The sequence below is a fragment of the Oncorhynchus nerka genome, linkage group LG26 (genome assembly GCF_034236695.1).
Source record: "Oncorhynchus nerka isolate Pitt River linkage group LG26, Oner_Uvic_2.0, whole genome shotgun sequence".
Lineage (NCBI taxonomy): Eukaryota > Metazoa > Chordata > Actinopteri > Salmoniformes > Salmonidae > Oncorhynchus > Oncorhynchus nerka.
Window position 1 is genome coordinate 8,026,833 of NC_088421.1, and position 54,648 is coordinate 8,081,480.

A 54,648-nucleotide genomic window follows, 5' to 3' on the forward strand; every position below is an offset into this window, starting at 1 on the left:
GAGACATAGAGATGGAATATATGAGAGACAGAGAAATCGAATATGAGAGACAGAGAGATGGAATATGAGAGACAGAGAGATGGAATATGAGAGACAGAGAGGTGGAATATGAGAGACAGAGAGATGGAATATGAGAGACAGAGAGATGGAATATGAGAGACAGAGAGATGGAATATGAGACAGAGATGGAATATGAGAGACAGAGAGATGGAATATGAGACAGAGAGATGGAATATGAGAGAAAGAGAGATGGAATATGAGAGACAGAGAGATGGAATATGAGAGACAGAGAGATGGAATATGAGAGACAGAGAGATGGAATATGAGACAGAGAGATGGAATATGAGAGACAGAGAGATGGAATATGAGAGACAGATAAATGGAATATGAGAGACAGAGAGATGGAATATGAGAGACAGAGAGGTGGAATATGAGAGACAGAGAGATGGAATATGAGAGACAGAGAGGTGGAATATGAGAGACAGAGAGATGGAATATGAGAGACAGAGAGATGGAATATGAGAGACAGAGAGATGGAATATGAGAGACAGAGAGATGGAATATGAGAGACAGAGAGATGGAATATGAGAGACAGAGAGATGGAATATTAGAGACAGAGAGATGGAATATGAGAGACAGAGAGATGGAATATGAGAGACAGAGAGATGGAATACGAGAGACAGAGAGATGGAATACGAGAGACAGAGAGATGGAATACGAGAGACAGAGAGATGGAATACGAGAGACAGAGAGATGGAATACGAGAGACAGAGAGATGGAATACGAGAGACAGAGAGATGGAATACGAGAGACAGAGAGATGGAATACGAGAGACATAGAGATGGAATATGAGAGACAGAGAGATGGAATATGAGAGACAGAGAGATGGAATATGAGACAGAGAGATGGAATATGAGAGACAGAGAGATGGAATATGAGAGACAGAGAGATGGAATATGAGAGACAGAGAGATGGAATATGAGAGACAGAGAGATGGAATATGAGACAGAGAGATGGAATATGAGAGACAGAGAGATGGAATATGAGAGACAGATAAATGGAATATGAGAGACAGAGAGATGGAATATGAGAGACAGAGAGATGGAATATGAGAGACAGAGAGATGGAATATGAGACAGAGAGATGGAATATGAGAGACAGAGAGATGGAATACGAGAGACAGAGAGATGGAATACGAGAGACAGAGAGATGGAATACGAGAGACAGAGAGATGGAATACGAGAGACAGAGAGATGGAATACGAGAGACAGAGAGATGGAATACGAGAGACAGAGAGATGGAATTACGAGAGACAGAGAGATGGAATACGAGAGACAGAGAGATGGAATACGAGAGACAGAGAGATGGAATACGAGAGACAGAGAGATTAAATACGAGAGACAGAGAGATGGAATACGAGAGACAGAGAGATGGAATACGAGAGACAGAGAGATGGAATATGAGAGACAGAGATGGAATATGAGAGACAGAGAGATGGAATATGAGAGACAGAGAGATGGAATATGAGAGACAGAGAGATGGAATATGAGAGACAGAGAGATGGAATATGAGAGACAGAGAGATGGAATATGAGACAGAGAGATGGAATATGAGAGACAGAGAGATGGAATACGAGAGACAGAGAGATGGAATACGAAAGACAGAGAGATGGAATACGAGAGACAGAGAGATGGAATACGAGAGACAGAGAGATGGAATACGAGAGACAGAGAGATGGAATATGAGAGACAGAGAGATGGAATATGAGAGACAGAGAGATGGAATATGAGAGACAGAGAGATGGAATATGAGAGACAGAGAGATGGAATATGAGAGACAGAGAGATGGAATATGAGAGACAGAGAGATGGAATATGAGAGACAGAGAGATGGAATACGAGAGACAGAGAGATGGAATATGAGAGACAGAGAGATGGAATACGAAAGACAGAGAGATGGAATACGAGAGACAGAGAGATGGAATACGAGAGACAGAGAGATGGAATACGAGAGACAGAGAGATGGAATATGAGAGACAGAGAGATGGAATATGAGAGACAGAGAGATGGAATATGAGAGACAGAGAGATGGAATATGAGAGACAGAGAGATGGAATATGAGAGACAGAGAGATGGAATATGAGAGACAGAGAGATGGATATAGAGACTATTAAAGGGGGCAACAATAAAGGTGGGAGAGAGAGAAAGAAGGAAAGTAAGAAACCATAGAAGGCAGGTGAGAGACAATGAGGCAATTGAGAGAGGAGAAAATAAGGGCCATTTAAAAAACATAATTTGGTCCTGATGGTAATGTCAGGCAGAGGCTTCAACTGTTGCTGATGTTGTGTGTCTTTGTGTTAGGCGTTTCATTCAAACCGAAACATGTGGCACGGTGTTCTCATCCCCTGGTGTAAAATACCTTCAATGCACTAATTTACATTTACATTTAAGTCATTTAGCAGACGCTCTTATCCAGAGCGACTTACAAATTGGTGCGTTCACCTTAAGACATCCAGTGGAACAGCCACTTTACAATAGTGCATCTAAATCTTTTAAGGGGGGAGGGGGTGAGAAGGATTACTTTATCCTATCCTAGGTATTCCTGAAAGAGGTGGGGTTTCAGGTGTCTCCGGAAGGTGGTGATTGACTCCCCTGTCCTGGCGTCGTGAGGGAGTTTGTTCCACCATTAGGGGGCCAGAGCAGCGAACAGTTTTGACTGGGCTGCGCGGGAACTGTACTTCCTCAGTGGTAGGGAGGCGAGCAGGCCAGAGGTGGATGAACGCAGTGCCCTTGTTTGGGTGTAGGGCCTGATCAGAGCCTGGAGGTACTGAGGTGCCGTTCCCCTCACAGCTCCGTAGGCAAGCACCATGGTCTTGTAGCGGATGCGAGCTTCAACTGGAAGCCAGTGGAGAGAGCGGAGGAGCGGGGTGACGTGAGAGAACTTGGGAAGGTTGAACACCAGACGGGCTGCGGCGTTCTGGATGAGTCAACAGCGAGTTGCAGTAATCCAGACGGGAGATGACAAGTGCCTGGATTAGGACCTGCGCTGCTTCCTGTGTGAGGCAGGGTCGTACTCTGCGGATGTTGTAGAGCATGAACCTACAAGAACGGGCCACCGCCACTAATGTTGTGACATGAGATTTGAGCTATTGATTCTTAACGCCCGCTTCATTGACACATTTTAGAATGCATTGATGTGCTTGTCATTGCATGTCATTTTAATCAAATGCATATTTTAAAGCTATTGGCAACACATTAGCATTGCCTTTAGTCTTTTCATAACCATATGACAAATGCATTCGCTCATAGGTAGCACTTATGAATGTCTTATGTGCGATATCAGTAAGAAGTGCATCTCTTTTAATTAACGTAGGAGACCCACACGGAAAACCTGAATAAGGTTGGTCACTTACTACATGTCCCATGAGGCTATGCAGCAAGCAAGGTGCCATACTAGAATGACAGGCAGGCTGAGACAACTTTCAGGATAGAAGAAAGTTGAGGCCTTCCTCAGACCAGCATGTTGTTTACCTGTGGTCCCGGAGGACCCATGGTTTACTGTAGTATCCTCTGCTGGATGGGGTGGGTATGGGGGTGCAGAGGGGAGGATGGGGGGGGGATGCTCCATGGCTGGTCACTGGAGATGACCAACGGAGGGGTCAGGGAGAGCAGGGCTGCCAGGCAAGACAAATGTCCTCCCTGCACTGAAAGGAACGGACCGATGGTTTCATCTCAGCTGAAGGTAAACAACAACCACTGGGCCGAGAGAGAAAGGGGGCTTCTGTGTGTGTGGATGTGTGTGTGTGTGTGTGAGAGGGAGGAGAGATATATTGGTATAGAGAAAGAAAGAGAGAGGTGGGTGTATTGGGAATCCCATGTGTACTCCATCAACAACACAGTGGCTCATATTCAAAATAGACAAATTCGCCGATTTTTGGGATGAGTATCTGTATGTTTTTGGGTTCAAAACCATATTTCCTCAACAAACACCGCTTTCATTTGATCATCAGTTCAGCTCAACAAAGACGGCTTGTGAGGGGGAAATGGGTTACACATTTTCATTGACTTCACTCATTCTGTCTCTGTAGAAAGAGGGGGGAAAGGAGGACTCCGGAGGACCCCATTTCCTCCCACCAGTGTAATTTACGGTCTTCCAGCAAAGAGGCAGTTAACACAAACCTAATCAGAGAGAATCCACAGACAGAGAACAGAGTGGGAAAAGAAAAGGAGGGAAGGGTCACAAAAGAGAGAGAAGAGGGGAGAGTAGGCTATAGAGAGAGGAGTGAGAGTGAGAGGAACGGGAGCAGCTGGACTGATCCAAGCGTATTTTAGAAGGGGGTGGAGCAGGAGAGGATGAGGGCTGGGCACTGCCCCGGGGTATAGGGGGTTGGGGGGTCTTGACCCCAATCAATCTCACTCAGGGCTCACTTAACGACACCAGAGGGGCCCGGGCCCCAGGGGTGAGAGGAGGGGGCCCCTTGCCACTGAGGGGCGCAGAAGAAACCCCCCTATTGTGCGTACCGCTGTGGAGGGATGTCACCCCCCTAAAACACCCTCCACTCCCCCGTGGTCCTGCCACACCAACCCTCTCCTGGAGGCTGGACTACAAGCTTCTGTTAGTGTGTGTGTGTGTGTGTGTGTGTGTGTGTGTGTGTGTGTGTGTGTGTGTGTGTGTGTGTGTGTGTGTGTGTGTGTGTGTGTGTGTGTGTGTGTGTGTGTGTGTGTGTGTGTGCGTGTTCCGTAAATCACTCCACCTCTCTCTCTGTCTGTTTGGTCTCCTCCTGTGCTTGGCTGATGTTAGAATCCCTGCTGGCTGCCTGCTCATCTCCCACAACAATCCCCTCTGGGCCTGTAGCCATCCTCCTCTCCACACACACACAGCCACACACACACACAAAAATAGGGGAGGAGACCAATCAAACAGTGAGAGGTGGAGTGATGCATAGAGCGAAAGAGGGAGAGGGTGGAGAAAAAGAGGCATTTTAAGATAGAGAGGCTGATGCATTGAGGAAAAGAGGGAGAGAAAAATGGACAAGGACTGAGGAGAGACATGTCTAACTGAGTGAACGGAGCAGCTAAGTCACTTCAGACATTAGGAAACCCTTCCCACAAACACTTATGCACCACCAATATCATCACGTAACAGGTTATGAGCAGTCCTGTGTAGCTCAGTTGGTAGAACATGGCACTTGTGATGCCAAGGGTCGTGGGTTTGTTTCCTGCTGGGGCCACCTATATGTAAAAATGTGTGCACGTATGATTAAATTCTTTTGGATTAAGGTGTCTGCTAAATGGCATATAATATTATATTAAGTACAGTTATGAGAATCGATTTGACACAGTCACAGACAACAGGCAGTGTACTCTTTGAAAAAAAGGTGCTATCTAGAACCTTTAAGGGTTCTTCATCTGACCCCATAGGAAAACCCTCTGAAGAACCCTTTTTGGTTGTAAGTAGAACCCTTTTGGGTTCCATGTAGAACCCTTTCTACATAGGGTTCTAAATTGATCCCAAAAGTGTTTTTACCTGAAACCAAAAAAGGATCTCCCTGGAACCAAAAGGGTTCTTCTATGGGGAGAACTCTTTTGGAGTCCTTTTCCCTAAGAGTGCATGTAACAGTATGGTTAGCTTTCATATCGTAGCAACACGATTGTATCATTTCACCTTTACCAGGCCACGACTCAACATTGGCTCGAGAACTTTGTATTTCGCTTTAGTCTGTCTCCACTGGATGTGTGTGTGACCAACTCCCAGAGAGGGAGAAGTGTGTGTGTGTGTGTGTGTGTGTGTGTGTGTGTGTGTGTGTGTGTGTGTGTGTGTGTGTGTGTGTGTGTGTGTGTGTGTGTGTGTGTGTGTGTGTGTGTGTGTGTGTGTGTGTGTATGGATGGATGGTTGGGAGTGTTGCAATGAGACAGGGGTGTTAATTAATTTGGGGTAATTGATTATCACCATGTAGCTATTAAAGGTGTGCCCGGCAGTTTGTGACTCACGTGAACAACAACAGTAGTGTGCTTCTAGCCGCTAGTATAGCAGTGGTTCCCAAACTGAGGGTTCGGCGGGGAGGACTTACTCTTGAAAATCGTAATAATGGAATGCACAAGGTGCAATTGGGTAGTGTATCATCAGTTCCTTTTTTTAAAATACGTTTTCTGCGGAACTGTTCTTAGTGTCGCCTAGCTGCTAGCAAAGGTTTTGTCTTCCACTAGCATATTATCAGCAGCATATCTTTAGATTATTAAAAAACAAAACATGAAGCATTCTTGACATGGTCATGTCCAATTTAGTTGAGAAATCATGGGAAGTTGGCTACATATTTCCTGATACACTGATACACTGATACACACATATAGTTCAAACACCTCAACTACACTTACAGCTTCCAATGTGCTCGGGCTATGAGTTCCCTGTTTCACTTAGCTGAGGAATCAAATTATATAAAGAGAAATAGAGACAGACATGGAGACAGAAATGGGGAAAGAAGGGGTCAAAAAGCAGAGAGAAACGGGTACATGGGTGGCAGGGAAACAGGAGGAGGACAAGGGGGGAGAGAAACGGGTACATGGGTGGCAGGGAAACAGGAGGAGGACAAGGGAGGAGAGAAAACAGGAGGACATGGGTGGCAGGGAAAACAGGAGGAGGACAAGGGAGGAGAGAAACGGGTACATGGGTGGCAGGGAAACAGGAGGAGGACAAGGGAGGAGAGAAAAACGGGTACATGGGTGGCAGGGTGAAACAGGAGGAGGACAAGGGGGAGAGAAACGGGGGTGGCAGGAAACAGGTGGCAGGGCAACAGAAGGAGGACAAGGGAGGAGAGAAACGGGTACATGGGTGGCAGGGAAACAGGAGGAGGACAAGGGAGGAGGAAACGGGTACATGGGTGGCAGGGAAACAGGAGGAGGACAAGGGAGGAGAGAAACGGGTACATGGGTGGCAGGGAAACAGGAGGAGGAAAAGGGAGGAGAGAAACGGGTACATGGGTGGCAGGGAAACAGGAGGAGGACAAGGGAGGAGAGAAACAGGTACATGGGTGGCAGGGAAACAGGAGGAGGACAATGGAGGAGAGAAACGGGTACATGGGTGACAGGGAAACAGGAGGAGGACAAGGGAGGAGAGAAACGGGTACATGGGTGACAGGGAAACAGGAGGAGGACAAGGGAGTAGAGAAACGGGTACATGGGTGACAGGGAAACAGGAGGAGGACAAGGGAGGAGAGAAACGGGTACATGGGTGACAGGGAAACAGGAGGAGGACAAGGGGGTTAAAACACAAAAATCAATTCCCCAACTAAACCAGATGACCCTAAACACTCTGCAGCCCAGTAATGGTGTGGCCCTCCCATGCTAAATCTGATTTGCTAAGCAGAACCAACTCAATTTGTGGATCCATTTGGCTCACTGGGGAGGGGGGGGGGGGAGTGGAGAAACCAGGCGGCGCCACGGGATCAGGAGGCCCCCCCCAGCCGCCGAGGCTCCTTTTGCATATGTTCCCATTCTCAAATGTAATCACAGTGACTGAGAGGGCCCTGGGAGACCCCCTCCTATCTCTTCCTCTCTCCCCTGTGACAGATTTGATCAGGAAGAGGGGTCCAAATTCAAATTCAGAACCACTAAGAGACGAGGCAGGACTCTGATCACTCGGAGTCAGTGCAGTAGGGGTTATGTCATCTCTTTCACGTGCTGAAAGGTGTTGCTTTTCAAGATGGATAACTGAGGAAAGCACTGATAGGTGGAAGAACGTGTGGAAAATATGAGAATGAAGAGAGAGGGGTTATCTCCTAGTCTCCTTTGTATTGAGGGATTCAACTAGCCTTGAAGTCTGTCTTTCACTTTCGTGCTCCTACCTGACTTGTGAGACTATGGTTCACCAGGCAGTCCTGCCCCGTAATACCATGGTGACAAGGACACTATGCGTACAGTACCAACCTCCCGAGACATTTTCCCAGAAATCTATTGTCACAACTAAGGCTCTGGGTATTTCCTGATCATGTGACATGACCAGCATCATAAAGTCACAGACGTTTTAGTTGTCTGGTCTGTTCATGTGGTCAGGAAAAACTCCTGCCCCTTAGTCATAACTTATCCCGACACGACACTATGCCGACATAAAGAGTGTCAGAAGTTGACGTACACTGAGTGTACAAAACATTATGAACAAGAATCGGCGCGGCGGGGGGGGGCAGATCTGAGAGACAGAGCGTGGAACATTCTCTAAACATTAGCCTTCAACCTGTCCATCAACGGTAGGCCTGTGGACTTGAAGCACAGCAGGTAGCCACAGACTCACTCATGCTGCACCCAGAGAAGCACAGGCAGCCAGGCACACACAGATAAGCTACGACCACAGACACATATGCCGCTTTCCATGTTGTCTGTTGTCTGTAGCTTGTGAGGTGTGGAAACACTTTGTTGCTTTTATGAATTTTGTCTTGCTGCTTTTTGTTCTGTCTGTATGCTACGTCTTGCTTGTCCTATGTTGCTCTGTCTGTATGCTATGTCTTCTTGTCCTATGTTGCTATGTCTTGCTTGTTCTATGTTGCTATTGTCTATATTGTCATTGTTTTTAATAACCTGCCCAGGGACTGCGGTTGAAAATTAGCCGGCTGGCTAAAACCGGCACTTTTACTGAAACGTTGATTAATGTGCACTGTCCCTGTAAAAATAAAAAATAAACTCAAACTCAAACTCACAATGAAACGAACAGACTCACATTTCATTGATTCACAATCACACACTAGATAGAAATACAGGAAGAGAGTAACAAATTATTAGATACATCTATATTGGGTGGTGTTATGTCTATAAGCATGACTTCTTTCATTCACGTGTAACGTATGTGTTACTGTGTGTGTTTCTATTTGTGTGTGTCATGTGTGAGTGTCTAGGCCTCAGCAGTGGTCACTGATCCCATGTGAATGTGTGTTTGTATATACACTGAGTGTACAAAACATGAAGAACACTTGCTTTTTCCATGACATACACTGACCGGGTGAATCCAGGTGGAAGTTATGATCCCTTGTTGAATCCACTTCAATCAGTGAAGATGAAGTGGAGGAGACAGGTTAAAGAAGGATTTTTGAGCCTTGAGACAATTGAGAAATGGATGGTGTGTGTGTGTGTGCCGTTCAGATGTGGAATGGGCGGGCAAAAGATTGAAGTGCCTTTGAACGGGGTATGGTAGTAGGTGCCAGGTGCAGCGGTTTGTGTCAAGAACTGCAACGCTGCTGGGTTTTTTCACGATCAACAGTTTCCTGCGTGTATCATGAATGGTCCACCACCCAAAGGACATCTAGCTAACTTGAAACATTGGAGTCAACATGGAACGCTTTCGACACCTTGTAGAGTCCATGCCCCGACAAACTGAGGCTGTGCTGAGCGCAGAAAGGGGGGAGGGGTGCAACTCAAAATAAAGAAGGTATTCCTAATATTTTGTATACTCAGTGTAAATCTGGCCATGACAAATTAGGGCAGATTATGACAGCTGGCATTACTTTTAAGAAGAATATACATGTTGAATATTTGAAGCTGGTTGTGTTTCGGTGTTATGTATGTCATTATAAATGTGATAAATGAGTTTATTTGACATTCCTCTAATTGCCTGGTATTTATTTCGAATTTTCTTGGTAAATGTAAATGACCTAAGTAATTGTGATGATATTTTATTGTCTTTCATCTAAATTGAAACAAGCACATACACCGTCTGGTTTCCAGGGTCGTGTTCATATTTGCATTCTTTCATTTTTGCTCTACAACATGACTCAATTTCAGTGATCCAGTGTACTCTGTATAACCCAATGAGGTTGACAGAGGTAAAGGGTGTGAAACAGAGGGAATGGAAACAGGTTGGTAAACTGAGCAATATTGGTGATGGCAGATGAATCCACTAACACCAAGTGTGTCAGTGCCCACTGTGCCAAGACAAAGATATGGACACACTAGGCACGTTTCCTGAACCTTGTAGAGTAATTGAACAGGCTCAATACAAAACCTCTCACAATCCCTCCCTCCTCGTTCTCTCTCTCCCACTCTTTCTCTCTTCTCTCTCTCTCTCTTTCATTCTCTCTCCCAGCAACGCAATAGGACAACCCAATCCCTCTCTCTCTCTCTCTTTTCTCTCTCGCTCGATCTGCTTCTCCCTTGCTATTGGTGAGTTGCACCTTTTTCTCTTACACCATTGGACGAGTAAATGTCTCCTTCTCTCTCTCTCTCTCTCTCTCTCTCTCTCTCTCTCTCTCTCTCTCTCTCTCACGATGCTGCCCATGATAAGCACTGAGCCGGGGGTCTGTCCAATCATTGTCGGAGCCATCAATCAGGGCTGACAGGCCCAGATGACATGAAAAGGAGTGGCAGCGGCAGCCATTAACCGCCGCCCCACACCCTCCCTGCATCCCCCCGGCCCCCTGCGCTTTGTTTTCCTTTCAGCGGACAAAAACAGACTGACAAGATGGAGGGCTGGACATTAATCAAACCACCCTGTGGAACAACCTCTTCCAAGCAGATAATAAATAAATTCCACTCCTCTCATTGGACAGATGCTCTCATTTGGGCCCTAACCCTGCCTACGTACCTGGCCCACCTCCCTTTTACCCTTTACCCTCTCTCTCTCTCTCTCTCTCTCTCTCTCTCTCTCTCTCTCCTCACTACATTTCTAAGGGTCGTCATCTGCTCTCTGCCACTATTCCCCACAGATCGGGGGTGGGCAGGTGTTAGTGCTCTGTGAGGCAGACCAGGGCTGGGGCTGAGTCGAGCCCTGTCCCCTGGTTCAGAGTCAGACATCCCCCTGCTCTCCCCTCACACACACACACACACACTACGATCGGCCATCTCGAGGGGCTGGAGTTACCTGGGCAACCGGCCATGCTGTGGTGGTTGGTGCATTGTGTGTTTGGCTGCTGGGGCGTTGGTCACACAGACAGACAGACAGACAGACAGACAGACAGACAGACACTGAGTTGTCCCCAAGAGGAGCGGCTACCATCAGAGAGAGCACGAACACTGCTCCTTGCGCCACGACAAAGAGATTACACTCACGTGGACATGTGTACATGCTTGAATACAGACACATTCATTAACGTGTGTGTTCTCCAAATACATACGGATCGCAAAGGTTTTGTATGTAAAGACAAAATGTGTGCCCAGTTTACACACACATTTAGTCACAGGTCAATTCCTTTATTCTACCCTCTCGTTTATTCTAACCCTTTTGTTTGTTTCTCAGAGAGAGAGCGAGGCCATTAAATTGAGCAGAGGAGCGCATCACTAGCCATTCAATCATGTAGACCAGACCCTTTTCCTAGGAGCCTTACCCTGTTCTGTTCCGCACACTAGCCTATATCCTCATTGGGACTTGAGGAAAATTACCCCATCTCAACAACATTATCCTGCATTGCTGTGATGACTGTACGGCGCCAATGTTGTTGTGACATCACAGGACTCTGGTTTGTCTGCTGAGTATCATGTGAAATGAATAAGATAGTAGTGCCAGCGTGGATGACTGGGCAGCTACCGTGTTAGCCACTCTTATCAGTGTTATTCGATTCCATACGGTCCTATTTCTGAGTACTGTAATACCTGTAAGCCTCTCTATGCTCTGTCTATGGGACACATCACACCTGAGGACATTGGGAAAGCATGTGTTCTCTAAACAACTGGCCACATACACTCACTGGAATAAAGCTGATTTGAAGAAATATTGCTCATAGCAATTCTTAGCATTCTTGAGCAGAGAACAACTTCAAATCCTAACTGTAACAGTTGTACATTAATATTACAGAGGAAAACTATTTTCTCCAGAGCTACAAATCTAAAATACTTTGATGGAAGAAATGTATTGTTGGCAAACTACTCAGAACAAAGGCAAATCATTATTCTGTCAATTAGACAGTCTATTTTCCCCCAGAAATATTTGTCTGCGGTTTGACAGAGATGGAAGATGAACGTAAAGTAAACGCGGCGCGTGGGCTGTGTGTGTGTGGCACTGCGGGTACCCTGGCGCCCTGCGTTCCAAGGCATTGTGGGATATGTTTGCTTACCACCAGAAACGTGGCATAAATGATATATTAAAAATCACAGCAGGGGAAAGACACTCAATTCACTTTTAATGCACATCTAATCTGTTTCCCTCCCTGCTGTTTCTGACCCAGTTCAGGGAGAGAGCCATGGTAAGGTTATACATCTCTATGGTCACCACGGTTTAGAGAAGAGGGGCTTGAAGGGGCCACAGTTATCTAGGCCCGATCGTTACCTTAGGAGAAACCTCTGCCTCCTTTAATTGAGAGATGACTATCTAGATGTTAGATGGTCTCAAATATCTACTGAAAGAGAAGATCTCTGTATCACAAATGAATATTTATGGTGTCACAGAGCAATGCATTGAGTAGTATAATACAGTGGTGTACAATTCTTTAAAGTACTACTTAAGTCGTTTTTTGGGGTATCTGTACTTTACTTTACTATCATTTTTAACAACTTTTACTTTTACTTCACTACATTCCTAAAGAAAATTCTATACTTTTTACACCATACATTTTCCCTGACACTCAAAATGACAGAAAATGGTCCAATTCGCACACTTATCAGAACATCCCTGGTCATCCCTACTGCCTCTGATCTGGCGGACTCACTAAACAGAGAACATCCCTGGTCATCCCTACTGCCTCTGATCTGGCGGACTCACTAAACAGAGAACATCCCTGGTCATCCCTACTGCCTCTGATCTGGCGGACTCACTAAACAGAGAACATCCCTGGTCATCCCTACTGCCTCTGATCTGGCGGACTCACTAAACAGAGAACATCCCTGGTCATCCCTACTGCCTCTGATCTGGCGGACTCACTAAACAGAGAACATCCCTGGTCATCCCTACTGCCTCTGATCTGGCGGACTCACTAAACAGAGAACATCCCTGGTCATCCCTACTGCCTCTGATCTGGCGGACTCACTAAACACAAATTCTTTGTTTTTGAATAATGTCTGAGTGTTCGAGTGTGACCTTGGCTATCCGTAAATTTAAAAAATCAAGACAATTGTGCCGTCTGGTTTGCTTAATTAATATAAGGAATTTAAAATTATTCGTACTTTTACTTTTGATACTTAAATATATTTGAGCAATTACATTTACTTTTGATACTTAAGTATAGTTAGACTTTTACTCAAGTAATATTTTACTGGGTGACTTTCACTTTTACATTTTATATTAAGGTATCTTTACTTGTGAGAATTGAGTACTTTTCCCACCACTGGCATAATAAATATGTTCAAGATATAAAGCAACATCTTTTATGAGTTGCTGAGAAAATGGCAGGATAACATTCTGCAGGACAGAGACACAGTGAAAGGGGTTAGATGATAGGAAACAGACTTGATTATTGCACTGGCTCTATGCACACTCGCTGGACTTTACACACACACACACACTCACACATACACTCACAGACACAAAACACGTACACGAACACATATTGACGCCACACACACACTTTCATACTTTTCATAAACGCCGCTGCTACTCTGCTTATCTATCCTGATTGACTAGTCACTTTTACCCCTACCTACATGTCATATTACCTTAATTACCTCAACTACCTCCTACCCCCTCCCCTGCACATTGAGTCAGTACCATGCTCCTTGTATACAGCCCCGCTATTGTTATTTTATTGTATTACCAATTCATTTTTTTGCTAATACAAATTCTAGTAAGCATTTCCCGGTAAAGTCTACACCCGTTGTGTGCGGTGCATGTGACAAATATAATTTGATTTGATGGCTGAGATAACTGATTGTCTAAAAAAAGACACACTCCCTTGTCCAACCCAGGTCTAAATAAAACCCTGGTCCTACACAAACCATTGTCAGACACTTATCTGCAGTGGTATTGACACCTAAAATGGATTAGCTTCATGCAGCACAGATGATGATGGTGTACATGCGTCTGTCTTGAGTGTGTGTGGGTGTGGGATAAGAGAGATAGGACAGGGTTGTATTGATTATGGAGCATATGTGGTTCCCACGCCATCCTTTGTTCCCGGTGGGAGCCTCTCCGTTGTGGGTCTTTTGTGAGGAGCACAGCTGGTGAGTGAGGACCAGGCTGGGTTCCTCTGAGGACCTGGGGAAAACTCTTGTTCGTCCTGGGGCTTCAGGAAGAACACAGGTCCTTTTGAAAGATTGGTCATTGGTCTCCAGTTGCATTGGCATAGTTGTTAGGTAATAATTAGGCGTTAATTTTGATGCACCATACAACGTAAAGAGTAATCATTAGAAAAGGGTAGGTTAGATCTCTTCATTTTAAAATCATTTCAATGTTATGTTTTATAAGATACCATAGATATAAAAACGAAGATATTTCTAAAATGTCTTGAGGGTATTACTGCTATGATAACATGAAGTGTAAGTATCAGTTCTAGAATAATGTAAAAAAAAAAAATGTAAAAAAAAAGCACAATGATGCTTTGGGGAAAAACAAAATCATTTTTTATTCAGCAACATTGTAATTAATTCAATACTAAGGCTAGGTTCATTTCACGAGGTCAATGACAACTGTAAATCAAACTGAAGTGACACAGAGTGCAGCGCAGCTTCACTGACGGCTATGTTGTCGACTTCCCTACAGAGCACCGACAGACTGCCACCTCCTTCAGAGAAACAAGAGTACGAAACTTGGATACAAATCACTTGCCATCTACTAGGCCTACTACTGCTGGCTGGCTAGCTGAGGCGTGAGAACGATGCCAGAGGGCAGAGGAAGAATAAGCTACAGTATCATCTAACTTCACCTGAGCAGTAACTAGTCTCGATCAGACTGGAGTCCATAACACTTCCCCTGGAATGATCACGTTGTCAGACAAATAGACTCCTCCCTCACTCGCCTATTTCTCTCCCGGACCAGAGACATGGCTGGGAATGGACAGACAAACAGATAGACTGGACTGGTGTTGATAAGGCTGCTCCATTTTGGTTCCCTCCCATTTTGAGTCTCCCTCCCATAATTGCACTTTAACCTGGACAGGGGCGGGGCACTTCACTCCCCTTAGATGTAGAAAGTACTCTCCGCCCCTTCTGACCCGGCCTCTGGCTCCAACTTCACGGCCAGATGAGGCTTCTTGCGGAGCCGCTTGGCTTCGTTCTGCAGCTTCTGGCGGATGTAGCCCTTGATCTCCGAGTCCGTCTTCCCTGGGAAGTAGTGCTGCACCGCTCCTGTGGGTGATAGGTCAAAGATCAGAAACCTATAGAGATGTAAAGTAATCACTACTTGGAAATAACAAGGACATTGCCATTAAGGGATTTCCACCATTTTAAAGTAGTCAACTGCGTGGGGATTCCTATGGGTTGGGGGCGATCCGCCAATGATCAGAGCATTGCCAATGATCAGAGCATTGCCAATGATCAGAGCATTGTCAAATCAAATTAAATTGTATTTGTCACATGCGCTGAATACAACCTTACTGTGAAACGCATATGTAACCAACAATGTAGTTGGTTAAGAAAATATTTACTAAATAAACTAGTAACACAAGAAAATGACATTACAATAACGAGGCTATATACAGGGGGTACCTGTACCGAGTAGATGCGCGGGGATATAGGTTAGTCAAGGCAATTTGTAAAGTGACTATGCATAGATAATAAACAACGAGTGGCATCAGTGTAAAAACAGAGGTGAGATAGAAGCGGTTAAGGAGCATTTTGGTCCTAGACTTGGCGCTCCTGTACAGCTCGCCATGCGGTAGCAGAGAGAAAGGTCTATGACTTAGGTGACTGGAGTCTTTGCCAATTCTTTGGGCCTTCCTCTGACACCGCATAGTATATAGGTCCTGGATGGCAGGAAGCTTATCCCCAGTGATGTACTGGGCCGTATGCACTATCCTCTGCAGCGCCTTACGGTCAGGTACCAAGCAGTTGCCAGGCGGTGATGCAACCGGTCAGGATGCTCTCGATGGTGCAGCTGTAGAACTTTTTGTGACTCTGGAGACCCATGCCAAATCTCCTGAGGGGGAAAAAAGGTGTTGTCGTGCTCTCTTCACAACTGTTTTGGTGTGTTTGGACCATGATAGTTCATTGGTGATGTGGACACCAAGGAACTTGAAACTCTCGACCCGCTCCACTTCAGCCCCGTCGATGCTCGTGATGAGCATTGTTTGGCGCATTGGTGTCTTCTGCAAATTGTTTTGTCTAGCTTGTAAATGGCTTTAAGCTACAGTGCCTTGCGAAAGTATTCGGCCCCCTTGAACTTTGCGACCTTTTGCCACATTTCAGGCTTCAAACATAAAGATATAAAACTGTATTTTTTGTGAAGAATCAACAACAAGTGGGACACAATCATGAAGTGGAACAACATTTATTGGATATTTCAAACTTTTTTAACCAATCAAAAACTGAAAAATTGGGCGTGCAAAATTATTCAGCCCCTTTACTTTCAGTGCACCAAACTCTCTCCAGAAGTTCAGTGAGGATCTCTGAATGATCCAATGTTGACCTAAATGACTAATGATGATAAATTCAATCCACCTGTGTGTAATCAAGTCTCCGTATAAATGCACCTGCACTGTGATAGTCTCAGAGGTCCGTTAAAAGTGCAGAGAGCATCATGAAGAACAAGGAACACACCAGGCAGGTCCGAGATACTGTTGTGAAGAAGTTTAAAGCCGGATTTGGATACAAAAAGATTTCCCAAGCTTTAAACATCCCAAGGAGCACTGTGCAAGTGATAATATTGAAATGGAAGGAGTATCAGACCACTGCAAATCTACCAAGACCTGGCCGTCCCTCTAAACTTTCAGCTCATACAAGGAGAAGACTGATCAGAGATGCAGCCAAGAGGCCCATGATCACTCTGGATGAACTGCAGAGATCTACAGCTGAGGTGGGAGACTCTGTCCATAGGACAACAATCAGTCGTATATTGCACAGATCTGGCCTTTATGGAAGAGTGGCAAGAAGAAAGCCATTTCTTAAAGATATCCATAAAAAGTGTAGTTTAAAGTTTGCCACAAGCCACCTGGGAGACACACCAAACATGTGGAAGAAGGTGCTCTGGTCAGATGAAACCAAAATTGAACTTTTTGGCAACAATGCAAAACGTTATGTTTGGCGTAAAAGCAACACAGCTCATCACCCTGAACACACCATCCCCACTGTCAAACATGGTGGTGGCAGCATCATGGTTTGGGCCTGCTTTTCTTCAGCAGGGACAGGGAAGATGGTTAAAATTGATGGGAAGATGGATGGAGCCAAATACAGGACCATTCTGGAAGAAAACCTGATGGAGTCTGCAAAAGACCTGAGACTGGGACGGAGATTTGTCTTCCAACAAGACAATGATCCAAAACATAAAGCAAAATCTACAATGGAATGGTTCAAAAATAAACATATCCAGGTGTTAGAATGGCCAAGTCAAAGTCCAGACCTGAATCCAATCGAGAATCTGTGAAAAGAACTGAAAACTGCTGTTCACAAATGCTCTCCATCCAACCTCACTGAGCTCGAGCTGTTTTGCAAGGAGGAATGGGAAAAAAATTCAGTCTCTCGATGTGCAAAACTGATAGAGACATACCCCAAGCGACTTACAGCTGTAATCGCAGCAAAAGTTGGCGCTACAAAGTATTAACTTAAGGGGGCTGAATAATTTTGCACGCCCAATTTTTCAGTTTTTGATTTGTTAAAAAAGTTTGAAATATCCAATAAATGTCGTTCCACTTCATGATTGTGTCCCACTTGTTGTTGATTCTTCACAAAAAAATACAGTTTTATATCTTTATGTTTGAAGCCTGAAATGTGGCAAAAGGTCGCAAAGTTCAAGGGGGCCGAATACTTTCGCAAGGCACTGTATATCACCGCCATCTAGTGGGCACAATAAATGAATGACAAGATTAGGTTCAAGACTCCAGCACTGCAGGTGTGGATAAATCACCAATATTAGTTTTACGCTTTTCTTCAAACACCAAACTCATCAAAAATCTTTCAAATGGTGATAGCCTCAATGGCGCTGCCCATGTTGTCAGATGCCAAAATAGCACAGATACAAAGGTGAGATCTCTATACATCTCTAAGCCTGTACCTAGAATACCGTGGTCTATAAACGGCAGTTCGGGTCCCAGACAATGGCAGATTAGAAGTCAAACAGAAATAACAACACTGTTACCGTAGTCATTAAGCAGACAACCTTGTCCAGTCCCTGCATTCAACTAACTTTATAGGAAGGCATGAAGTTCATGTGAAAAGTATTTCCATTGTAGCATGAGGTAAGTGCGGGAAGTGTGACATGTTCAACTGCCATTGGGGGTGTGACTAGCTGTTATGAGGGGATGTGACTAGCTGTTATGAGGGGATGTGACTAGCTGTTATGATGGGATGTGACTAGCTGTTATGAGGGGATGTGACTAGCTGTTATGAGGGGATGTGACTAGCTGTTATGAGGGGATGTGACTAGCTGTTATGAGGGGATGTGTTTAGCAGTTATGAGGGGATGTGTTTAGCTGTTATGAGTGGATGTGTTTAGCTGTTATGAGGGGATGTGACTAGCTGTTATGAGGGGATGTGTTTAGCTGTTATGAGGGGATGTGTTCAGCTGTTATGAGGGGAGGTGTTTAGCAGTTATGAGGGATGTGTTTAGCAGTTATGAGGGGATGTGTTTAGCTGTTATGAGTGGATGTGTTTAGCTGTTATGGGGGGATGTGACTAGCTGTTATGAGGGGATGTGTTTAGCTGTTATGAGGGGGTGTGTTCAGCTGTTATGAGGGGATGTGTTTAGCTGTTATGAGGGGATGTGACTAGCTGTTATGAGGGTATGTGACTAGCTGTAATGAGGGGATGTGACTAGCTGTTATGAGGGGATGTGACTAGCTGTTATGGGGGGATGTGACCAGCTGTTATGATGGGATGTGACTAGCTGTTATGAGGGGATGTGTTTAGGAGTTATGAGGGGAGGTGTTTAGCAGTTATGAGGGATGTGTTTAGCAGTTATGGGGGGATGTGTTTAGCTGTTATGAGTGGATGTGTTTAGCTGTTATGAGGGGATGTGACTAGCTGTTATGAGGGGATGTGACTAGCTGTTATGAGGGGATGTGACTAGCTGTTATGAGGGGATGTGTTTAGCAGTTATGAGGGGATGTGTTTAGCTGTTATGAGGGGATGTGTTTAGCTGTTATGAGGGATGTGTTTAGCAGTTATGAGGGGATGTGTTTAGCTGTTATGAGTGGATGTGTTTAGCTGTTATGAGGGGATGTGACTAGCTGTTATGAGGGGATGTGTTTAGCTGTTATGAGGGGGTGTGTTCAGCTGTTATGAGGGGATGTGTTTAGCTGTTATGAGGGGATGTGACTAGCTGTTATGAGGGGATGTGACTAGCTGTAATGAGGGGATGTGACTAGCTGTTATGAGGGGATGTTACTAGCTGTTATGAGGGGATGTGACTAGCTGTTATGAGGGGATGTGACTAGCTGTTATGAGGAGATGTGTTTAGCTGTTATGAGGAGAAATGACTAGCTGTTATGAGGGGATGTGTTTAGCTGTTATGAGGGGGTGTGTTTAGCTGTTATGAGGGGATGTGTTTAGCTGTTATGAGGGGATGTGACTAGCTGTTATGAGATTATGTGTTTGGCTGTTATGAGATGTGTTTAGATGTTATGAGATTATGTGTTTAGCTGTTATGCGGGGATGTGTTTAGCTGTTATGAGGAGAAATGACTAGCTGTTATGAGTGGATGTGTTTAGCTGTTATGATGGGATGTGTTTAGTTGTTATGATGGGATGTGTTTAGCTGTTATGAGGGGATGTGTTTAGCAGTTATGAGGGGATGTGTTTAGCAGATATGAGGGGATGTGTTTAGCAGATATGAGTGGATGTGTTTAGCTGTTATGAGGGGATGCGACTAGCTGTTATGAGGGGATGTGTTTAGCTGTTATGAGGGGATGTGACTAGCTGTTATGAGGGGATGTGACTAGCTGTTATGAGGGGATGTGACTAGCTGTAATGAGGGGATGTGACTAGCTGTTATGAGGGGATGTGACTAGCTGTTGTGAGGGGATGTGACTAGCTGTTATGAGGGGATGTGACTAGCTGTTATGATGGGATGTGACTAGCTGTTATGATGGGATGTGACTAGCTGTTATGAGGGGATGTGTTTAGGAGTTATGAGGGGATGTGTTTAGCTGTTATGAGTGGATGTGTTTAGCTGTTATGAGGGGATGTGACTAGCTGTTATGAGGGGATGTGACTAGCTGTTATGAGGGGATGTGTTTAGCAGTTATGAGGGGATGTGTTTAGCTGTTATGAGGGGATGTGTTTAGCTGTTATGAGGGATGTGTTTAGCAGTTATGAGGGGATGTGACTAGCTGTTATGAGGGGATGTGACTAGCTGTAATGAGGGGATGTGACTAGCTGTTATGAGGGGATGTTACTAGCTGTTATGAGGGGATGTGACTAGCTGTTATGAGGGGATGTGACTAGCTGTTATGAGGAGATGTGTTTAGCTGTTATGAGGAGAAATGACTAGCTGTTATGAGGGGATGTGTTTAGCTGTTATGAGGAGAAATGACTAGCTGTTATGAGGGGGTGTGTTTAGCTGTTATGAGGGGATGTGACTAGCTGTTATGAGATTATGTGTTTGGCTGTTATGAGATGTGTTTAGATGTTATGAGATTATGTGTTTAGCTGTTATGCGGGGATGTGTTTAGCTGTTATGATGGGATGTGTTTAGTTGTTATGATGGGATGTGTTTAGCTGTTATGAGGGGATGTGTTTAGCAGTTATGAGGGGATGTGTTTAGCAGATATGAGTGGATGTGTTTAGCTGTTATGAGGGGATGCGACTAGCTGTTATGAGGGGATGTGTTTAGCTGTTATGAGGGGATGTGACTAGCTGTTATGAGGGGATGTGACTAGCTGTTATGAGGGGATGTGACTAGCTGTAATGAGGGGATGTGACTAGCTGTTATGAGGGGATGTGACTAGCTGTTGTGAGGGGATGTGACTAGCTGTTATGAGGGGATGTGACTAGCTGTTATGATGGGATGTGACTAGCTGTTATGAGGGGATGTGTTTAGGAGTTATGAGGGGATGTGTTTAGCTGTTATGAGTGGATGTGTTTAGCTGTTATGAGGGGATGTGACTAGCTGTTATGAGGGGATGTGACTAGCTGTTATGAGGGGATGTGTTTAGCAGTTATGAGGGGATGTGACTAGCTGTTATGATGGGATGTGACTAGCTGTTATGAGGGATGTGTTTAGCAGTTATGAGGGGATGTGTTTAGCTGTTATGAGTGGATGTGTTTAGCTGTTATGAGGGGATGTGACTAGCTGTTATGAGGGGATGTGACTAGCTGTTATGAGGGGATGTGTTTAGCAGTTATGAGGGGATGTGTTTAGCTGTTATGAGGGGATGTGTTTAGCTGTTATGAGGGATGTGTTTAGCAGTTATGAGGGGATGTGACTAGCTGTTATGAGGGGATGTGTTTAGCTGTTATGAGGGGGGGTGTTCAGCTGTTATGAGGGGATGTGTTTAGCTGTTATGAGGGGATGTGACTAGCTGTTATGAGGGGATGTGACTAGCTGTAATGAGGGGATGTGACTAGCTGTTATGAGGGGATGTGACTAGCTGTTATGAGGGGATGTGACTAGCTGTTATGAAGGGATGGGACTATCTGTTATGAGGGGATGTGACTAGCTGTTATGAGGGGATGTGACTAGCTGTTATGAGAGGATGTGTTTAGCTGTTATGAGGAGAAATGACTAGCTGTTATGAGGGGATGTGTTTAGCTGTTATGAGGAGAAATGACTAGCTGTTATGAGGGGATGTGTTTAGCTGTTATGATGGGATGTGTTTAGTTGTTATGATGGGATGTGTTTAGCAGTTATGAGGGGATGTGTTTAGTTGTTATGAGGGGATGTGTTTAGCTGTTATGCGGGGATGTGTTTAGCTGTTATGAGGAGAAATGACTAGCTGTTATTAGTGGATGTGTTTAGCTGTTATGATGGGATGTGTTTAGTTGTTATGATGGGATGTGTTTAGCAGTTATGAGGGGATGTGTTTAGTTGTTATGATGGGATGTGTTTAGTTGTTATGAGGGGATGTGTTTAGCTGTTATGAGGGGATGTGTTTAGCAGTTATGAGGGGATGTGTTTAGCAGATATGAGGGGATGTGTTTAGCAGATATGAGGGGATGTGTTTAGCTGTTATGAATGGATGTGTTTAGCTTTTATGAGGGGATGTGACTAGCTGTTATGAGGGGATGTGTTTAGCTGTTATGAGGGGGTGTGTTCAGCTGTTATGAGGGGATGTGTTTAGCTGTTATGAGGGGATGTGACTAGCTGTAATGAGGGGATGTGACTAGCTGTTATGAGGGGATGTGGCTAGCTGTTATGAGGGGATGTGACTAGCTGTTATGAGGGGATGTGACTAGCTGTTATGATGGGATGTGACTAGCTGTTATGAGGGGATGTGTTTAGGAGTTATGAGGGGAGGTGTTTAGCAGTTATGAGGGATGTGTTTAGCAGTTATGAGGGGATGTGTTTAGCTGTTATGAGTGGATGTGTTTAGCTGTTATGAGGGGATGTGTTTAGCTGTTATGAGGGGTGTTTAGCTGTTATGAGGGGATGTGTTTAGCTGTTATGAGGGGATGTGTTTAGCTGTTATGAGGGGATGTGACTAGCTGTTATGAGGGGATGTGTTTAGCTGTTATTATGGGGGGGTGTTTAGCTGTTATGAGGGGGTGTTTAGCTGTTATGAGGGGATGTGTTTAGCTATTATGAGGGGATGTGTTAAGCTGTTATGAGGGGATGTGTTTTGCTGTTATGAGGGATGTGTTTAGCTGTTATGAGGGGATGTGTTTAGCTGTTATGAGAGGATGTGTTTAGCTGTTATGAGGGGATGTGTTTAGCTGTTATGAGGGGGTGTTTCAGCTGTTATGAGGGGATGTGTTTAGCTGTTATGAGGGGATGTGTTTAGCTGTTATGAGGGGATGTGTTAGCTGTTATGAGGTGTGTTTAGCTGTTATGAGGGGGTGTGACTAGCTGTTATGAGGGGGTGTTAGCTGTTATGAGGGGATGTGTTTAGCTGTTATGAGGGGGTGTGTTCAGCTGTTATGAGGGGATGTGTTTAGCTGTTATGAGGGGATGTGTTTAGCTGTTATGAGGGGGTGTGTTTAGCTGTTATGATGGGATGTGTTTAGCTGTTATGAGGGGTGTGACTAGCTGTTATGAGGGGGTGTGACTAGCTGTTATGAGGGGATGTGTTTAGCTGTTATGAGGGGATGTGTTTTTCTGTTATGAGGGGATGTGTTTAGCTGTTATGAGGGGATGTGTTTAGCTGTTATGAGGGGATGTGTTTAGCTGTTATGAGGGGATGTGTTTAGCTGTTATGAGGGGATGTGTTTAGCTGTTATGAGGGGATGTGTTTAGCTGTTATGAGGGGGTGTTTAGCTGTTATGAGGGGATGTGTTTAGCTGTTATGGGGGATGTGTTTAGCTGTTATGAGGGGATGTGTTTAGCTGTTATGGGGGGGTGTTTAGCTGTTATGAGGGGATGTGTTTAGCTGTTATGAGGGGATGTGTTTAGCTGTTATGAGGGGATGTGTTTAGCTGTTATGAGGGGATGTGTTTTTCTGTTATGAGGGGATGTGTTTAGCTGTTATGAGGGGATGTGTTTAGCTGTTATGAGGGGATGTGTTTAGCTGTTATGAGGGGGTGTGACTAGCTGTTATGAGGGGATGTGTTTAGCTGTTATGAGGGGATGTGTTTTTCTGTTATGAGGGGATGTGTTTAGCTGTTATGAGGGGATGTGTTTAGCTGTTATGAGGGGGTGTTTAGCTGTTATGAGGGGGGTGTTTAGCTGTTATGAGGGGATGTGTTTAGCTGTTATGAGGGGATGTGTTTAGCTGTTATGAGGGGATGTGTTTAGCTGTTATGAGTGGATGTGACTAGCTGTTATGAGGGGGTGTTTAGCTGTTATGGGGGGGTGTTTAGCTGTTATGGGGGGTGTTTAGCTGTTATGAGGGGATGTGTTTAGCTGTTATGGGGGGTGTTTAGCTGTTATGAGGGGATGTGTTTAGCTGTTATGAGGGGATGTGTTTAGCTGTTATGAGGGGATGTGACTAGCTGTTATGAGGGGATGTGTTTAGCTGTTATGAGGGGGGTGTTTAGCTGTTATGAGGGGGGTGTTTAGCTGTTATGAGGGGATGTGTTTAGCTATTATGAGGGGATGTGTTAAGCTGTTATGAGGGGATGTGACTTGCTGTTATGAGGGATGTGTTTAGCTGTTATGAGGGGATGTGTTTAGCTGTTATGAGAGGATGTGTTTAGCTGTTATGAGGGGATGTGTTTAGCTGTTATGAGGGGTGTGTTCAGCTGTTATGAGGGGATGTGTTTAGCTGTTATGAGGGGATGTGTTTAGCTGTTATGAGGGGGTGTGTTTAGCTGTTATGAGGGGATGTGTTTAGCTGTTATGAGGGGTGTGACTAGCTGTTATGAGGGGGTGTGACTAGCTGTTATGAGGGGATGTGTTTAGCTGTTATGAGGGGGTGTGTTCAGCTGTTATGAGGGGAGGTGTTTAGCTGTTATGAGGGGATGTGTTTAGCTGTTATGAGGGGTGTGTTTAGCTGTTATGATGGGATGTGTTTAGCTGTTATGAGGGGGTGTGACTAGCTGTTATGAGGGGTGTGACTAGCTGTTATGAGGGGATGTGTTTAGCTGTTATGAGGGGATGTGTTTTTCTGTTATGAGGGGATGTGTTTAGCTGTTATGAGGGGATGTGTTTAGCTGTTATGAGGGGATGTGTTTAGCTGTTATGAGGGGGTGTTTAGCTGTTATGAGGGGATGTGTTTAGCTGTTATGAGGGGATGTGTTTAGCTGTTATGAGGGGGGTGTTTAGCTGTTATGAGGGGATGTGTTTAGCTGTTATGGGGGGTGTTTAGCTGTTATGAGGGGATGTGTTTAGCTGTTATGGGGGGTGTTTAGCTGTTATGAGGGGATGTGTTTAGCTATTATGAGGGGATGTGTTTAGCTGTTATGAGGGATGTGTTTAGCTGTTATGAGGGGATGTGTTTTTCTGTTATGAGGGGATGTGTTTAGCTGTTATGAGGGGGTGTGTTTAGCTGTTATGAGGGGATGTGTTTAGCTGTTATGAGGGGTGTGACTAGCTGTTATGAGGGGATGTGTTTAGCTGTTATGAGGGGATGTGTTTTTCTGTTGAGGGGATGTGTTTAGCTGTTATGAGGGGATGTGTTTAGCTGTTATGAGGGGTGTTTAGCTGTTATGAGGGGGTGTTTAGCTGTTATGAGGGATGTGTTTAGCTGTTATGAGGGGATGTGTTTAGCTGTTATGAGGGGGTGTTTAGCTGTTATGAGGGGATTTGTTTAGCTGTTATGAGGGATGTGTTTAGCTGTTATGAGGGGGTGTTTAGCTGTTATGAGGGGATGTGTTTAGCTGTTATGAGTGGATGTGACTAGCTGTTATGAGGGGATGTGTTTAGCTGTTATGAGGGGGTGTTTAGCTGTTATGGGGGGTGTTTAGCTGTTATGAGGGGATGTGTTTAGCTGTTATGGGGGTGTTTAGCTGTTATGAGGGGATGTGTTTAGCTGTTATGAGGGGATGTGTTTAGCTGTTATGAGGGGATGTGACTAGCTGTTATGAGGGGATGTGTTTAGCTGTTATGAGGGGGGTGTTTAGCTGTTATGAGGGGGTGTTTAGCTGTTATGAGGGGATGTGTTTAGCTATTATGAGGGGATGTGTTAAGCTGTTATGAGGGGATCTGACTTGCTGTTATGAGGGGATGTGTTTAGCTGTTATGAGGGGGTGTGTTTAGCTGTTATGAGGGGATGTGTTTAGCTGTTATGAGGGGGTGTGACTAGCTGTTATGAGGGGGTGTGTTTAGCTGTTATGAGGGGATGTGTTTAGCTGTTATGAGGGGGTGTGTTCAGCTGTTATGAGGGGATGTGTTTAGCTGTTATGAGGGGAGGTGTTTAGCTGTTATGAGGGGTGTGTTGGGGTGTGACTAGCTGTTATGAGGGGATGTGTTTAGCTGTTATGAGGGGATGTGTTTTTCTGTTATGAGGGATGTGTTTAGCTGTTATGAGGGGATGTGTTTAGCTGTTATGAGGGGATGTGTTTAGCTGTTATGAGGGGGTGTTTAGCTGTTATGAGGGGATGTGTTTAGCTGTTATGAGGGGATGTGTTTAGCTGTTATGAGGGGGTGTGTTTAGCTGTTATGAGGGGATGTGTTTAGCTGTTATGAGGGGGTGTGACTAGCTGTTATGAGGGGTGTGACTAGCTGTTATGAGGGGATGTGTTTAGCTGTTATGAGGGGGTGTGTTCAGCTGTTATGAGGGGATGTGTTTAGCTGTTATGAGGGGAGGTGTTTAGCTGTTATGAGGGGGTGTGTTGGGGTGTGACTAGCTGTTATGAGGGGATGTGTTTAGCTGTTATGAGGGGATGTGTTTTTCTGTTATGAGGGGATGTGTTTAGCTGTTATGAGGGGATGTGTTTAGCTGTTATGAGGGGATGTGTTTAGCTGTTATGAGGGGGTGTTTAGCTGTTATGAGGGGATGTGTTTAGCTGTTATGAGGGGATGTGTTTAGCTGTTATGAGGGGGTGTTTAGCTGTTATGAGGGATGTGTTTAGCTGTTATGGGGGGTGTGTTTAGCTGTTATGAGGGTGTTTAGCTGTTATGAGGGGATGTGTTTAGCTGTTATGAGGGGTGTTTAGCTGTTATGAGGGGATGTGTTTAGCTATTATGAGGGGATGTGTTTAGCTGTTATGAGGGGATGTGACTAGCTGTTATGAGGGGATGTGTTTAGCTGTTATGAGGGGGTGTTTAGCTGTTATGAGGGGGGTGTTTAGCTGTTATGAGGGGATGTGTTTAGCTATTATGAGGGGATGTGTTTAGCTGTTATGAGAGGATGTGTTTAGCTGTTATGAGGGATGTGTTTAGCTGTTATGAGGGGGTGTGTTTAGCTGTTATGAGGGGATGTGTTTAGCTGTTATGAGGGGATGTGTTTAGCTGTTATGAGGGGATGTGTTTAGCTGTTATGAGGGGGTGTGTTCAGCTGTTATGAGGGGATGTGTTTAGCTGTTATGAGGGGATGTGTTTAGCTGTTATGAGGGGTTTGTTTAGCTGTTATGAGGGGGTGTTTAGCTGTTATGAGGGATGTGTTTAGCTATTATGAGGGGATGTGTTTACCTGTTATGAGGGGATGTGACTAGCTGTTATGAGGGGATGTGTTTAGCTGTTATGAGGGATGTGTTTAGCTGTTATGAGAGGATGTGTTTAGCTGTTATGAGGGGATGTGTTTAGCTGTTATGAGGGGGTGTGACTAGCTGTTATGAGGGGGTGTGACTAGCTGTTATGAGGGGATGTGTTTAGCTGTTATGAGGGGGTGTTTAGCTGTTATGAGGGGTTTAGCTGTTATGAGGGGATGTGTTTAGCTATTATGAGGGGATGTGTTTACCTGTTATGAGGGGATGTGACTAGCTGTTATGAGGGGATGTGTTTTTCTGTTATGAGGGGATGTGTTTAGCTGTTATGAGGGCGTGTGTTTAGCTGTTATGAGGGGATGTGTTTAGCTGTTATGAGGGGTGTGACTAGCTGTTATGAGGGGGGTGTTTAGCTGTTATGAGGGGATGTGTTTTAGCTGTTATGAGGGGATGTGTTTAGCTGTTATGAGGGGATGTGTTTAGCTGTTATGAGGGGGGTTGTTTAGCTGTTATGAGGGGATGTGTTTAGCTGTTATGAGGGGGTTTAGCTGTTATGAGGGGATGTGTTTAGCTGTTATGAGGGGTGTTTAGCTGTTATGAGGGGATGTGTTTAGCTGTTATGAGGGGATGTGTTTAGCTGTTATGAGGGGATGTGACTAGCTGTTATGAGGGGATGTGTTTAGCTGTTATGAGGGGATGTGTTTAGCTGTTATGAGGGGGTGTTTAGCTGTTATGAGGGGATGTGTTTAGCTGTTATGAGGGGATGTGTTTAGCTGTTATGAGGGGATGTGACTAGCTGTTATGAGGGGATGTGACTAGCTGTTATGAGGGGATGTGTTTAGCTGTTATGAGGGGATGTGTTTAGCTGTTATGAGAGGATGTGTTTAGCTGTTATGAGGGGATGTGTTTAGCTGTTATGAGGGGGTGTGTTCAGCTGTTATGAGGGGATGTGTTTAGCTGTTATGAGGGGATGTGTTTAGCTGTTATGAGGGTGTGTCACTAAGCTGTTATGAGGGGATGTGTTTAGCTGTTATGAGGGGGTGTGTTTAGCTGTTATGAGGGGATGTGTTTAGCTGTTATGAGGGGGTGTGACTAGCTGTTATGAGGGGGTGTGACTAGCTGTTATGAGGGGATGTGTTTAGCTGTTATGAGGGGTGTGTTCAGCTGTTATGAGGGGATGTGTTTAGCTGTTATGAGGGGAGGTGTTTAGCTGTTATGAGGGGGTGTGTTTAGCTGTTATGAGGGGATGTGTTTAGCTGTTATGAGGGGTGTGACTAGCTGTTATGAGGGGGTGTGACTAGCTGTTATGAGGGGATGTGTTTAGCTGTTATGAGGGGATGTGTTTTTCTGTTATGAGGGGATGTGTTTAGCTGTTATGAGGGGTGTGTTTAGCTGTTATGAGGGGGTGTGTTTAGCTGTTATGAGGGATGTGTTTAGCTGTTATGAGGGGGTGTGACTAGCTGTTATGAGGGGTGTGACTAGCTGTTATGAGGGGATGTGTTTAGCTGTTATGAGGGGATGTGTTTTTCTGTTATGAGGGGATGTGTTTAGCTGTTATGAGGGGATGTGTTTAGCTGTTATGAGGGGATGTGTTTAGCTGTTATGAGGGGGTGTTTAGCTGTTATGAGGGGATGTGTTTAGCTGTTATGAGGGGATGTGTTTAGCTGTTATGAGGGATGTGTTTAGCTGTTATGAGGGGATGTGACTAGCTGTTATGAGGGGATGTGTTTAGCTGTTATGAGGGGGGTGTTTAGCTGTTATGAGGGGGTGTTTAGCTGTTATGAGGGGATGTGTTTAGCTATTATGAGGGGGATGTGTTTAGCTGTTATGAGGGGATGTGACTAGCTGTTATGAGGGATGTGACTAGCTGTTATGAGGGGATGTGTTTAGCTGTTATGAGGGGATGTGTTTAGCTGTTATGAGGGATGTGTTTAGCTGTTATGAGGGGATGTGTTTAGCTGTTATGAGGGGGGTGTGTTCAGCTGTTATGAGGGGATGTGTTTAGCTGTTATGAGGGGATGTGTTTAGCTGTTATGAGGGTGTGTCACTAAGCTGTTATGAGGGGATGTGTTTAGCTGTTATGAGGGGGTGTGTTTAGCTGTTATGAGGGGATGTGTTTAGCTGTTATGAGGGTGTGACTAGCTGTTATGAGGGGTGTGACTAGCTGTTATGAGGGGATGTGTTTAGCTGTTATGAGGGGGTGTGTTCAGCTGTTATGAGGGGATGTGTTTAGCTGTTATGAGGGGAGGTGTTTAGCTATTATGAGGGGGTGTGTTTAGCTGTTATGAGGGGATGTGTTTAGCTGTTATGAGGGGGTGTGACTAGCTGTTATGAGGGGTGTGACTAGCTGTTATGAGGGGATGTGTTTAGCTGTTATGAGGGATGTGTTTTTCTGTTATGAGGGGATGTGTTTAGCTGTTATGAGGGGGATGTGTTTAGCTGTTATGAGGGGGGATGTGTTTAGCTGTTATGAGGGGGGTGTGACTAGCTGTTATGAGGGGTGTGCCTAGCTGTTATGAGGGGATGTGTTTAGCTGTTATGAGGGGATGTGTTTAGCTGTTATGAGGGTTTAGGGGGGGATGTGTTTAGCTGTTATGAGGGATGTGTTATGAGGGGATGTGTTTAGCTATTATGAGGGATGTGTTTACCTGTTATGAGGGGATGTGTTTAGCTGTTATGAGGGGATGTGTTTAGCTGTTATGAGGGGATGTGTTTAGCTGTTATGAGGGATGTGTTTAGCTGTTATGAGGGGATGTGTTTAGCTGTTATGAGGGGGTGTTTAGCTGTTATGAGGGGGGTTTAGCTGTTATGAGGGGATGTGTTTAGCTGTTATGAGGGGATGTGTTTACCTGTTATGAGGGGATGTGACTAGCTGTTATGAGGGGATGTGTTTTTCTGTTATGAGGGGATGTGTTTAGCTGTTATGAGGGTGTGTTTAGCTGTTATGAGGGGATGTGTTTAGCTGTTATGAGGGGTGTGACTAGCTGTTATGAGGGGGTGTTTAGCTGTTATGAGGGATGTGTTTAGCTGTTATGAGGGGATGTGTTTAGCTGTTATGAGGGGATGTGTTTAGCTGTTATGAGGGGGGGTGTTTAGCTGTTATGAGGGGATGTGTTTAGCTGTTATGGGGGGTTTTAGCTGTTATGAGGGGATGTGTTTAGCTGTTATGAGGGGATGTGTTTAGCTGTTATGATGGGATGTGACTAGCTGTTATGAGGGGATGTGACTAGCTGTTATGAGGGGATGTGTTTAGCTGTTATGAGGGTGTGACTAGCTGTTATGAGGGGATGTGACTAGCTGTTATGAGGGGTGTGTTCAGCTGTTATGAGGGGATGTGTTTAGCAGTTATGAGGGGATGTGTTTAGCTGTTATGAGGGGATGTGTTTAGCTGTTATGAGGGTGTGTCACTAGCTGTTATGAGGGGATGTGTTTAGCTGTTATGAGGGGTGTGTTTAGCTGTTATGAGGGGATGTGTTTAGCTGTTATGAGGGGGTGTGACTAGCTGTTATGAGGGGTGTGACTAGCTGTTATGAGGGGGTGTGTTTAGCTGTTATGAGGGGATGTGTTTAGCTGTTATGAGGGGTGTGACTAGCTGTTATGAGGGGTGTGACTAGCTGTTATGAGGGGATGTGTTTAGCTGTTATGAGGGGGTGTGTTTAGCTGTTATGAGGGGATGTGTTTAGCTGTTATGAGGGGTGTGACTAGCTGTTATGAGGGGGTGTTTAGCTGTTATGAGGGGATGTGTTTAGCTGTTATGAGGGATGTGTTTAGCTGTTATGAGGGGGGTGTTTAGCTGTTATGAGGGGATGTGTTTAGCTGTTATGGGGGGTTTAGCTGTTATGAGGGGATGTGTTTAGCTGTTATGGGGATGTGTTTAGCTGTTATGAGGGGGGATGTGTTTAGGATGTTGTTATGAGGGGATGTGTTTAGCTGTTATGAGGGGATGTGACTAGCTGTTATGAGGGGATGTGTTTAGCTGTTATGAGGGGATGTGTTTAGCTGTTATGAGGGGATGTGACTAGCTGTTATGAGGGGATGTGACTAGCTGTTATGAGGGGATGTGTTTAGCTGTTATGAGGGGTGTGTTCAGCTGTTATGAGGGGATGTGTTTAGCTGTTATGAGGGTGTGTTTAGCTGTTATGAGGGGATGTGTTTAGCTGTTATGAGGGGGTGTGTTTAGCTGTTATGAGGGGATGTGTTTAGCTGTTATGAGGGTGTGACTAGCTGTTATGAGGGGATGTGACTAGCTGTTATGAGGGGATGTGTTTAGCTGTTATGAGGGGTGTGTTCAGCTGTTATGAGGGGATGTGTTTAGCTGTTATGAGGGGAGGTGTTTAGCTGTTATGAGGGGGTGTGTTTAGCTGTTATGAGGATGTGTTTAGCTGTTATGAGGGGTGTGACTAGCTGTTATGAGGGGGTGTGACTAGCTGTTATGAGGGGATGTGTTTAGCTGTTATGAGGGGATGTGTTTTCTGTTATGAGGGGATGTGTTTAGCTGTTATGAGGGGATGTGTTTAGCTGTTATGAGGGGTGTTTAGCTGTTATGAGGGATGTGTTTTATAGCTGTTATGAGGGGATGTGTTTAGCTGTTATGAGGGGATGTGTTTAGCTGTTATGAGGGGGGTTTAGCTGTTATGAGGGGATGTGTTTAGCTGTTATAAGGGGATGTGTTTAGCTGTTATGAGGGGATGTGACTAGCTGTTATGAGGGGATGTGTTTAGCTGTTATGAGGGGATGTGACTAGCTGTTATGAGGGGTGTGTTTAGCTGTTATGAGGGGATGTGTTTAGCTGTTATGAGGGGTGTGACTAGCTGTTATGAGGGGATGTGTTTTTCTGTTATGAGGGGATGTGTTTAGCTGTTATGAGGGGATGTGTTTAGCTGTTATGAGGGGTGTTTAGCTGTTATGAGGGGATGTGTTTAGCTGTTATGAGGGGATGTGTTTAGCTGTTATGAGGGGGGTGTTTAGCTGTTATGAGGGGATGTGTTTAGCTGTTATGAGGGGATGTGTTTAGCTGTTATGAGGGGGTGTTTAGCTGTTATGAGGGGATGTGTTTAGCTGTTATGAGGGGATGTGTTTAGCTGTTATGAGGGGGTGTTTAGCTGTTATGAGGGATGTGTTTAGCTGTTATGGGGGTGTTTAGCTGTTATGGGGGGTGTTTAGCTGTTATGAGGGGATGTGTTTAGCTGTTATGAGGGGATGTGACTAGCTGTTATGAGGGGATGTGTTTAGCTGTTATGATGGGATGTGTTTAGCTGTTATGAGGGTGTGTCACTAAGCTGTTATGAGGGGATGTGTTTAGCTGTTATGAGGGGATGTGTTTAGCTGTTATGGGGGGGTGTTTAGCTGTTATGAGGGGATGTGTTTAGCTGTTATGAGGGGATGTGTTTAGCTGTTATGAGTGGATGTGTTTAGCTGTTATGAGGGGATGTGTTTAGCTGTTATAAGGGGATGTGTTTTGCTGTTATGAGGGGATGTGTTTTGCTGTTATGAGGGGGATGTGTTTAGCTGTTATGAGTGGATGTGTTTAGCTGTTATGAGGGGGATGTGTTTTGCTGTTATGAGTGGATGTCTTTAGCTGTTATGAGGGGATGTGTTTTGCTGTTATGAGGGGATGTGTTTTGCTGTTATGAGGGGGATGTGTTTAGCTGTTATGAGTGGATGTGTTTAGCTGTTATGAGGGGGATGTGTTTTGCTGTTATGAGTGGATGTGTTTAGCTGTCTCAGGCTGCAGTACAGACGAGACCTTACTCAGTATTGCCTGGATCTCGTCTGCAGGCAGGGCAGGCTTGGGTTGGCCCCTCTTGTTGTTGACGATACCGGAGATGGAGTGAGAGGCCAGGCAGTCCCTCTCATAGAGGCCCCGGAGCAGGTCATTGGTCAGCTTCTGGGCAGTGGTCCCCGTGTTACAGTGGTCAAGCAGCTCCGCAGTGATGAACTGAATAGTAAAAGACATTAGGTTGCACCTTTAAAATTGTAGTGGCCCATCCCATTTTAGAGATACAGTGGAGTCCGTAATTGTTGCACCCTTGATAATGATGAGAAAAAAAGACTGTAATTTTTTTTTTTTTAAGACAAATACTCAGCTATATTTTAAGCTAAACATTTTTGCCGATTATATTATTTTATACTAATACAATTGCCCAGAGAAAGACATAGGGGTCTAAATGATATTTGCTTCCTCTGTTCCTGGGGCCCTTGTTATGGTCAACGGCATCATGAACTTTACCCAGTACCACAACATTTTAGCCAAAAAACGTGGTTGCCTCTGCCAGGAGGCTGACACTTGGCCTTAAGTGGATCTTCCAGCAAGACAATAACCCGAAGCACTAATCGAAATTCACAAAGAAATGGTTAATTGACTACAAGATCAACATTTCGCAATGGCCATCTCAGTCTCTGGACATGTCCCAATTTTTTGGGATACAATATAACTCAGTATTTGTATTATTTATTTCATACAGTCTATTTGGCTCATTCTTATCAAGGATGCCAAACATTATGGACCCGGCTGTATATTAGCATTCTGCTATAAGACAAATACCAAAGGCCTATTCAGTCAACTTCAAAGAATACATATCATTTTGCATATTGCATGACATCAAAAAGGACTCCCAGTACAGTTTTTAACCTCTCCTGAAAACATATGCTATATATTTTTGACATCAAAGACATTTAAAGGGTTCATCACCTCCTGATAGAGGGGTGGTCCGTTGATCTGGGAACCCCCCTCATGAGACCCCGGAGGGTATCCATTCTGGTGGGGGTGGGGGGGCTCTAGTTTGGCCGCCCAGCACCCGTTCAGCACCCCTGGAGAGGCCAGCAGGGCCGACGTTGTCATGGCTCCACTCCTCACCAGGATCTCAGGCATGCTGGGAGATGTAGTTCTCCGGTCCGTGCTGCTCGACCACACCTCCGTCCTCTCGATCAGGGTCTCCAGGTTACGTGCCAACTTTCCACACGCTAGCATACCATAGTATAGTATGGCAGTCATTAGTATGAATCCCACAAAAATCCAAGAGATTAAAGCATACTGGGTTGTTCTTAGGCACAGATCTAGAAACAGCATTTCCTCCCTGACTCCTGACCTTAATCATTAGCAGGGAAAATATAAAAATGAACTCAGATCAGTGTCTAGGGGCAACTTCCTCCTACTTCTCTTGGTGGCCCTCACCTGTGAGGCATCTGATTTGCTCCCTCAGGTTGTCCATCTCTCGCTGCATGCTCAGCACCATGGCAACCAGGTCAGCCTTCGAGCGTGACTGTAGGCCTCCGGGACCCTTGAAAGAAATTAAGAAGTCAAAAAGTCATACATAGAAGGTCTAAACCACAAGCAATCACTCACACACACGCACTCATGCACTCGCACACTGTCGTCATCCAGTGTACCTCTGCCATGAAGTCGCCATCCTCGATGCGTTCGACACTAGGGTTGTCTGACACTAGTACCTGCTTGGAGATAAGAAATGAATCATACAAGTTGTCTCACTTATATTTAATTGTGGGTCAGTCAGTGTTTTTTAATTTGATTTGTTATATGATGTATTGTCAGCTATGGTCAAAATCATAGCTAGATAGAAACATCAGAAAATCTCTCTTCATAAATTCTTATGTCTTGCCAAAAAATAAATAGAGTTTCATTGTAAAGTTATGATTCAGAATCCTTCTTTTATTTAGGAGTAGCAGCAACATGTTACTTGTTGCTGGCTTGGCTTGGCGTTCTTTTCACCACCTCCCCTTGCCAAAGGTTTGTGCTCTCCTCTCCCCCTCTCCTCCTCGCTCCATCATTGAGATCAATGGCTGCCCCCACCATGCCTCTCTCTCATATTAGCGCCATTATGGCAAAACACCGCTGAGAGGTGAATGCTCTCTGTGTCACTACTACTACAGCCTTGTGGCTTCCAAGTTGTAAACCCTCAAGCGAGGAAGTGAGGTGCTATATTACTAACGTACAAATAGGATTTATGTCGTTCGGTCAAGATGCGCATATGATGCCATCATAATGAGCAGACGCGTGCCAACCCCAACAGATAATAGAGCAAACTTTGTCCCAAAAATATTATATGATAATAGTCGAGCCAAACCCTCGTTTTCAACTTCTGGAGAGCGGTGTTGCATGGTGGGTTCTCTTCTACGTTCTCTTTCACCGGGTGTGTGTGCTTTCTTCTCTTCTGCAGTCTGTGCTGTAATAGACAGTCCGGGTAGGGTAATTAGCGACATAAATCGTGAGCGACAAAATACTCGCTCCTCACCGAATGGGCAGCTACTGTATAAAGACCAGACTACAAATAACCGTTAAACGTTTACGTACACATGGAGGCTGGCTGTGCGATGTCGTGATGCCAAAGTCTTCATATTTAGGGTCTTCCTCCTCCTCTTCTTCATATTCGAGGTCGAAAATGCGCTTTGCTATTGTTTTCCTTCTCATCTTTCTCCCATTATCCTTTTCCCCCGCTGAAACACTGGCTGCTTCTTGAACATGCTGGTCAATACACTGTGCTCGGCTCCCCGACTTTCGCGTCAATGCTGGGTAGGCACCCGCAGCAACCGTGGCGCGGGGAACAATATTTGTTACGGTTGTACTTATTGTAGCTCATTTAGTAGAACTGTATTCCACACACTTGATTTAATAAGCTATTTTTCGGTTTAATGTACCGTGGCATGACATGGCAAGACTGCTCAAGATGAAAGCAGCAGTTATAGCTTTGGGCATGCTCATGACTTTCAAATACATTTATTGTTTAATTATTTAACAATTATTTGAATGGGAGGGTGTATTCGAAGAGATAACGTACACTATGTGAATTTCAAATCCATCACGATGCTATAGGGTACTAGGGGGTAACTAGCCCTCCCTAAGAACAATGTTTAATTCTCTAAATAACAATGTCTAATTGCTGACACAAAAAAGCAAAGTTTGTGAAATAAAATGGTTTGTGGATGAAGATCATGCTTAGGCGAATAAACTATAAAGGGAAATAAATGGCTACAGTTTACACTTTTTTTTGTTATTTCATTAAATTTAGTTTTTAGAAAAGGGGCATTTTTTTAAAGTACCGAGGTAACTCCTAGCAGCTTATGCTAACTAGATACCTGGCTAGCATTTACTGATAGTGAAGTTGCTAGCATAAACTAGCACTTACCGGGCTAGTCATTGTCTAAATGACAGGTAGAAACACATTCATAACCATAAAGGGGTAACTAGCCCCCAGGGGGCAGTTACCCCCTAGTAGAGGGAGGGGGTGGGTCGAGTTGCCCACAACACACTCATCCAACATATTACTTCTTTACTCAAGAAATATCTACATTTTTCTATTTAAACAAGTGGAGTATTTATCTTAAGGCTTTCCTTCTCCTATATTTAAAAAATATACAGTACCAGTCAAAACTTTGGACACACCTACTCACTCAAGAGTTTTTCTTTATTTTGACTATTTTCTACATTGTAGAATAATAGTGAAGACATCAAAAATATGGAATAACACATATGAAATCATGTAGTAATCAAAAAAGTTTAAAACAAATCAAAATATATTTTATATTTGAGATTCTTCAAACCATTTCATGCAAAAAAGCAATTCCACATGTAAGAGTTCGATTTTCATGTAACATTTTTCCACATTTGAAACTGAAAATTCCACGTGAGAGTTAGATTTTCATATGTGAAAATTGTTCACGTGAAAGTACACATACGTTTTCACACGTGAAAATGAAATTCGACATGTGAGAGTTAGGTTTCACGTGTAAAATGGCAAATTTCACGTGTGAATCTACAATGCACGTGACGTGAAAACATGTTATCCTCCTCACATGCGAAAAGTTGGTGTGAACTCTATATTGAATACATGTGAACATGTAGTTTCACATGTGAACAACTGACCTCACGTGTCTCTTTTGTTTTCACATGAACATTTCAGCTCAATATATGAAAACATTTATTTCACATGTGAAACTGAAAATGTCATGTTTTTGTTTGCTTGTAAGGCAAGTAATTCAATGGTATGGGGATTTTAAGTTAAGCGGTACACTGGTCAGCTAAAATGTGTACAAAAAATACATCTTTAATCAATGAGATATGATTACATTTGACGTGATCACTTAGCACTGACTATTCAATATGACCCCACCTAGGATGTTTTTATTTGACCTTTATTTAACTAGGCAAGTCAGTTAAGAACAAATTCTTATTTTCAATGACGGCCTAGGAAAAGTGGGTTAACTGCCTGTTCAGGGGCAGAACGACAGTTGTACCTTGTCAGCTCGGTGATTTGAACTTGCAACCTTTCAGTTACTAGTCCAACGCTCTAACCACTAGGCTACCCTGCCGCCCTTTGGATTTGGGGTACGCTGATCTTTCTGCTGCGCTACAAAGTCTATAGCATTTTCTGAAGTCCCCTACACAATCATTATCTATAATGCAAAAGTGCCATCTGCACTGCTGTTTTAGTTATCAGTTAATCTGGCTATTCTCTATTCATTGATTTCATTGGCTTATTTTAGCAATTCAAGGGTTTTCTGTATAGTTGTCTAATGTTGTAGGGGCGTATCACTATGATAAATATAATAGTTTCTCTTGAGTGTATTATACAAAGCTGAGAATTACTTTGAAGTCTAAAGTGTAGGAATACAGGTGAAATCAGTCATTGACACAGACATGATGGCATAGCAGGAAGACTGGAATGCTGTGAACCAAGAGTATGTGAGTTAAAATCCAAGGTGAGGACATGTTGAATAATAATGCTTGTATAAATAAACATACACAATGTATGTCAAAGTGTGTCAAGTAAGTGGGAAACACTGTGCTATTTTGTAATGTTCCAGGGATATCCTAACGACTAGTATTTGTTTGCAGGGCATCATGTGAAGATTTTAATCTGTGTGTGCGCCCAATAAACTGATTTGATTTGTTACATATAATACATCTCTGGTCTTGTCAATATGTGATTTTTGTTTACTTACTTTGTCGTCAAATCATAATAGTCATCATCATAGAAACATACATTCAGTATATTATACTTGATATGTTTCTACTTCACAGAAATACATTTTCATTATGTACTGTACTGTAGTTCTCAAAATCTATAGTAGATATGTAACATCTATGGGTTTACCAAACTATTAAGTGATCATCAATTAAGAGCAGTCAGATTAAGTAATAGTAAAATGTATTTTAACAAAAGAGAAGAGAATCATATTAAAAGTAATGTGACCGTCGCATTGTGAAAGGCAATTACATTATATGAACATGTATTGCAATGTGAAACATGGATTTCTAGATGAAAGTTTGGTGAAAAAGTGACTGCACGATTGGATGTGTTGTACTTAGTCAGTTGAAAATGTGCTTAGAATTTTGTAACAACTGCCTTTTTGATGATCTGTTTTGAGTTTTTTTCCTAAGAGTTGTGAAAATGTACCACATTAAAAAACTGTAATCCACAAGTACATGAGCTTTCAAAAAAGGAAACAGATTCAGGGAACAGGTATCAGAGGAGGGTGGGTGGGTGAGTGAGTGAGTGAGTGAGTGAGTGAGTGAGTGAGTGAGTGAGTGAGTGTGTTTGTGTAACAATACAGAGGCGGATGCAAGATGCAAGCTACGATGGTTTAATGAACACAGGTTACAGCAGCAACAGGACAGACAGACTGTACTCAGACGGAATCCGACCCAGGGACTAGGGCGCATCCTCCTATGTGAGCGTGCTGAGAAACCCAGGTGAGAGTGTCCGGATGGGTAGGAAGGAGCACAGCAGATAATCCACACAAGGGCGGCGAGAGATGAGTACGGACACACGACACAACCTCAGGGAAGTAACAACAATCTGACAACAAGAAACACTGGTTACAGAACATATAAAGGGAAGATAAGTGATTCCAGCTGGCGCAGACAATCAAGCCGAGATTGGGAACCACGCCCACACAAACACGGGAGAGAGAGAGAGAGAAGGAAAAGGAGGCAGTGGATTCATGAACCGTGACAATACCCCCCTAGAACGCCTCTTGGCGTTCCCAGGCGAATTACCTGTCGATTGAAATCATCGATAAGGGAGTGATCCAGAATGTCCCTAGCAGGTACCCAACTTCTCTCCTCCGGGCCGTAACCCTCCCAGTCCACCAGGTACTGGAATCCGCGTCCCCTCCTTCTAGAGTCCAAAATACGATTGACAGAAAAGGTGGGTTCCCCATCAACAAGTCGTGGCGGCGGGGGAACCGGTGGGTTAATGCGTGCCTGAAACACAGGTTTTATTTTAGACACATGAAAGGTAGGATGAATTCTCCTATACGCCGGAGGAAGCTGGAGCCGGACCGCCACCGGACTAATGATCCTGGTGACTTTGAACGGGCCGATAAATTTGGGGGCAAGCTTGTTCGAAACGGATCGGAGTGGAATGTTCTTAGTAGAAAGCCACACTCTTTGGCCAACGACGTATACCGGAGGCTTCGACCGGTGGCGATCGGCCTTAGTCTTGGTGCGCCCCCCACCCGGAGAAGAGTCTCACGGGCTCTGCTCCATGCGTGACGGCACCTCTGGATGAAAGCGTAAGCGGAGGAACAGACACCTCGGACTCCGTACTGGGAAAGATAAGTGGCTGGTAACCTAAACTACACTCAAACGGAGAGAGACCCGTGGCTGCCACTGGCATGAATTGTGAGCGTACTCAACCATAGAGAGTTGTTGACTCCAGGAAGAGGGATTCTTAGAAACCAAACATCGCAACACTCTCTCCAAATCTTGGTTGGCCCTCTCCGCTTGACCGTTGCTCTGGGGATGAAACCCTGAAGACAGGCTGACACTCGCTCCCAGTAACCTACAAAACTCTTGCCAAAACTTGGACACAAATTGGGGCCCCCTGTCAGAAACTACGTCCATCGGCAGACCATGTAAGCGAAAGACGTGATCCACGACAGTTACCGCTGTCTCCTTGGCAGATGGTAATTTAGGCAAGGGAATAAAATGAGCCGCCTTCGAGAACCGGTCCACCACGGTCAAAACAACCGTCTTGCCCTGGGAGGGCGGGAGTGCGGTAACAAAATCTAGCGCGATGTGGGACCAGGGTCTCGAAGGGACCGACAGCGGTTGAGTAACCCATCTGGGGGTCGATTAGAAGTCTTCCCAGTGGCACAAACCGAGCAAGCCAAGACAAAACTGTGAATGTCACGAGCCATCAGTGGCCACCAAAAGCGTTGCTTAACCAAAAAGCTAGTGCGACTGACTCCTGGATGACACGCTACGTTGGAGCAATGCCCCACCGAATAACATCGGACCGACACCCCTCCGGCACAAACAACCGATTAGGCGGGCAACCGGGCGGAGGCGTTACCCCTTCTAAGGCCGTTTTGACCTCGATTCAACCTCCCATGTGAGTGTGGAGACCACTAGGTCCCGGGTAGGATGCACTCGGGAACGGGCGTTCGGAATGGTCAAAATGCGAGAAAGGGAATCGGGTTTGACATTCTTGGAACCCGGGCGATACGAGAGCGAAGTCAAAACGTCCGAAAAAGAGTGCCCACCGCGCCTGCCTGGAGTTGAGTCGCTTGGCGGTTCTGATATATTCCAAATTTTTGTGATCGGTCCAAACTATAAAAGGTACCCCGAACCCTCTAACCAATGGCGCCACTCCTCCAGTGCTAACTTCACTGCCAACAACTCTCTGTTGCCAATGTCGTAGTTGCGTTCAGGTGATAACCGATGGGAAAGGAACGCGCAAGGGCATCTTGTCGTCAGAAGAGGAACGTTGGGAAAGTACCGCACCTACCCCCACCTCTGAAGCGTCCACCTCCACCACGAACTGACGCGAGGGATCGGGAGCTATGAGGATGGGAGCCGAAACAAAGCGGCTCTTGAGTTTGACGAATGCAGCCTCGGCTGTATCGGACCACCTGAACGTCACTCTGGGGAGGTTAAGGCGGTAAGAGGAGCGACTATCTGGCTACTGAAACGCCGGTAGAAATTGGCGAATCCCAGAAACCTCTGTAGGGCCTTTCTGGGCTTGGCCAATCCACCACAGCCTTAACCTTGTCAGGATCCATGCGAATACCTTCAGTCGAAACGATGTAACCTAGAATGGAACGGATTGTGCATGAAAAATGCATTTCTCCGCCTTGACAAAAAGTCCATTCTCCAACAACTGAAGCACTGTCTGACGTGCTGAACGTGTTCCTGGAGAGAAGAAGAAAAAAATCAGTATGTCATCCAGGTAAACATATATGAACTGATCAATCATATCTCTCAGCACGTCATTTACGAGTGCCTGGAAAACCGCTGGGAGTTGGATAGCCCAAAAGGCATGACCAAATATTCGAAGTGCCCTCTGGGGGTGTTAAACGCGGTCTTCCATTCGCCCCCCTTATGCGAACCAAATGATATGCATTCCGTAAATCCAACTTAGTGAACACGGATGCTCCCTGTAACCTTTCAAAGGCTGGGAGGACATCAACGGTAAGGGATAGGTATTCTTCACTGTGATGTTATTCAACCCACGGTAATCAATACAAGGACCAGAGATCCGTCCTTCTTCTCCACAAAGAAGAACCCCGCCCCTGGAGAAGAGGAAGGACAATTAATCCAGATGCCAGAGAACCAGAGATGTATCTCTCCATAGCCTCCCTCTCAGGAACAGAGAGTGAATATAACTTGCCTTTAGGCGGAGACTCACCTGGCAATAATTATATTGCACAGTCATAGGGACGATGCGGAGGAAGAGAAGCAGCACGGGACTTACTGAACACCTCCTTCAGGTCGAGGTATTCAACGGGCACGTTAGACAAATCCACCGCCTCCTCTAGAAACACAGAATCAGACACAGACGAACAAGCAGACACTAAACAGGACTCAAGACATTTGTTACTCCACATGGATATAGAATTATGACCCCAGTCAACTCTGGGGTTGTGTTGGGTGAGCCAAGGGTGGCCGAGAACTAATGGTGCAAGGGGTGAGTCCATGAGTAGAAATGATAGTGTCTCAGTGTGATTGCCAGAAGTGATGAGTGTGATAGGTTCAGTGGTGTGAGAAATGTTGGGTAGTTCTTGATCATTGAGAGCGTTGATGGATATCTTGTGCGTGAGTGAGGTGATAGGAATCTGGAGTTTGTGAGCGAGCTTGAAGTCCATGAAATTACCCTCTGCTCCTGAGTCCAGTAAGGCTTGGGTGTTTGTGGTTGGCCCATCTTAGTCTTACCGGGAGGAGAGTAGATGATGAGGTCTTCTCTGTGGTGACACCACCCGATAGTAGCCTCATTCTTACTACCGGGCCTAATCTTTTACCGGGCAGGAGTGGATAAAGTGGCCCGCTCTACCACAGTAGAGACAGTAGAGTCCTTGGGATCTCCGCCTCTCCCTCTTTCCCGGGAGAGGCGAGCTCTCCCAGCTGCATGGGTTCGTGAGCGGAGGCTGAACTGGCCGTCCCGCCGCTGGCATGCCAGCCCCTCCCCGTGTCGTTATACGGTCTGTTAGGGCATGCTCGGCGGCCAACACGACTCAGACGAGCGTCGACCCTCAAGGCTAGTTCCACTAGTCCATTTAAACTCCTGGGAAGGTCCAGAACATAAATCTCCTTCTGGATCCGGTCCTCCAGCCCATGCAGGAACATGTCCCACTGCGCCTCCTCGTTCCACTGACACTCTGCGGCCAGAGTGCGGAATGGATGGAGTATTCCGATACTGAACGGTCTCCTTGGCGAAGGTCAGCGAGTAGTCTGGCCGCCTCCCTACCCGCCACGGCCCGATCGGACCCTTCTCATCTCCTCGGAGAGTGTCTGGAAAGAGGTGCAGCATGGGTCCTGGTTCGCCCACACCGCCGTTCCCCAAAGAGCCGCTTTGCCTGATAGCAGTGTGAGTACGAATGCTACCTTAGACTGTTCACGGTTGAAGGTCCGTGGCTGCAACAGAAATGCATGGAACATCTCGTAAGAAAAGCTCTGCAATAGTCAGGATCACCTGAATAACCCTCTGGTGTCAGAGGTGGGCTGGGAATCCGGCTCTGGCGGGGCGGGTTGAACTGCCGGTGTAGGTGGCGCAGCGATACCCCTCAGATGTTGTAATTGTTGGGTCAGCTGGGATACCTGCGTCGCAATGGCTTGTACTTCCCGACCTGTGCTGGAGATGTTCTCCTCTTGTTGATCCATTCTCGTGATACTACGGGAAATGAATTGGTCAGACTCGTTGAACTCGCTGCATCCATGGTCTGGTCAGATCGTTCTGTAACAATACAGAGGCGGATGCAAGATGCAAGCAACGATGGTTTAATGAATACAGGTTACAGCAGCAACAGGACAGACAGACTGTACTCAGACGGAATCCGACCCAGGGACTAGGGCGCATCCTCCTATGTGAGCGTGCTGAGAAACCCAGGTGAGAGTGTCCGGATGGGTAGGAAGGAGCACAGCAGATAATCCACACAAGGGCGGCGAGAGATGAGTACGGACACACGACACAACCTCAGGGAAGTAACAACGATCTGACAACAAGAAACACTGGTTACAGAACATATAAAGGGAAGATAAGTGATTCCAGCTGGCGCAGACAATCAAGCCGAGATTGGGAACCACGCCCACACAAACACGGGAGAGAGAGAGAGAGAGAGAGAAGGAAAAGGAGGCAGTGGATTCATGAACCGTGACAGTTTGGCCCCATAATGTAGGTTCTCATATGAACTCTGTCCAGGTGTTTTATGTACCTCTGATCTGATGGGTGCTATAAAAATAGACACTTTCTGGGATAAAGTTGAATTGAAAAACAGATGGTTCCTCTCCTTAAAGAGCAAAACACAATGGCACCACAATGTTCTACATCAGAGTTCCTTAAATGGTGATATGCAGCCACTTCCTGGGTTGTCACTTGTGATCAGATGCACATTGTGTGGTTTATTGAAATATTTTCATGGTGCCAATGTATTCTTGGTGTTTTCTTCTTTTTTTTGGACCCCTTTTTCTCCCAAATGTTGTGGTATCCTATTGGTAGTTACTGTCTTGTCTCATCAGTGTGCACTGCGCCCAGCCCACCACAGGAGTCACCAGTGCGCAATGGGACAAGGACATCCCTGCCGGCCAAGCCCTCTCCTAACCCGGACGACGCTGGGCCAATTCTGCACCGCCCCTGGGTCTCCCGGTCACGGCCGGCAGCAACAAAGCCTGGACTCGAACCCAGAATCTCTAGAGGCACAGTGCCTTAGACCACTGCGCCACCCGGGAGGCCCTTTCTTGGTGTTTTCTACCCATTGGGCAAAAACTGGTTGAATCACCATTGTTTCCATGTCATTTCAACAACAGCAAATGCAATGTGATGATGTTGAATCAATGTGGAAAACTGATTGGATTTGCAAAAAATCATCAACGTGAAGAATTTGGTCCTTTTTTCACCCAACTTTGGACCTAAATCCAATGGCATGGTGCATTTCTTTGGTGATTTCACATTTAATTCATGTTAGTTGACAACTCAACCAAATATAAATCCAAACTAGATGTTGAATTACGTTTGTGCCCAGGGGGCACAATAACCATCATAACCACTGAAGTAAACAATATGTCCCACAACTTGTCTCCTGATGTGCAATATGAATCAATAGCCTTTTCATTAATGTACAGTTCATTCCTAATATCCCGATAGTTCCCCTTGTGCTCTTCTAATGAAATGTTTGCCGAACTTAATCTCATCGTGACCTAAAATGTCAGAACCTATATAAAGTGTGGCATTGAACTACGACATGGATATTGAATAAGTCTACCCAAGAAGTGCATAGTTTCACTCTACCTAGACACAAAGGAGCTCCCTAGAAATTGTGTCACAGATAGCCCAGGGCAGCTCCCCCCTAGGAATAACCTATTGATTCATCCACTGCATATTTGTCACACTTAAGTGGGTCTGACACTGAAAAGGGAGGAATATTGATAATGCATCGACGTCTATTGTTCTCTCTGAGGAGCGTTGGCCTGCAGAGGACCAGCAAGCAATCTACTCTATACTCTGCCTCCTGTCTTTGATGAAGAACAAAAATAGAGAGAGCGAGAGAGAGCGAGAGCGAGCACAGAAAACACACAAGCCCAACCCCAGCTATAGCTTGTTGCTTCACCCCCCCCCCCCCTCCTTCTCATGCAATCACACTTCTTTTTAGAAGCCTATCTCCGTCAAGCCGGGTGACTGGTCCCTGCTCAGAGGTCTGACTGCCCCACTCAGGGGTGTCCCTATTGACAGCCGAGGAGCCAAACACAGATTATAGCAATATTAGAGGGGCCAGGGGTTCAAAGGAAAAAGTCATGTTTATCAGGCGGCGATAAGGTTACACACGGAACCTCTCCTCCAGAGTGAAATTGAAACTGTGGCCCCATGCCCCTGGAGATAATTGAAAAACGAAGGCTCCACCCAAAAGGAGCAGGACTTTTTCCCTCCCTCCCGGCCTGGCCCCCATTACAGATTGATAGAATGAATGGGGCTATAAAAAGAGAGGCTGGACTTTGGCATTGAGTGGGTTTTGATTGACCAGACGGGGGCATCAGGTTTGAACTTTAACCCCTTCCCCCAGCAGCCCTGTAGGGCTGTAAATGATTTCTTTGCTGATGAACAGAGCCGGTGGGGCCCGAGGTGGACACACACAAGCACTCTCATACAATGACCACTGCTGAGGCCTAGACACACACAAATAGAAACACACACACACAGCAACACATGAGTTACACATGAATGAAAGAAGTCATGCTTATAGAGATAACACCACCCAATATAGATGTATCTAATAATTTGTTACTCTCTTCCTGTATTTCTATCTAGTGTGTGATTGTGAATCAATGAAATGTGAGTCAGTTCGTTTCATTCTGCTGGGCATATGTGTCTGTGGTCGTAGCTTATCTGTGTGTGCTGGCTGCCTGTGCTTCTCTGGGTGCAGCATGAGTGAGTCTGTGGCTACCTGCTGTGCTTCAAGTCCACAGGCCTACCGTTGATGGACAGGTTGAAGGCTAATGTTTAGAGAACGTTCCACGCTCTGTCTCTCAGATCTGCCCCCCGCCGTGCCGATTCTTCCTCTCCGTTGACACCGTTTTGTTCACCCCTCATGAATATGCAGCGGCTGATTTCTGGGGGAAATGATGTTTTCTGGGAGAAGCCATAACTAAGACTGACACATGGTGTTATGGGACAATGCTCTGGCATTCTGTGTCGCAGGCCTGGCCAGGCTGTGAACAGTGAATGTCTCTTCCTGAGATACGAGTAGAGGGAGAGGCCTCAGACATGAGGAACCATGCGGAGAGCAGAAGCTCCAGCTACTCAGCAACCCTTACAAAGACAGTGTTTTCTATTTCTCCAATGAGACGAATGCGGTTTGAAAATATATGGAGGTATTTTGGTTGAAGATGTATGGAGGTGGTTTGGTTGTAAATGTATGGAGGTGGTTTGGTTGAAAATAAAGGGATGTGGTTCGGTTGGCCACGGTGCATTATTGTGATAGTTGTGAGCACAGTCATCAAAAAATATAATATGGCAATGTATGGCCTTGGTATAAATCTGAAGAGAATTTAAATGAATCTGCTGAATTGATTGATACTGAGACTGGATTGACCCCAAATGTGCCAGACACAGCACATTACTACACATTTCTTAGAGAAGTTAGCCATTGTGTCTTCAGGTGTCGGAATAGTAGTATAGTTTTGGGTGCTTTAGTTGTCCAGATGCCATTCACCCAGCCAAAATCCTGTCAGCCAGTCTGTCACGTTTTATGTCAGCCATCTTAGCCTCTGTGTCAGCCATTTTAGCCTCTGTGTAAGCATCTTAGTGTCCTTTTTCCCTCTCTCCTCAGTGATGTCACCGATGGGAGTTTCACCCTTTATATCATGTGGCGCAGGTCACTGCAGAGTCCGGACAGCGGGCTTTTTGCATGTGCTGTAATTCTCAGAGTTACTTTGAGGATAATAGCACTAATAGTGGTGTGACAGTGACGGATGGGGCAGAGTGGCTTTAGAGGCCTAGAGACTGACCCCTGGTCCAATCAGAGCACTTCCAGGTTAAAAGGCTTCTACAGCCCACCAAAGGCCTTCCGCACTGTGAATGAATGAATGAGCGAGAGAGAGAGAGAAAGAAAGAGAGAGAGAGGGGGCGCTGGGAGGTTCAATCAAGAACCCTTAGTCAGGGCTATAGACAATAGACACACACACACTGATACCTTCAAACACCATCCATTCAAATATAAATTATTTTCCTATTCATCGGTAACCACCCCACCACCATTGCTAACCAATACGCAAAGGCAAAGAAAATCCCTAGGCCCGAACCAAACCACACGTCAAAATCCCTGAGAAAATCCTGTTTTGTTTACCACTTGCCAAAGCGGTGGTCTAAAACGCCTGGCTTTCGGTTGGTTCCTCTCTTGATCAGAGAGGGCGTCTCTTCTAGAGCTCTGGTGGGAAAGTTGCGCCGGCCGACCAGGACCATGTGTTTGACATTAAGCCCAATCAGGCTGGGTCTCGTTTCTGGTGAGTGCCGAGAGATTGAGAGGAAGGCAGATCCAGCGGGTGATAGATGGCTGGGCCTACTTTCCAGTGGGCGGATGGAAATCAAGCATCACGACAGAACCAGGGGGGCTGTTTGCTTTATTTGCAAAGCCCGTCAAGACCCGGGGATTTATTGCAAGCGCACGCGGGGTCCTGATTGGCAGAAACACGGCTCCGCGTCGGGAGAGAAGAAAGACCCGTGGTGGGATGTGTGACCTGTGTCAGTCGTAGAGGTGTTTTTTTATTCCTGTGTGACGTAAACGAGCGTTCCAACCCATGGAGGTTGGATCCTTTACAGTGCGTAACGGTTTCATACGTGGAGAGCTGACGTGGGGGCAAGAGAAGACTAGAGACAGCTCCAGCCTCACACTGCTGGGTGCAATTAGCATCATTTCCATCATAAATCTCTCTCAGTCCTCCGCCAGTATGGCCTCACACACTGATACTAACGCCTGCTTGTGCTTAGAATTAGGCACTACACTCTCGGAGGTCCGTTGACTAGAGACGTGCCAGTAAGTCAACGCTTTCAATCAAATCGTCCACTGACATCAGCATAGGCTACATATTATGCATCGATGCCAATAGAAGATTCACGTGACAATCCAGTCAGTCGCTTCCTTACGGCGCACTTACTGTTACGAGCACGTCTGACATCAGTCAGGATTTTTCTCTTCCTTCGGGTGGGAATAGGTCCTCGACTCTCACTCAGCCTCGCACACTCCTTCATGTGACTGCCTGCCTGTGCTTTCCTCCATGGTTCTCCTCAGAGGTCTCAATACGTCAACCTGCACTCCAGAGCCTCCGGTCCCAACCCGTCCTGCTCATTGATCCTCATCCCTCTACCCCGTAACGTCTTGCACATTAAATCCATTCTAATATCATAACAGGAGCCTGCCCTGCAATTAGCTCAATTAGAATCCTCCGCCCCCCCCATCTACCCCCATCCCCCACCATCTATCCCCCAACGGCCATTAAACACTGGACCGTCTTCTGCTCCTCGGCCACTCCGACGCTCTTCCATTGATCCCCGTCCATCCTCCGGTCAGCCTTAATCACCGACCACGGTCCCCTCACCATAATCAGCACGCTGGACCGTGCCTTGTCAAAACCCTGCGGGGGTGGCGGAATTTATCGGATCCTTAAAGGTAGGAGTTTGCACAGGGGAAGGAGTGGGGGCCAGCGGAGTGGGCAACATGGCGGACAACCATGCGGGCTGCGTAGCGTGTCATAATTCAGCGCCTAAGAGCCAGAGGCCCCGGGGATGAAGCGTGGTTGGCGGATTGATTTCGTGTCACGGCAGGTCTCGCCCCCTTCAGATGATTATGTGTCTCACTACGTGATCCATTGAGCGTGACATATTGACGTTATTGAGGAGCACCCACTCACTGGCCCGTCTTTTTTTTATCCACCAGTGTATTGGCATTACCTTCCTTCTACCCACAGTCACATCTGAGGACTTCCTCTTTATTTTCATGGAGCAACATTGGTTAGTCGTTGTTCCATTTTGTGGCGGCCATTTTGGTCTCCGGCTTTCCAGTGATGGCATGGCCTCAAGGGGACTTGGGAGGCAGGCTGCGTTCGGTCACATCACACCAGGAAGGGTTATTTTTGCTGAGCTTGTACCTCTATATGTAACACAAAAGGTGGTCTTTGTTCCCCATTGGTGCAGCATGTGAGCCAATTGAAATCTTTAGTACTCAATCTCTTGTTCTTCAAGTGATTTTCAGATCCTTATGCTACCATATCAAGCGGCCTTTCTTTTTTTTCTTTGAACATTTCATTGAACAGTTTGGATGCAGCTAGTTCGAAGAAAAGGGAGACACGGAAAGAAAATCTTGAACTCGAAGAAAAACTCATCAAAGCCTCAGACCGGGGAGAACTTGACTCTCTGTGGTGGATGATTCCTGGTACCCGCTAGCCACTCATGGCATCTGATTTCCTAGAAGAATAGAGCAATTCCGTCCAGAGCGAGTCAGCTGAATCACCAGTTAGCAGAAATAGACAAAGCACACATAGTTGAAAGTGTGTCATTCATTTTTTTTTACATTGAGCATTATCGCACACCTCCAGGCAAAGCTGAGGTATCTTACGTGCTTTAGCGAAACGTGCTTTGATGTTATCTATATCTGGTACTGTTGTCCACGGAATGCAAAGAAATATCTAAGAATCTCTGAGTGTCTGAATGTAGTGTGATGTCCTGTAGTTGCCACAGTGTCTGCTGTGAACTCTTCTCAAACACTTACAGAGAGACCATTGTCTTTACAATTTGCAGGATTAATAAAACATTTGATAACAGTGTCATGCTGTATAGGTATCCTTCTCCAGACCGGTGGTTAATCTTACTCCAAGTTCACTATACTCCCAAGGGGGATCATGGGTCTCTATGTGGCCCTGCAACAATCTCCAAAGGTAGGTAACAGCTAGAACTACTGTGCCCTCTGAATGGGGACATCTTCATTCAGCAGGCGTGTAACCTGGACGCTGTGTAAAACCTTTCACTCTATCACTTTTGCTTTCCCTCTCAAGCCTTTTTCTCTGTCGTTAACACCCCCCCCCGCCCTTTCTCTTGCTAAGGCCTGCCACCAATTACATGTGTGTGTGATAGTCACACCCATCGTCAGACATCACAACACTCCGACAGCCCTCCACCAATTTCTCAGAGAGAGAGAGAGAGGCAGACAGACAGACAGACAGACAGACAGACAGACAGACAGGAGAGAGACAGGCAAAGACAGAGAAATGTGTCTGTTTGTGCCTGCGTGAGCATTCTGACAAGCCTTTGTTGACTCTGTCGGCCTTTGTAAATCTGTCCAGTGACGGGGTACTGAGGCTACATCAGTCTCCCACACAACCAGCCTAACTGCCATGCTCTGTCAATCATAGCCAGCCACAGCCAAGCGAGAAGCCTTCCCTTCCCAGTCACCACCACTATTTGGTCCAGCTAAGTAACTGCAGCTGGAGGCATGTGATGGCCATTGAAAGCATTTGACGGCGGCAGCGTTTGAAAGTTTGAATAAGCTTTGGTCCTCATCTGACCCGATCAGACAAGACCCATGGGTGTCAAACCTCAAAGTAACGTCATGGCAACGTTTTTAGAACGCTGCATTCCACATATGCCTTCCTATGGACTTGATCATGTACAGGATGGGGGTGAGAGAGTGCTTGTTTACAAAACTCACACCGTGACATTTTCATAAAACTCTGGCAATGGTTTGATATGCATTGTAAACCAATGGTTTGTAATTGTACTGGAAAGAACACATAAATACACTACAGCTCTGTAAACTTCCACCATGTATGTTTACCTCCTGTTTCCCACACTGTGTAGCTGTTTATGTTTAAATCCTCCTCCTTTGTCTTCAAACTGAAGTAAATATCTTTGTCTTGGGAAGATTCTTCTGGAACGGCAGTGACCACATTTGCTATTGAAGACGGGTTTGATATGTCTGTGTTCATACTGTGGACTGAATGTAAGCCAATGTATGTAAGAAAGAAGCTTTAAATATGCATTCTCAGTCCAGGTGGATACCATCATTATATCTGGTGATAAAGATTTGAGTCCACTGTTGGTTCCTTTTAGTGTCGTTTTTATGTAACACACGTCACCAGTTTCATTTTACGTTCAGATTGAGCGAGAGATGTGCCGGCAAGAGACTGAGGAGTGATTTTAGTGTGCTTGGCTTTTCTGAAGACCATTGTACTCTTCTGCCATCTACTGGCTAAAAGGAGGTACCGCTTGCATGCCCATCATGTTTACGTAGCCTATCTATACACTGAGTAGACAAATATTAGGAACATCTAAATATTGAGTGGCCTGTCTAGGAAAGAGCAGGTGTTCTTAATGTTTGGTATACTCAGTGTATAGGGAAAACAGCTCTTGTTTCTATGAGATACTACAAATGATTATTAATTCCCAAAATCGAATAATTATGAATAAGCCTTTAAATATGTAAGTTTAATACAAATTACTAATTGATTAAGGGTTACTTAGTTATAAACAAACAAATCATAGCGTACCAAATTAATTTTTTGTCAAACATGTGCGTTAGAGTGTATGCATTGAAGGAATAAAAACTCCATAATTGGCCCTCAATATTTTGCATGAAATGGACCTTGATGTGAACTATTTATATATAAACATTTGGTAGGCAAAACAATTACAACGTCCAGATTTGGGGAAATATAGGCCCTTTTACATTTCAATAGATTATCAAATGTAACTAATGCCGACATGTTTATTTTTCAAATAATTTGAATTAATTTGAAACGGAATTCAAAGTTTATGTGTAGGGTATAGCCCTAAAGCAGCACATCAAATTATTGTGACATAGCCTAAATATAGTGGCTTTATTGGGCGCTCTGGTTCTTTTAGTGACAGCATGTGGCGTTTTGGAGACCGAGTGGCCAGGTCCAATATCGGGGAAATAGCCTACAAGCTTCGGCCTTATATGGCATTGAGAATCCCGTTTTCAAAACAAGGTAGTCTAGGTTAGCCTACTTTAGCCTTTCATTTCCAACATCAGGCTCGAATTTACTTTTGCTTGATTGACTTCCTGTTAATTCTATTTTCTGTGAAACCTCTCAGCCCCGCCTGTCACCTCATATTTTCAGAAACCTGTCGCCTTGTTTACCTTTCAAGACGACAAATCGTTTTCTTTTTTCTAATTCGGCTCCATTTTACAAAGATTGTGTGCGTCCGCGGTCTGAGATTGTGTGCGAGTTTATTTGTTTAAGAATGGGCCATCATTTATATCCCGCGCGCTCTGTTTGGGCAGATGGCTGGCTTTGGTGCGCCAAATAGGGCTGTTTATTTGAAATGGAGCATGTGGCACGCTAGGGTAAAAAACGGCCCCATTGAGCATGTGGTCCTCCCGTCGCTGATTGAGAGACGAGAGTTTGGCAGCCTGGCTCGACTTTTGACAAGATGCAGGAGACAGGACTGGTGTTCTGTTGAAGCAGACCCGACTGTTTCCACCGGGTAGGGCGCGCGGGGCACAGAGAATGACTGGCCTCGAATACTGGCTGTCCGTTATTCTTTATGGCGTCGTTCGCAACCCGGTGTGGATGTGATAATTAATTGTATATCTCCAGCTGGAACTTCATATAAATGTAATTACATTTCAAGATGACATTAAATATGACATTTCACAGACTAAAGCATTTGGCAATGGAAAAATATTGGAGAGTAAAAAATGTGCACATTTTAGGACATATTGTGCTTCCATAGTGCAGGTGAGAATATGAAATTAAACTTTCATATTCAACGAATTCAATCTTTGCAAGATAATTAGATTGGGAAGGGGGTTATTGATTGTTCAATTAAAACCAATGCACTCATTAAAACATAATAGATATAGGGACTACTATCAGTCAAATTATAGTTGCAAAAATGATTATGGTCTGTACTCCACAGACCGTCAATAATAGACCCACAGGGTGGAAGGGCTCATATTAACGTGTACAACAATAAGGCAGAGGCATTTGACAGTTATAGCCTAGAAAATACAGTGTAGTTCATGAAAATGTTACGATCTTATTTCAATTGTAATTGCATAAGATGTTTTCATTATCATAGTCTAGTTTATCAGTAAAACACTTTCCATTTGTATTCTTTATTAACAAGACGTTAGACTACAGCTACAACTAATATGTAACCCCACAGTCTTATTTAAAGAAAACAAAAAATAGCACGTCTTTGACCACAGTTGATGATTGACAGTGTACCCCCTATTCCACCCCACCGTTCGCTGTCTCCATCCAGCTCAGCCCACTTTTACACGTCACTGGAATATCCAATCAGCTGGAGACCAATTTGTCAATGTCAGGTCACACACCAATCAGCAAAAGATATGGTAATACATTCCAGCCAATAGAGTCAGCCTTTGCATAGGTACATGGCTGCATCTGTCACATAGACAGTTGGGAGCCAGCTGGATCATCTTATGGAACTAAATGAAACTGAGCAAAACAAACCTTGAGGCTGATGTTATAGGCGTATTCATAGAGACCAGGCATAACTAGATTACTTTTGTATTGGGATGTAGGCCTATTTTAGGGGAACAGAAAGGCAGAAAGGAAGGATATACACACCTATTCATGTGGGTGTCCTTTCTGAATTAGATTTTGTCAATACCAGCTACTTAGGTAGTCTACATGAAGAACATTAAAAACGTTAGTAACACGTCAGTAACATTACACAACACAACAGACAGAAAATACATTGAGAGTGGACACGGGCAGGATTTACAGACTGACGTAACCACATTCAATGTCTGTCTGTAACATTGTCCAGTGTTGTCTTAGCTAAGTGCTCCCTAGATAATCCCATGACCCAGCTTTGGGAGAATCTGACCCAACGGCCCGACTGCGTTCCACGTATCTTAGGAATCCCAGCCCCAAATCCCCATTCCACTCCTGGACACCCCTCCAGAACTCCTCCCATTACCCAGAGCACCATGGCACCCATCATGGCCACGCACTGCCTCTGCCTGGCTTGTACAAATCACCCCCTGTCACTCTGTCAGATCTGTGTAACATAATTCACCCTATTTGACTATTTGACTTGGCTCTCTCACAAAAGGGGCTGAATGTGTGTAAGTGTGCGCTTCCCACCTCTACGTCACACCTGCTTTGATGGAGGCCAGACCCCGGGCTGCAGAGCCAGTGTGTGTGTGTGTGTGCATGTGCGTGTCTATTGTCCATAGTCTCTCTCTCTCCCATCACTGCTTTCCTCTCTCACAACCCTCTCAATTTCACTCCCTGTGTATTTTCTCTCTTTCACTCATTCCATTTCTCTGTATTTTTCTTTCCCACTCACTCGCTCTCTCATATTGTAGCCTATCCCTGTGTGAAACCCCCTTGTCAAACTCCCACTCCCACTTAGGCTTTGCCAGTGGGAGTCACTGGGATGGGGGCTAGGGAGGTTGTGTTGCCAGAGAGCCCTCCTCACTCTCTCCACCCCCCCCCCACCTCATTCATCCTCTCACCAGTCACTGGCAGCTTTTTGA

At 45.2% G+C, this 54,648-nt stretch overlaps 1 protein-coding gene across 1 annotated transcript; it reads right to left on the bottom strand.

Moving 5' to 3' along the window:
• Nucleotides 1-14,447: 14,447 nt before the first annotated feature.
• Nucleotides 14,448-35,786, bottom strand: LOC115109860 (uncharacterized). Its single transcript, XM_029635107.2, has 7 exons — nucleotides 35,483-35,786; nucleotides 35,256-35,354; nucleotides 34,561-34,620; nucleotides 34,346-34,451; nucleotides 33,863-34,134; nucleotides 32,923-33,109; nucleotides 14,448-15,187 (listed from the first exon to the last, which is right to left on the bottom strand). The coding sequence occupies exons 1-7, from the start codon at nucleotides 35,597-35,599 to the stop codon at nucleotides 15,021-15,023; spliced, it is 1,008 nt and encodes a 335-aa protein (XP_029490967.2). The 5' UTR covers nucleotides 35,600-35,786; the 3' UTR covers nucleotides 14,448-15,020.
• Nucleotides 35,787-54,648: the final 18,862 nt, after the last annotated feature.

What these genes read in the sequence shown, in the direction of transcription:
- LOC115109860 (XM_029635107.2), bottom strand. Translation starts at nt 35,599, where the DNA reads ATGAGAAGGAAAACAATAGCAAAGCGCATTTTCGACCTCGAATATGAA. An exon ending in GCAAATCAGATGCCTCACAG is followed by an intron (nt 34,135 to 34,345) that starts GTGAGGGCCACC and finishes ATGGTATGCTAG; the next exon opens with CGTGTGGAAAGTTGGCACGT. An exon ending in CGAGATCCAGGCAATACTGA is followed by an intron (nt 15,188 to 32,922) that starts GTAAGGTCTCGT and finishes TATCACCCACAG; the next exon opens with GAGCGGTGCAGCACTACTTC.